The 72,089-nt window shown below is 41.9% G+C and overlaps 1 protein-coding gene across 1 annotated transcript; it reads right to left on the bottom strand.

Moving 5' to 3' along the window:
- Positions 1-13,187: 13,187 nt before the first annotated feature.
- Positions 13,188-65,282, bottom strand: GOLPH3 (golgi phosphoprotein 3). The gene is made up of 4 exons (XM_053592630.1): positions 64,726-65,282; positions 33,193-33,324; positions 23,181-23,295; positions 13,188-15,112 (listed from the first exon to the last, which is right to left on the bottom strand). Exons 1-4 carry the CDS (start codon positions 64,948-64,950, stop codon positions 14,688-14,690), a joined length of 897 nt encoding a protein of 298 aa, XP_053448605.1. The 5' UTR covers positions 64,951-65,282; the 3' UTR covers positions 13,188-14,687.
- Positions 65,283-72,089: the final 6,807 nt, after the last annotated feature.

The following is a 72,089-nucleotide window of genomic DNA, read 5'->3' as shown; positions in this document are numbered from 1 at the left end:
TGATATCTCAAAGTAAGTTTTGATTTGCATTTCCCTGATGATTAAGGATGATGAGCTTTTTTTCATGTGTTTGTAGATCGTGCATCTGTCTTCTTTAGAGAAGTTTCTCTTCAAGTCCCTTGCCCACCCTGAGATGGGATCACATGTTCTTTTCTTGCTAATACGTTTGAGTTCTCTGTGGATTCTGGTTATTAGACCTTTATTAGAGGTATAATCTGCAAATATTTTCTACAATTCTGAGGGCTGTCTGTTTGCTTTACTTACAGGTTCTTGGCTGTGCAGAAGCATTTTAGTTTGATCAGGTCCCAGTAGTGTATTTTTGATACTGCTTCAATTGCCTGGGGAGTCCTCCTCATGAAATATTCACCCAAGATGATTCCTTCAAGAGTTTTCCCTGCACTTTCTTCAAGTATTTTTATAGTTTCATGTCTTAAGTTTAAATCTTTTATCCAGTGAGAGTCTTAGTTAATGGTGAAAGGTGTGGGTCCAGTTTCAATCTTCTACAGGTTGCCAGCCAGTTCACCCAGCACCATTTGTTAAGTAGGGAATCTTTTCCCCACTGAATGCTTTTAATTGGCTTGTCAAAGATCAAATAATGGTAAGTAGCTGGATTCATCTCTTGGTTCTCTATTCTGTTCCAGACATCTACTTCTCTGTTTTTGTGCCAATACCATGCTGTTTTGATCACTATTGATTTATAGTACAGTCTCAGGTCTGGTAGTGTGATTCCTCCTGCTGTGTTTTTATTGCTGAGTAATGTTTTGGCTATTCAAGGTTTTTTTTCTGGTTCCATATAAAACGAAGTATTATTTTTTCAAGATCTTTAAAATATGACAATGGAGCTTTAATAGGAATTGCATGAAAATATATTGCTTTGGGTAGTATGCACATTTTAACAATGTTCATTCTTCCCAGCCATGAGGATGGTATGGTTTTCCATTGGTTAACATCTTCAGCTATTTCTTTTCTTAAAGTTTCATAGTTCTCTCTGTAGAGATCTTTCACGTCCTTTGTTAGGTATACTCCCAAATATTTCATTTTCTTTGACACTACTGTGAAAGGAATAGAGTCTTTGACTGTTTTCTCGGCTTGGTTAATGTTGGTATATATAAAGGCTACAGATTTATGGGTGTTGATTTTGTAGCCTGAGACATTGCTATATCCCTTGATCATTTCTAAAAGTTTTGTAGTAGATTCCCTAGTGTTTTCCAGATATACGATCATATCGTCTGCGAAGAGTGAAAGTTTGATCTCTTCTGACCCTGTGTGGATACCCTTGATCGACTTTTCTTCCCTAATTACAATGGCTAAAACTTCTATTACAATGTTAAAGAGCAATGGAGACAATGGGCAACCTTGCCTGGTTCCTGATCTAAGTGGAAATGATTTCAATTTCACTCCATTCAATGCCATATTGGCTGTGGGTTTGCTGTAGATGGCCTCTATTACTTTAAGAAATGTCCCTTCTATACCAATTTTCTTAAGTGTTCTGATCATGAACGGATACTGGATATTATCAAAAGCTGTTTCTGCATCAATTGAAAGAATCATATGGTCCTTATTTTTTAGTTTCTTTATGTGCTGAATTACATTTATAGATTTACGTATATTGAACCAGCCTTGAGACCCTAGGATAAATGCCACTTGGTCGTGGTGTATAATTTTTTTGATGTATTGTTGGATTCTGTTAGTTCAGATCTTATTGAGTATTTTAGCATCAATATTCATTAATGATATTGATCTATAATTTTCTTTTCTTGGTGGGTCTTTCCCTGGTTTGGGGATCAAGGTGATGTTTGTTTCGTAGAATGTGTTGGGTAATATTCCTTCTTTTTTTATATTTTGGAAGAGGTTTTAGTTTGATCAGGTCCCAGTAGTGTATTAATTAATATAGGTACTAGTTCTTCTTTAAAGGTTTGGTAGAATTCTGATGTAAAGCCATCTGGTCCTGGGCTTTTCTTTGTAGGGAGATTTTGTATAGTTGATGCTATTTCAGAACTTGATACACGCCTGTTCAACATTTCCACTTCATTCTGGCTAAGTCTTGGTAGGTGGTGTGCTTCCAGGTATTGGTCGATTTCTTTCAGATTTTCTTATTTCTGAGAGTAGAGTTTCTTGTAGTATTCGTTAAAGATTTTTTGAATTTCTGAGGGGTCTGTTATTTCATCACTACCATTTCTGATTGAAGAAATTAGAGATTTTACTCTTTTTTTCCTGGTTAGGTTGGCCAATGGTTTATCTATTTTATTGATCTTTTAAAAAAACCAACTTTTGGATTTATTGATCTGTTGTATAATTCGTTTGTTTTCAATTTCATTTAATTCTCCTCTGATTTTGGTTATTTCTTTTCTTCTGCTGGGTTTGGGGTTGGACTGTTCTTCCTTCTCCGGTTGCTTGAGATGTCCCATTAAGTTATTAACTTCCTCTCTTTCTGTTTTCTTGAGGAAGGCTTGCAGTGCTATAAATTTCCCTCTTAGGACTGCCTTTGCAGTATCCCAGAGGTTCTGGTAATTCGTGTCTTGATTGTTATTTTGCTCCAAACATTTTAATCTCGTCTATAACCCATCTATCCTTCAGCATAATGTTGTTTAGCTTCCATGTTTTTCTATGGGTATGCAGGTTCCTGTTGTTATTGAGTTCAACTTTTATTCCATGATGGTCTGAGAAGATGCAAGGAATAATTTCTGTTTTTTTAAATTTGCTGAGGTTACATTTGTGGCCTAGGATGTGGTCGATTTTGGAATATGTTCATGGACTGATGAGAAGAATGTGTATTCAGTTTTGTTGGGATGAAATGTTCTGTAGATGTCTGTCAAGTCCAGATGTTGAATGGTTACGTTTAAATCTAAAATTTCTTTGCTTAGCTTCTTTTTGGAGGATCTATCCAGCACTGCTAAAGAGGTGTTAAAATCTCCAACTACTATGGAACTGGAGGAAATCAAGTTGCTCATGTCTGTTACAGTTTCTCTTATAAATTGAGGTGCATTTTGGTTTGGTGCATAAGTATTAATAATTGAAATATCATATTGAGTATTACCTTTAACAAATACGAAGTGTCCATCCTTATCCTTCCTTATTTCAGTTGGTTTAAAGCCTACTGCATCTGCAAATAGGATTGCAACGCCTGCTTTTTTCTGCTTTCCATTTGCCTGGAGTATAGATGACCATCCCTTCACCTTGAATCTAAATATCTTTTAATGTAAGATGTGATTCTTGTATGCAGCAGATATCTGGCTTGAGTTTTTGTATTTAGTCAGCCAACCTCTGCCTCCTTAGAGGACAATTTAAACCATTCACATTAATTGAGAATATTGATAAACCTTTTGAGAGTCCAGTGGACATTTTTAATCCTTTTGCAACTGTGGAAGTTGGAATTTGATCAAAATTTTCTGGGTGGGTTTACTTTTGTGGTGGATTATGCTGGTCTTTATGGAGGATAGGTCTGAGCATAATCTGGAGAGCTGGTTTAGTTATGGCAAATTTCTTCAACATGTGAGTGTCATTTAAGTATTTAATTTCTCCATCATAAATGAAACTCAGTTTAGCTGGGTACAGGATCCTACGTTGTAAATTATTTTGTTTTAGGAGATTAAAAGTCGATGACCATCCTCTTCTAGCTGGAAAGGTTTCAGCAGGGAGATCTGCAGTTATTCTAATATTCTTGCCCTTGTAGGTGATGGTTTTCTTTCGTCTGGCTGCTTTCAGAATTTTCTCCTTCATATTAACTTTAGTGAAGTTGATTATGATGTGTCTGGGGGATGTCTTATTCGGGTTGAGTCGTGCTGGAGTTCTGAAACTGTCTGCTATCTGAATTTCAGAGTCTCTTGGCATGTCTGAAAAGTTCTCCTTCATAATCTCATGGAGAAGAGACTCTGTGCCTTGTGAAGCCACTTCATCGCTTTCGGGGATCCCTATAAGACAAATATTGGTTTTCTTCGAATTATCCCAGAGCTCTCAGAGAATGATCTGTTTTTGCCCTCCATTTCTCTTCCTCTGTGAGAGTTTGGGTGCTTTCGAAACTTTACCTTCAATGTCAGAAACCCTTTCTTCTGCTTGCTCCATTCTGTTACTGAGGGATTCCACTGTGTTTCTCAGATCTTTGAGGGCCGCAACTTCTTGTCTCAATGTGTCAAAATCTTTGGTCATTTGATCTTTGAATTCGTTGAATTCTTGAGATATCTTTTGGGCTACTGCTTGGAATTCTATTTCGATCTTATTTGCTATCCAGATTCTGAATTCAATTTCTAACATCTCAGCTATTTGTGCTGTATCTGCCCCATTGATCCTTGGGGGAGTTGATCTACTCTGACTATTCATATTACCAGAGTTTTTCTGTTGATTTCGCCTCATGACTGTTTTTTACTGTTGCCTCTGGCCATCCTCAGAGTTGGGGTGGTGTCTCTACAAGATTAGACCCCAGCAGGATCACTCTATTGTTGCTGGATCTTTGTAGGGAGTGACCCTGTGTAGTTTCTCTGGGGCTCCCCCAGCCAGGGAGTTCTGGTTGTGGAAGCAGCTCTGGAATGTGACACACCCAGATCCTGCAACAGGGCGGGGAGGTGGTGAGCGCGGTTCTGGGACTGCCTGGTGCCCGGTGACTTTGGCACAGAGAGCCCAAGGCTCCAGCAGTCTCTGGCCAGGAGAAGGGCTCTGCGCAGAGGCAGGGAGGGCTCCAAAGGGCACACGGGTACCTGAGTCCCTGGCCAGACAAGCAGGCTGGTGTAGAGCCAGGTAGGTTGGACACAGGGTTGCGCGGCTCCCGCAGTTCCTGGTCAGGGCATACAGAGGCCCGGCTGGCACGGGGCACGGCGCAGCTCTTATGGAGGTCCAGGCGGCGCCAAGCCCAGGAGTTTGAGGTTGCTATGAGCTGTGACGCCACGGCACTTTACCCAGGGCAAGAGCCCGAGGCTCCAGTGTGCCAAAACCCGTCTCACTCCGCCCCCGAGGGTGAAGGCTGTAAGGCAGCTCAGTCCCCACCTTTAGGCTGCTCAGTCACTAGCTCCCGCCCGATCCTTGCTCTGCGACATTGAGGGTGGAGCTTGCCGGGGCAGTGTTCGCACAATGGCTCCCTGCGACCCACAGCCAAACACTATTAGCTCCGTCCAGCTCAGTGGCTCAGTCTGGGGCCCTAGACAATGCCCCAAATTCTCCACACTCTTACTCAAGCTCTCCCCAAAGGCAGTTCAACTGAGTACCAAGTCCAAAAACACCGAAACAGTTCACAGGTAAGGCCTTTCCAGTTGCAGTCTCACTGCTACTTATACTTACGGCTGCTGGTGGGATTAGGTCAATCAGACACACGCAACCACTTGCCAGTTTTCCACTGTTTTTGTCCTCCTCTTGGGGTCCAGAAGTCCCTTGCTGACTCCCTGTATCCTCAAAGGGATGATTATAGGCAGATTCCACCAGCCAGAAATGCCTAGAGTCTTATCTCCCCAGACTCACCATGCCCTGTTGCAGGGAGGCTATTACTCGGCCACCATCTTGGATTCAAGATCAATACCTCAATTTCTGCCCAATAGTAGTGGGAGGATGGAATCGCTGATGTTCCAGAAGCTCCACTCACCCAGACCCCATGCGCTGAGCCTGGCCCAGCGTCGCCAGTCACTAGACAGGGTCCCTGCCTTCAGTTTCTAAAAGCTCTCCGATGCCTCAACAACTGTCAATTTTCTCCAAACCAGAATCCCATCCTTTCATTCCCTTTCTCTATTCCTAACAAAACCCCAGGATTAGAATTTAGCAATCTCTGGCCAGCCACAGGTTTGATCCTTTGCCCTGTCTTATCAGCCAAATCTGGATCCTTACAACTAGCTAGTATCTTTTCTTTTGCCCCTATCCCCAGAGAAAAATCCCACAACCATGCAGAATGATAGCGCTGTAACTTCATGGTGTTCAACCATGACTGGCCCGACACTGTTTCACAATCTGTATGGACATACACACTGCTACCTGCCTGATTTTCCCTATACAGCCCCAAAGTAAGATTCTGATAGTCTTAGCCTGCCTCTGCTTGTGTAGAGCTTTTTCCTAGGAGAGAGTGCTTGTTTCCTTAATGCTCCTCCAGAAAACTCAACAGAGAAATAGTCACAAACCCAGTCTATAATCTGGAAAACTACATTCCATGTACGCTAAAGCCTAAGACCAAAGTGAAGGAGAATAATGAGATATAGTCCCCTCAAAAGCACAGGTGAATAAAAAATTTAAGAATGCCACAGAAGTCATTAAGGAGATGAGCCCTTTAAGAAGCAGGATGCACTTGAACTTGAGTCATCTTCATGCCTCAGAATGGTGACAAAGTTGAGGTGGGGGGGATCATTTTCATTTTCCCAGGCACCTGGTGGTCAGTCTAAGCAGGTCAGAGGATTAACAGGCAAGGAATAGTCTGATCTGAGAGCCCCCACCAGACAGGATGCTGAAATTAACTGATTCAGTGACAGATTAACTGTGACAGCTCACCCTAGCCCATGAGGCCACAGCCACCATCACTCCACAAACCCTCCTCCTGATCCCCCAAACAGCTAAGTAAGTAAAGATTACAATCAGCTTCGTGACCCAATTTCCTTTTCTTAAGGGATGAACTAAACAAAAGCAAACAGAATTCAGCACATTAAAGAAAACATTGTAAACAACTGATGTTAATTCTAAGAATACATGAACAGTTTGAAAGCAAGAAATCTGGCTCAGTGCCTATAGCTCAGCAGCTAGGGCATCAGCCACATACAAACTGGGGCTGGCAGGTTCAAACCCAGCCCAGGCCTGCCAAACAATGACAACTACAACAACAACAAAAAATATGATGGCACCTGCAGCTCAAGCGGCTAAGGCACCAGCCACATACACCAGAGCTGGCAGGTTAGAATCCAGCCCAGGCCTGTCAAACAATGACAACTACAACCAAAAATATGGCCGGGCACTGTGGCGGGAGCCTACTAGTCCCAGCTACTTGGGAGGCTGAGGCAAGAGAATCACTTAAGCCCAAGATTTTGAGGTTGCTGTGAGCTATGACACCACAGCACTCTACCAAAAGCAAAATAGTCAGCCTCTGTCTCAAAAAAAACAAAGAAAAGAAATTAAGAACTCTATAAATATACTTCATTATATTAACAGGACAAAAGAGAAAAATAATTATTGTGAAAGATGTCAACACTTTCTATAAAACCTGCGTTGTGCTCTAATGGAGAAACTCCAGAAGCACTCCCATTAAAGTCAAGAATACACACACTTGCACATTACCCACTACTATTAACGTTGAGTAACAATGTTCTGGAGGCATAAGCCAATGCAATCAAGTAAAATTTTAAAAAGAGGTAAGTAGTAAAATTATCATGATTTGCACATGACAAAGTTGGGTACATATAAATACATAAACCTCAGTTGAAAAACTATTAAAGGGCAGCACCTGTGGCTCAGGGGGTAGGGCGCCAGCCCCATATACTGAGGGTGGTGGGTTCAAACCTGGCCCCAGCCAAACTGCAACAAAAAAATAGCCAGGTGTTGTGGCTGGTGCCTGTAGTCTCAGCTACTCAGGAGGCTGAGGCAAGAAAATCACCTAAGCCCAGGAGTTGGAGGTTGCTGTGAGCTGTGACGCCATTGCATTCTACCAAGGGCAATAAAGTGAGACTCTACAAAAAAAAAAAGTGAAAATATAACTTTAAGCCAGAAGACAAAAACTATCAATTCTAAATCTGAAATATCATGGAAAAACTCAACAGACTATTTTTCTCCTCATCTATTACGATAAAATATACATAAAATTTGCCATTTTAACCATTTTAAGTACAAAGTTCAGTGACATTAAGCATACTAATATTAAATAACCATCACCACCACTTATCACCAGAATTTTTTATCTTCCCAAACCAAAACTCCATGAGGTACTTTGTTTATACACATATACACCACACAAACGCACAATTCCCCCTAGAAGCAATGATCAAGGCAGTCTAAGTATTTTGAAAGCCCAAATTACAGTCTTGAAATACCATTTTATGCTAAAAGAAACCGTGGCTTTTTGGAAAAGTAAATGATTCCAGGTATGGAAAATTACAAAACAAACCTGAAATATCTTACCACACCAGGACGTTATCAAAGACAAATCATGTCTAAAGGACTCAGGATCACGGAAGAGGGTTCTACTGGCCAAAGACAGCACGTTTTGAGCATTAATAAGGACAGTACCTGTAACAGATCAAAACAATGTTTGTTCTATCATGCTAAGTGAAATAATTTGTGCATAAAAGACAAATACTATATGACTTCATTTGTAAATAGTGTCTAAAAGTCAATCTCAGAGAAACAGAATAGAAAAATAGGTGTCAGAGGCTGAGGGGAGCAAGAAGGATGAGAAAAGAAGAACTTGGTCAAAGGGTACAAGTCTCAGACATAGTAAGGGTGGCACCTGTCGCTCAGTGGGTAGGGCACCAGCCCCATATATTGAGGGTGGTGGGTTCAAACCTGGCCACAGCCAAACTGCAACAAAAAATAGCCAGGCGTTGTGGCGGACACCTGTAGTCCCAGCTACTTGGGAGGCTGAGACAAGAGAATAGTTTAAGCCCAGGAGTTGGAGGTTGCTGTGAGCTGTGACACCACAGTACTCTACTGAGGGCAATAAAGTGGGACTCTGTCCTCCCTCCCCCAAAAAAGAACAAACATAGTAAATACCCACAACAATTGCACTACATGGTGACCAGGGTTAATAAAAATGTTTATTTCAAAATTGCTGAAAGAATAATTTTAATGTTCTCACCACAAAAAAATAAGTTAAAGTGATAAATATTAATTAGCTTGACTGAATCTACAATGAATACATAGATTAAATGTTACATTGTATCCCATAAATATACATTTGCCAATTAAAAATAAATAAATATTTCCGTAAGTTCATAATACTTTCAAAAAACTAATCAGTAACCTTAGGAGGGTGCCAGGGAACCAACTCCACTTTGAAAATTGGCAAATGAACTGGAAGAATGTATCCTACCTCTCCTCTATGAACGATACTAAGAGGAAGATACAGAAAAGTTTCTGTTTATAGAAGTATAATAAGGTCAACTTCAAGATCGTGGACTAGAGACTTCTCACCAGCCACTCTTCCTAAGATAGGGCGAGGGGACTCCAGCTACCTCTTACTAGATTGTCTGACCCAGCAACATCATTGTGCGAGCACAGGGAGACAGCAAGGGACACCAGGTCAGGAAAACAACGGAAAATCTACACAGAAAGCAGGTGTGAGGGAGTTGGGCAACCCACGGACAAAGCTGACATGTGGAATCCCTGAGGGATCAAATGTGCAGAGTCTCCCCCACACCAATAGCACCCCATGGTGGCAGACTAGGGAATGGGGGGTGGGAATCATAGAGCAGGAGCTGGGATCCCGCTGTTCTGTGCTGTGCCCACAGAAACTGGCCCTTTGGCAAAGGGCTGGAGACAGGGAAGTTATTCTACTGGAATAGAGTAACTTCTATAGAATAACTTCTGGAAGTTATTCTACTATTCTTTGGACTTGGAAGCTCGCTGCACCTGTGTTGGGCTGGTCTGAATCCAAACAAGGGAACTTGAGTAGCCCTGACCAGCACCAGGTGGGTGGGTTTGGTCCTGGAAACTGCTTGGCGGGCAAACTGCAAGAGGCGGGCAGACAGGATGCCACCACTGTGCGAGAGCCTCAGGTGAGGAACGGCCACCAGGGTCCCAGTGTGACTAACTCTGATCCCTTAGTGGCCTCAGGGATCTGTTTGGAGGATCCACACATCTCCCATAAAGTCTGGCGTAAGTGTCAGTCCTCCAAGCACACAGACAAATGACCAACATACACATGAAAAAATGCTCGTTGTACCTAATCATCAGAGAAATGCAGATCAAAACCACTCTGAGATGCCACCTAACCCCAGAGAATATCCCACATCACAAAATCCCCAAGCTGCAAATGTGGAGCTGGATGTGGAGAGGCAGAACACTCTCATATTGCTGGTAGAACTGCAAACTAATACAGCCTCTTTGGAAAGAAGTATGAAAAATCCTCAAAGAGCTAAAAATAGATTTTCCATTTGATCCTGAAATCCCATTACTAGGTATCTACCCAGAAGGAAAAAAAAAAATAATTTTATCACAAGGACATCTGCACTAGAACGTTTACTGCAGCTCAATTCACAATCGCCAAGAGGTGGAAACAACTCAAGTGCCCATCAGTCCATGAATGGATTAACAAACTATGATATATGTACAACATGGACTACTATTTAGCCATAAAAAAGATGGAGATTTTATATCTGTATTTACTTGGATGGAGCTGAAGCACCTTCTTCTTAGTAAAGTATCACAAGAATGGAAAAGCAAGTATCCAATGTACTCAATACTAATATGAAACCAACAGAAAAACTACTATATACTACACAGAGAAAAACACAAGTATATTCAAGTTGGGGGGGGGAGAAGGGAAAGAGAAGGAGGGAGGGGATGCGTAAGCTCCCACCTAAAGGGCACAACGTAAGGGTATACAGCATAGCCCCCGGATGAAGGGCTCAACTACAACTTGACTTTTACCTTAGAAATGCAAATAATGTAATCTAATAATGTATACCTTCATAATAATCTGAAATTTTAAAAAAATGTGAGCTGGGTATGGTGGCCTGTGCTTGTAGATGCAGCTTCCAGGAGACTGAGGAAGGAGGATGCTTGAGGCCAAGAGTTTAAGGCTGCCACGCACTGTGATAGTGCCTGTGAACAGCTGATACATACACAACCTAAGTAACAAGCAAGACTTTGGTCACTTAAAAAAAAAAAAAAAAAAAAAAGACTTGGCACCTGTAGCACAGCAGTTATGGGGCCAGCCACATACACGGAGGCTGGTGGGTTCAAACCCAGCCCAAGTCAGCTAAACAACAACAAAAAAATAGCCAGGCATTGTAGCAGGCACCTGTAGTCCCAGCTACTTGGGAGGCTGAGGCAAGAGAATCACTTAAGCCCAGGAGTTTGAGGTTGCTGTGAGCTGTGACACCATGGCACTCTACCAAGGACAACATAGTTGAGACTCTGGCTTTAAAAAAAAAAAAAAAAGGTAAAAATGATGTATACTTATCCAGAAGGGTCGTTACAAGTGCAAAAACTAAAAAGCACATCAGTGTATAATGCTGGTAGTGGGAATCATATTACACCACTGTTCTACCAGGAATAAACTACTATATAATGGTAACATTTGACTCAGATTATCTATTTAATTAAACTGTGTTACCAATCCATACCCCTTCTCAAGGATGGCCTCCAAGGTTATAAACATTAATATCATCACTTTACTGGTGCTATTAAAGAACACAGGACATTTGCACAGAATTACAAGAGCTGAGTATATATCATCCTGGGACCCGATGGGCTGTCATGAATTGGAAACAACCTCAGTTTGCCAGTCATCTTAATTCGGACACAAATGAAATACAGCAGTATTATCTGACAATATATATTTAATACAAGTTGGAGAGGTCATAGCTGGAAAACAAACTTCATAAAGTAAATACCTTATGTAAACTTTCTGGGCTGCTGGGGCAAGAGTGACCAAGCTTGGCAATCATGGACCTTTGTCACCATCAGGCTGGGTGTCATTACTTACTGCTCCCCTATGCTGCCACTGAACCAGACACCAGCCTCTTTTTCTTTCGGGAGATGATCAAATTCAAAGTTCACTATGCTTACAAGAAGGGTTGTACCTGTCAGTTCACAAACCATGGGCACCAGCCAATCCTGCATCAGCAGGCCACAGGCTTTCTTGGCCACTGGTATTTGACAATGCTGCCTTCTTCTGAGAACATATGGAATCTGGTCAACTTTTCCATCCCCCAAAAGATAATTTACATAAACTATATCAAGATATTAGAATAAAGGAAGGAACTACCTACTTGCCTGTTGCTCTGTCCAAAGAGAAGCAGCCCAGAGTCCCCAGATAAAGGGTGACTGAGCTGAGTGCCACCACTGCTGCTCACTCACTAGATAATGTGAGACTGCACATCACTAAATGAAGATAGTAATTAAAATCTGGGGAGGTCAAAATGAGATATAAAATACTTAACTAGGCACAGGGCAACATGCACTTAGTAAACTGCTAGATCAGGTTATTTTAAGGATCACTCTTCAATTAAACAACATACGAAAAGCCAAAAAAGAAACAAGCACTAGTTCTTTGTACAAAAGTTACCTATTTTAGTTTTATTATAATATAAACACATTCACTGCCTGACTCTTGTATCTGAAGGCTTTTAACCAAAGTGGCATAAACCTGTGGAAATACTGCTCCTACTACCACAAAGAATAATTACTTCCATGGAGTCACATCATTCCTTCATTAAAGACAACTATAAGAAAAACATGGCTATACATTAAACAGTTCGATGAGAATATTTCAGATTGTATATGAAACCAGCACGTTGTAACCCCTTGATTGCACTAATGTACACAGCTATGATTTAACAATAAAAAATAAATAGAATCAACTCTAAAAAAAAAAAAGAAAAAGAAAAAAAGAGTTCCAGATAACTCTCACCAGCAGCCGCTCGGTTTCCCTCCTCTGGATAGAGAAAGGTAGGGTCACACATGGGTGGAGCTCACTGTGTGCTCTGCTCTGAAACAAACACTGACAGAAGTCCAGGTGAGGCCCTGCCCCCCCCCCACGCGTGGGAATATCAATGGTGCTGATGAAGTGAAGAATGCCTCATAAACATCTATTATCTCGATTCTAAAATCATTTTAAGTGAAAAGCAATAAATTTTCACCTGGTAATAAATTCCAGTATATTGCTAACAGTTTCCAGTATCTATTTTATAAAAAGAAACTTTAATAGTTTCTATACTTACTTACCACTAGTAGTGTCACTTCTGGAGGTAAAGGCAATTATTTTAAAGGATGGAATATCTTTTTCCATGCATTAAAACCAAGGCTGGCAAACCACAGCTCATGGCCAGTTGTTTTTGTAAACAAGCCTATTGGAACACATCCTAGTGTCTATGACAGCTTTCATTCAGTGCAGCTAAGTAGGTGCAACAAGACATCATACATGGCTCACACATATCACAAATAAAATATCTACTCTCTGGCCCTTTAAAGAAAGGTCTGCTACTACTGCATTAAAATACATAATGTTATACCAAGTAAAACTTTATTTAAACAAAAACGTGAGAACACAAAAATACAAATGACGTGCTTGCTCTGATTCAGGCACTTTCAAGATCATATTTATTTATTACTTCAGATAAAAAGATAGTATACATATTAAGGAATCCCTCAAAATTCAACTCTAGAGTTATACACCATCTAGTACTTTTGCATTGAATGTTAACCAAAATGATCTCTAAACACCTGAAAGCCCCACTATTAACATGAACTATGGTAATAAAAATTTGACATTTATTTGTTCAATGTATATTATTTACATTATGAAACCAATGTTGGTAGGATAAACAGTGATAAAGAAATAGTAAAAATAAGCTTTAAAAAGCAAAGGTTTATACTCTTACAATGCTAATTATCATAATTGCATATAAAAAATTAAATCATAGCAGAGCTTTCTGTTACAAAATTCTTAATCATCTGAGTTGTAGTCATTACTTGCTATCCATTTTCATGCAACATCTGCTAGGACTGACATTTGATTTCTTTCCCTAAGAAAGTGTGAGTCGGTAAGTGACATTTCAGAGCAGACATTAATTTACTGTGGACAGAAAAAAAAATCTGTACTCAAGATTGGTACTGGTCACAAGCCTCTTCCCTATGTAAATTATTAAAAAAAAAAAAAAAAGACCACAAAGAAAAAAAATTCCAAAAAGGAGATGCATAGGCAAAGAGTACCATGAATGGCACAGCTCAAAAAAATCTGGGCCCAATCAGATGCATGTCTTTTCCTCTCCTTCAATGAGGTCTATTTTGCCATCATGTAACAATGACTTCTGAAGCAAGTGACGGGCACCAGGTATACAACTAATTAAATCTGCAAAATACTAAGATGGGGGCAGGAGTGGCCAGAAGGGGCGATTGATATATAACTCAAACTATATACAGCAAAACTGGAATGCAGCCCATCCAAACTGGCTTTGTGAAACAATTGGACCTTTATGATTTAATAGTTAAAATTATAACAAGTGTAATAATACAACAGATTTACATGGGAAGCAAAATCCAAGGGGCATTTTATATTAAGTATTTACTGTGCTGCTTCAATTTAAAAATAATTTGCTAAGTACACATCTCAACAACTGAGGTCTATGTAGAAAATGTCCTAATAGATACAGATATTTACCTTTGGTGAGTTGAAGGCCTTTTTGTGACTTCTGTCTGAATCATAGCAGAATGCTAGACACACACGCACATGTGGGAAAACTCAAGCTGAGATAATCCACAAGTCGTGCATGTGTGAGGAGACTGGAGGTACTCTGAGAGTCAAAGTATACTAGAAACCTACAACAGGTAACAGTGAGAATGGCAACAGGGAATGGAATGCCAATATGGCAGTAAAACTTTTTTTAAAAACAGAAAGAGGAAGGCCTCTCGTACCAGCAGAATCCCTCATACATACAAAAAGAAAACGCCACCCACCATTTCGTGAAACAAAAGCAGATTATAGTGTGGGACAGTACAAACTGCAGAAAACCAGAAGACAACAGAAGGAAATCTACTGGTTTACATGAAGGAGAGTGTCTCACTCTGAGCAGTCATTTAGTGAACGCCGCTACCACGGCCCACAGGACCTCGTTGGTGTTGGCCTTCAGACACTCCACTTCAGGGTCTAAGTCGAGAAGCTGCCGCACTCTCTTGGTGGCTAAATCATACTGCTCATCCAGAAGAGGAGCAAAAGCATTCTCCAGGACATCAGAGGCGTGGGCCAGGTAAATAAGGGCCAGCAAGCGCTTGTCCATGCGGTGGGGGTCATTCACCCATTTGTCAAGAACAGCTTCTTGTACTTTCTTAATGAGGCGCTGCTTAATGTTGTTATTTGTGAGGGGATGTGTTGTCATGTCAAAAAGTAGGAAGTTCTGTTTCTCTGTTGTCAACACGCCCTTTTCCACCAGGTTTTTAGCTAATCGTTCCCGCACGTTTCTTAACTGATAATGTAATTTTAATGGATTCCATGTCTCACCTAAACAAAAGATTTCAGAAATTAGAAATGATGAGTATTACCCGCTAATTCTGCAAAATTTTTGTGCTATTAAAATGAATAGTAAAATCTAATTTCTTCCCCCCCAGAGAAATAGAAGAAATTCCAACAATGTTTTTCTCCTTGATCAGACCATGAACCCCTTTGCAATCTAAGCACCTGGCACATTCTCAGGCAGAACAGTCACTCAGAAGACTAAACTGAAAGCAGTCTTCAAACCCATCACCCTTAATCTTTTTTTTTTTTTTATCATCACCCTTAATCTTATGTGGAAAAGAATTAATATAAGATTATGTTTCAGCCTCCTGCCAGCGGTTGTCATAAAGCAGCCAATAGCAAAATAAGATTCCCTTCTGTCAAACACCAATCTGCCACAGACAAAAGAAAAAAAGCTTCCTGATTAATATACTATTCTTAAAACTGCTACATATATGCAGCCTATAAAATATGGAAGCCTGTTTAGGCAGTGCTATCTTTGGTAACAATCTAATTTGCCAGGAGGACAAAATTTTCACCATTTTAATATTGCCATTGATGCACATTTCCTTTTGAAATAAAAATATTTAAAATAAAATCAACTCACTTTTCACTAAAATTTTTGTTTTCTTTATAGAAGACTAGAAGGGAATACATCAAAATATAATCTTGGTGTGGTGGCTCACACCTGTAATCCTAGCACTATAGGAAGCGGAGGCCAGCGGATTGGATTGCCTGAGCTCAGAAGTTCAAGACCAGCCCGAGCAAGAGTGAGACCCCATCTCTAAAAATAGCCACGCATGTGGCAGGCACCTGTAGTACCAGCTACTTGGGAGGCTGAGGTAAGAGGATCAGGTCAGCCCAAGAGTTTGAGGTTGCTGTGAGCTGTGACACCACGGTACACTACCTGGAGCACAGAGTGAGACTCCACCTCAAAAAAATAAATAAATAGGGCGGCGCCTATAGCTCAGTGAGTATAGGCTCAGTGAGTAAACCCGACCCCGGCCCCATATACCAAGGGTGGTGGGTTCAAACCTGACCCCAGCCAAACTGCAACAAAAAAAAAAAAAAAAAATAGATGGGTGTTGTGGCGGGCACCTATGGTCCCAGCTACTCGGGAGGCTGAGGCAAGAGAATTGCCTAAGCCCAAGAGCTGGAGGTTGCTGTGAACTGTGTGATGCCATGGCACTCTACCAAGGGTGAAAAAATGAGACTCTGTCTCAAAATAAATAAATAAATAAATAAAATTTAAATATATGTATATAATATATATACACACATATATAATCTTGGTTATCTTCAAGAGTATTCAAGACACATTTTCTTTTTTGCACTTTTTATATTTTCCAAACAAGCTCCAATAACCACATAACTATTTTTTATAATTTAAAAAATACTCTAGTATTTCTAAATTAGAATACATTAAAGATCAACTAGAGGCACTCTTCTTAAATTAAAAAGCTGTAATGCTGAAATTTCATAATACTGACAGAAAACCTTAAACTGCACTGTCCATGACAATAGTCACGAACCACATGAACTATTAAATTTGTTTTATTTTCAAAACATAATCTTACTCTGTCCTGGGTAGAGTAAGCTTACATAGCTTCATAGCTCACAGGAACCTCAAATTCTTAGGCTCAAGCAATCCTCCTGCCTCAGCCGCCCAAGTAGCTAGGACTATAGGCACCTACCACAAAGCCCAGATAACTTTTCTATTTTTAATAGAGACAGGGTCTCGGGGTGGCACCTGTGGCTCAGTGAGTAGGGGGTCGACCCCATATACCGAGGGTGGCAGGTTCAAATCCAGCCCCGGCTAAACTGCAACAACAAAAAAAAAAATAGCCGGGCATTGTGGCAGGCGCCTGTAGTCTTAGCTACTGGGGAGGCTGAGACAAGAGAATCACCTAAGCCCAGGAGCTGGAGGTTGCTGTAAGCTGGAATGCCATGATACTCTACCAAGGGCGATAAAGTGAGACTCTGTCTCTACAAAAAAAAAAAAAAAAAAAATAGAGACAGGGTCTCACTCTTGCTTAGGCTGGTCTTGAACTCCTGAGCTCAAGTGATCCACGCACCTCAGCCTCCCAGAGTGCTAGGATTACAGGCGTGAGCCACCATACCCAGCTGGCAAGGAGCTATTCTTAAATGTCAAACTAATAAAAAAAATTGGAAATATCATGTCCTGTTAACAATTACAGAGGGACTCAAGTGATCCTCTTGCCTCAGCCTCCCAAGTAGCTGGGACTATAAACATGTGCCCTAACACATAGCTAGTTTTTCTATTTTTGGTAGAGATGGGGTCTCACTCTTACTCAGACTGCCAACCACAAATTCTTGGGCTCAAGTGATCCTCTTACCTAATCCTCTCATGTGGCTGAGACTATAGCCATGTGCCACATACCTAGCTAGTTTTTCTATTTTAGAAGAGACAGAGTCTCACTCTTGCTCAGGGTGGTCTCGAACTCCTAAGCTCAAGCAATCTACTTACCTCGGCCTCCCAGAATGCTAGGATTACAGGCACCATGCTCAGTGAATTATTAATAAAAAAATTTCAGCTCTTCAGTTGCACTAGCCAACTTTCAAGTACACACTAGGCACCTGTACCCAGGGGCTACAACCAGAAAGCACAGAAATAGAACATTTTCATCATCACAGAAAGTTCTAATGGACCTCTTTAAAATCTTAATTAAAGTGCTGACAATACAGTTTACTGTTCAATTGGCCATAGATAGTTATTTTACTGTACTTAATATAGTAGTAACAGGGGGCTGTGATAGACTAATCAGTCCTGGACTTGCCCTCTCACCATAATAGAAATCTAGATAAAGTAAGTAAAATGACTTTTCAGAGGATGGGCAAAAAGTAGCACACTTTTTGTTCACCAAACTGAGTCCCAGAAGAGAAACCTAGTGAGCCTATGTGAGGAGATACACCAACTTGACCACTTCGTCAGCTCCTCTGCACAAGTACACTTCCTTTTTTTTTTTGTTTTTTGAGACAGTCTCAGTATGTCGCCTCAGTAGAGTGCCCTAGCATCACAGTTCACAGCAACCTTAAACTCCTGGGCTTAAGAGATTCTCTTCTCTCAGCCTCCCAAGTCTGGGGCTACAGGCACCCACTACAACACACGACTGTTTTGTTGTTGTCACTGTTGTTTTAGTTGGGCTGAGCCAGGGTCAAACCCGCCAGCCTCGATGTACGTAGCTGGTGCCGTAACCACTGTTCTACAGGCGCCGAGCCTGTGCTTCCTTCTCCGTATCTCATTCTTACACTTAAAAGGCCTCGCCCGGCTTCTACCATCTCTTCCAGCTACTAAAGTTCCCCCAAATTCCTCTTTCCTCTGAACTACTGAACTTTCGGTACTTTTACTCTCGTCTGTTATAAAATTATTAGACTGATACAATTGTTCCCCAAATGGATTTTAAGATTTTCAGTCTGAAACCACCTGTTTTTTAAGTTTTATAGCACCTATGTCAGTATTGTTGCAATAATTGGTATTTGATACCATATACTATCTTTAAGCAACTAAAAATTTAAAAAAAATTTAAACATCAGCAGGCTAAGCCACAGAACTATATGCTTTAAAATAATTAAAATGGTAAATACTATAGTATAAAAAAAATTTCATCAGCAAGCTGATATCCTGATACTCTCATTAGGTGGGAAGCAGATATTTTCTGAAAAGAAATATGCTGGAGCAGCACCTGTGGCTCAGTGGGTAGGGCGCCAGCCCCATATACCAAGGGTGGCGGGTTCAAACCCGGCCCTGCCAAACTGCAACAAAAAAATAGCTGGGCTTTGTGGCAGGGGCCTGTAGTCCCAGTTACTCAGGAGGCTGAGGCAACAGACTCCCCTAAGCCAGGAGTTGGAGGTTGCTGTGAGCTGTGACACCACAGCACTCTACCAAGGGCGATAAAGTGAGACTGTCTCAAATAAAAAAAAAAAAAAAGAAGAAGAAGAAGAAAAGAAATATGCTTTTCTACTTGGGAGGCTGAGGCAAGAGAATTGCTTGAGCCCAAGAGCTTGACGTTACTATGAGTTATGATGCCACAGCACTCTACTGGAGGCAATAAAGTGAAACTCTGCCCCCCACACACACAAAAAAAAAAGTACTTTATTTCCTCTTCCTCTCACTCTAGATCAGCCTTTTTTGAAGGTGAAATGGTGGCATTCCTCATGCATGTCAAGAGCGAGCAAGTAAGAGTCCTTCAGGCAATGTTTTGGCATCAATAGCCAACCTAAAATTAACAGGATAAAACTTCTTGCCTGAGCAACAGAGCAAGATCCCGTCTCTAACCCCCACCCCCAAATGTTTTTAATTAGCAAGGCCCAGTGGTGGTGTGCCCATAGACCCAGCTACTCAATAGGCTGAGGAGAAGAGAATGCTGGAGCCCAGAAGTTTGAGGTTACAGTGAGCTACAAACATACCACCACACTCCAGTCTGGGAACAGAGTGTGACTCTGTCTCTTAAAAGAAAAAAGAAAAAAAAAAAAAAATTTGTGAAGTATCAGCCTCGTATTTTATCCAAATTTCTAATTCAAATGGATACTCTATTTTTACAAAATCCTAATTGTATTTACTAAAAAATACTTTTGAAAAAAGTTTTTAAGACTTCTCATCTTTTCACAATCATGTGAGAATAGTGCCATAAAGCCCCAATTGAGAACCAAGTTCAGTTAGCACTTATATTGATAAGCTTCATCATAAAATGTTACTTAACAGGTAAATTTAAGAAGTATATAGTCGTCGCAAATGTTGAGATTCAATCTTCTGTGTGCCATTCTAATTTATGATATATATATATATAAACTGTCAAAGGAAATGTGGTAGTCTTAAGATACTTTTTTTTGTTTGTTTTTTGAGACAGAGTCTCAAGCTGTCACCCTGGGTAGAGTGGCGTTGCGTCAGAGCTCACAACAACCTCAAACTCTTGGGCTTAAGTGATTCTCTTGCCTCAACCTCCCAAGTAGCTGGGACTACAGGCACCCACCACAACACCTAGCTATTTTTTGGTTGTCGTTGTCATCGTTGTTTGGCTGGCCCAGGCTGGATTTGAACCCACCAGCTCCAGTGTATGTGGCTGGCACCCTAGCTGCTTGAGCTACAGGTGCCAAGCCAAGATACATTATTAAACTAAAGTCCAATGTGCCAATAGCACAAATGATATAAGAAAAAGAAACTGTTTATGAGTGAACAGTCTGAAAACATCACCCTTGGTAGTAAGTAGCATCAAAGTGGGCATCGGTTATAGGAAAATTAAGCCAAAAGTCACTACATTCCCTAAGAAGAATCTTTAGCACTATAACACATCTTTTTTTTTTTTTTTTAGAGACAGCGTCTCAACTATGTTGTCCTCGGTAGAGTGCCATGGCGTCACAGCTCACAGCAACCTCCAACTCCTGTGCTTAGGCAATTTTCTTGCCTCAGTCTCCCAAGTAGCTGGGACTATAGGCACCTGCCACAACATCTAGCTATTTTTAGATACAAGGTCTCAGTCTGGCTCAGGCTGGTCTCGAACCTGTGAGCTCAAGCAAGCCACCCTCCTCAGACTCCCAAGTGTGGGATTACAGATGTGAGCAACCGTGCCCAGCCCAACAGTTATACTTTTTTGTTGGTGGTGGTGCTTTTTTGCAGTTTTTGGCCAAGGCTGGGTTTGAACCCACCAGCTCCACCATATGGGGCCGGCACCCTACTCCTTTGAGCCACAGGCACCGCCCAGCACTTCCACTTTTATCTGAACAAACTGTATTAGTGGCTCGGCACCCGTAGCACAGTGGTTACGGTGCCAGCCACATATACCCAGGCTGGCAGGTCGGAGCCTGGCCCTGGCCAGCTAAACAACAACTGCGACAAGAAAATGGCCAGGCGTTGTGGCAGGCACCCGTAGTCCCAGCTACTTGGGAGGCTGAGGCAAGAGAATCACTTAAGCCCAAAAGTTTGAGGTTGCCTGAGCTGTAATGCCACAGTACTCTACCGAGGGCGACATAGTGAGACTCTGCCTCAAAAAAAAACCTGTTATTTGCCAATATTTTACATGTAGAGTTGACATTAATGCCTTCACTGAGTCTCTGTTAGATGCATGTCATGACAAGTTCATGTGGAAGGCTCACCCAGAGAGCACTGACACTGTGATAGGTACTGTGACATGTCAATATGTGCTGAGTGGATTTACAGATTATCTAGTTTTAACAAAATAAATTCTCATCAAATAAGCAGAGTAATTTTAAAAAGATTCTTGCAACAGAAACTGCAACTGAAGACAAGTCCAATGTCACAAGCACAAAAGGTAGGAAAGTAACGGAGTTTGATTTCCCTTACTCAATCAAATAAAAACAGACATCATCAAATGTACATAGTTGTCAAAAAATTCAAAACTGGGTGCCTACAGCCCAATGGTTAGAGCACCGGCCCCATGCACTGGGGTTGGTGGGTTCGAACCTGGCCTGGGCCTGCTACACAAAAATAAATAAATAAATAAATAAATATAAAAAAATTTCAAAACTATGTTTATGTTTTCTACCAATCAGAAGGAAGACTGAACCTCGCCCTAAGTGTAAAGTGCTCATTACTGTCCCATTAGCTATGAATGGAGTGTATTTAATTTTTAAATAAACAAATACAAAAACAAAATCTTACAAAAGAAGACCATCCTAGGGTGGCACCTGAAGTTCAGTGGGTAGAGTGCTGACCACATATACCCAGGCTGATGGGTTCAAACCTGGCCCAGGCCTGCTAAACAACAATGACAACTACCATACCACCACCAAAAAAATAGCCGGGTGTTGTGGCGGGCACCTGTAGTCCCAGCTACTTGGATGGCTGAGGCAAGAGAATTGCTTAAGCCCAATAGTTTGAGTTTGCTGTAAGCTATGACACCACAGCACTCTGGAAAGTGACACAGTGAGACTCTGTCTCAAAAAAAAAGAAAAGAAAAGAAAAAGAAAGAACATCCTAATAAGACTATTATTTTTTAAAACTCTGCTTATTTATATGTGAGAAAACTCACCATGTTCATTACCAATCTTTGAAACTGACCAATTACCTTTATAAGTTACTCTGAATACTGATATGTTGGAACATGACATAAGATAACAATAAATGTATGCAGCAGCTGTTTTCTGTAACAGCTGAACAACAAGATAACTTAGGTCTCATACTCAAGTAGCTTTACAACTAGATGAGACAAATACACAAATAACTTAAATGTCATTTTTGCTATCAAACATTTCAGGTTTACCTCCCCAAGGTTGCAGGAAAGGCCGTGTGATTTGCTCTCATCAATGAAACATGAAACACATATCATTTCTGAGCAGAAACTTATGAGCGCCACAGTGATCTGCTACACTCCTCCTCCTCTCCTGATGATGATGGCTACTGCTCCAGGCGATGGTAGCTTCCATTGCCTGGCTACCAGAGGGAGAATGAAGTGGCGTGTGACTGATTTACAGCCTAAATGAGAAATAAATTCTTTTTGTTTTTTAAGCCACTCAAGTTTTAGGGTTGGTTATGACCACAGTTTAACCAAGTCTATCCAGAATAAGGTAGTATAGGGTGATTTTGATAAAGAATGTCAAGAGCTCTAAGGAAGAATATTTCAAATGATACCTACTCAGTCTTTTTTTTTTTTTCTTTGTAGAGACAGAGTCTCACTTTATGGCCCTTGGTAAGTGCCGTGGCCTCACACAGCTCACAGCAACCTCCAACTCCTGGGCTTAAGTGATTCTCTTGCCTCAGCCTCCCGAGTAGCTGGGACTCCAGGCGCCCACCACAACGCCCAGCTATTTTTTGGTTTGCAGTTTGGCCGGGGCCAGGTTTGAACCCGCCACCCTCGGTATATGGGGCCGGCGCCTTACCGACTGAGCCACAGGCGCCGCCCGTCTGTCTTAATAAAGAGTATAAAATCTCATGAAAACTATTCTCCCCCACCTCAATGATGGATAACTTTCAAGTTTGCCTAAATAAACAAGCAAGCTTCTGGCTATTTTATGTAGGCTCCTTTCAAAAGGATTTTAAACTTTTTACACAATCTTTTAGATGGATTTCAGTTTTTGGTTTATACACACAGCAGCTTACCACTAAGTAATTCAATCCAGTTCTGGACCGTTTCTGGAGGCTGAGTCTCCTTAACGTGCTTCAGAGCTTCATCAAGAAGGACATCTCCTGTTGGCGCATCCGACTTACAGATTACCTAAAATGTAACCAATAAGAATGAAAAAATCCAGTGATGTCTTTTTCTGACTTGATCTTATTAAGTGAAAACCAAACCATTATGTAAATAATTCACTATGCTGGGCGGCACCTGTGGCTCAGTGAGTATAGCGCTAGCCCCATATACCGAGGGTGATGGGTTCAAACCTGGTCCCGGCCAAACTGCAACAAAAAAATAGGCAGGCATTGTGGCGGGCACCTGTAGTCCCAGCTACTTGGGAAGCCGAGGCAAGAGAATCACCTAAGCCGAAGAGCTGGAGTTTGCTGTGAGCCGTGACGCCACGGCACTCTACCAAGGGTAACAAAGTGAGACTGTCTCTAAAAAAACTCACTATGCTCAAAGTCCAAAGTGTTCATTTAGAATCAAAGTCCAGATTTTAAATTACTTCTGTATTAAGAAAATTTAATTTGTAATTAACCACATCTGCTAAAATAATGAATGAAAATAAAACTACTCTATAATAATCGGTAAAGCAAATTGCTAGGACAGTTTATACTCATTATAATCTATTAGTGAACTTTGATTTTTGAAACATTATCATTAGTTCTAGAAACAGTCTCAAGTACAGGTAAGAATTTAGTACAGGTTGAGTATCCCTAATCCAAACATCTGAAATCTTCCAAAATCTGAAACTTTTTGAGCACCAACATGGCATTCACTGAAGCATTCTGGACTTGAGATTACAGATGTTCAAATCAAGAATTAATACAAATATTCCAAAATCCAAACTTCCTGAAATATTAAACTTGTGTTCACATGCATTTTCAGATAAGGATAGTGATAATGGTTTGGGTATTCTTCTCCCAAAATCTCATGTCAAAATTTGATTCCTCATGTTAGAGGTGGAAGTTGATGGGAAGTATTTGGGTCATGGGTCCCTCATAAATGGCTTTGTGCTCCCCCTCAGTAACTGCTTAAGTTCTTGTCCAGTTAGCTCACAGGAAAGGAGACACTTAGAGAGTGCTGTGGCATCACAGCTCTCAGTAACCTCGAACTGTTGGGCTTAAGCAATAGAGAGTTTTGGGTTGCTGAGAGCTGTGATGCCACAGCACTTTAAGAACTTGGCCCCATATCCTCTCTCTCACTTCTCCCCTTTTCACCACCTTCAGGAATGAAAGCTTCCTGAGGCCTCACCAGAACCAGATGCTGATGTCATGCTTCTTGTGCAGTCTGCAAAACCATGAGACCAATCAATCTCCCTTCTTTACAAATTACTCAGTTACAGCAAGTACAAACAGACCAGCACAAATATTCAATATTATAAAGGTGGCATTTCACATCAGTGGAGAAACACATTTTTCAATGTCATTAAAAACAATTGGCTAGCAAATTGAGAGCAAAATTTCGGTAAGACTAGGCTCTTCTAAGTTTATGCCACAATAAACATAAAGATTTAAATTGGAAATGTAAGTTTAAGGGTAAGAAAGATTTTTTAAAACTGCCACCATTACCAGAAATTTTAAATACCAACAGGTTTGATTATATCAATTTTTAAATACTATAAATTTTGTTTAAAACTATGTCGGGACATAGAGTCCACATTAAGAGCAGAAAATCCAGAGCAAGGACAGAAGAAAAAAATATGTAACACTTCAGCCAAGTATTAGATCTCTATAGCCGTCACAGATCTTGTTGGCTAAGCAAGAAATTTGTAGTTAAAGTTCTATAATACCAAAATTCAATCTGTTCTATTACCTTACAATGTCAGATATTTAAATGTCATAAAATTTAACAATACTTTTATCCTCAAGAAAGTGATCTTGATCTTGTTGCTCAATCTTATAAAAGGTGAAAAAATACATATACAATATCTGAGTTTATGACCCAATAGAAATATTACAAGAACCACAATATAAGCCACAAATCAAGTCACAAATTTTTTAGTAGTTATACTTAAAAAGGAAAAGGTAATTTTAATATGGTTGATGAAACCAAATAAGCCAAAATATTCACATGTAACAAATATTTTTAATTTTTTTCCCCAAACTGAGTCTTCAAAAGTACGCTTTCATTTCTAGTATGCCTTGCTTTCCCCTAACCTCATTTCAGATGCTTAAGTATCTGCCTACTAGACACTATTGGCTAGTGGCTACCACATTGAACAGTGTACATAAGAACCTTTTTATCACTGAAGAAAGTTCCACTGGACAGTGCTATTCTCGACCATGCTTTCAGTAAAAGCTAAGAAAACAAGGAAAAAAAAAAAAAGAATCTCTGGAGAAAAAGTGATGTGTCCATATTATGGCCATGCCACTACTTCTTACTTCCCATCCCCCCTCCTATGTCCATTGCACTCTGGCCTTGATGTACACCCTCACGCACAGCCCTTTGCCAGAGGTGTTACGTAAGTGTCATGATAAACTAGGAATAAGTGGATCATCTTTTTTCTTATGAAGTTCTGTCCCCTAAATCTCTCTCAAATGTATTACTTTTCTTCATCCTTGCCTTTACAGGCAGCCTTTCATATATGCAGATTTAATCAACTGTGGATCAAAAATATGTGGGGTTGGCGCAGGGCCCGTAGCTCAGTGATTATGGGGCCGGCCACACACACCAGGGCTGGCAGGTTCAAACCTGGCCCAGGTCTACTAAACAATAATGACAACTACCACAACAACAACAAAAAAATAGCTGGGCATTGTGGCAGACATCCGTAGTTCCAGCTACTTGGGAGGCTGAGGCAAGAGAATTGCTTCAGCCCAACAGTTTGAAGTTGCTGAGAGCTGTGATGCCACAGCACTCTACCAAGGGCGACATAGTTGAGACTCTGTCTTAAAAAAAAATTGGGGATAGGGAAATAAAAATAATAGTTGCAGGGGAAAATGACTGAACTAAAAACAACAGAATTTTTTAAAATACAAATTTTAAAATACAGTTTAACAACTATTTACATAGCATTTACACTATTAGGTATTGTGATTTAAAATATACCGGAGTATTCACATAGGTTACATGCAAATACGATACCATTTTATAAAAGGAACATGAGCATCTACAGATTCTGACATTCAAGGGGCGGCCTAGAAACAACCCACTGAGGATACTAAGGGGAGACTGTAATCCATCTACCTAATCTGGTTATCTTTCACTTGGATTAATTAATTTCCCTGAACTAGTTTTAGCCCTTTTTTTTGAGACAGGACCTCAAGCTATTGCCCTGGGTAGAGTGCCATCCATGGTGTCACAGCTCACCGCAAACTCCAACTCCTGGGCTTAAGTGATTCTCTTGCCTCGGCCTCCTAAGTTGCTGAGACAATAAGCACCCGCCACAATGCCGGGCTATTTTTCTTTTTTTCTTTTTTTTGCCGCCACAACGCGGCTATTTTTTTCTTTTTTTTTTTTGGTTGTAGTTGTCATTGTTTGGCAGGCCCAGGCCCAATTCAAACCCTCCAGCTCTGGTGTATGTGGCTGGCACCTTAGCTGCTTGAGCTACAGGCACCAAGCCTAGTTTTAGCCCTTTTTCAAGCCATTCCCCTAAATGACCTTTCTAAAAGGGAAATCTTGTGACATTCCACTGCTTCTGCTTAAAACTCTTCAATGACTCATAGAGTTAAGTTCTAAACTCCTTTTTCAAATTCAGTAATAAAAAAAAAAAAAAAAACAGAATACCAGGTAGATTAGCTTGGCTCCTGCACAACAATGACATGAAGTACTTCATTTTTTTTTTGCAGTTTCTTGCTGGGGCTGGGTTTGAACCTGCCACCTCCAGCATATGGGGCCGGTGCCTGCCTACTCCTTCGAGCCACAGGCGCTGCATCATGAAGTACTTCATTCAAAAAAAAAAAAAAAAAAAATGTAGGTGATGCCTGTGCCTTAGTGCTACAGACCCATATACTGAGGGTGGTGGGTTCAAACCCGGCACCGGCCACATTGCAACAAAAAAATAGCCGGAGTTGTGGTGGGTGCCTGTAGTCCCAGCTACTCAGAAAGCTGAGGCAAGAGAATCGCCTAAGCCCAGGAGAGTGAAGTTGCTATGAGCTGTGACAAAGCTGAGGCAAGAGAATCGCCTAAGCCCAGGAGAGTGAGGTTGCTATGAGCTGTGACGCCACGGTACTCTACCAAGGGCGATAAAGACCAAAAAAAATAAATAAATAAAATAAAAAATTTTTTTCAGTAATAAATGTGGTCCACAAATAAATATGCTCTGTTCAAACATAATTTCTACTTCATGGGTTTTTTTTTAAGGGGGAGTGATGGATCATTACTAAATACAAACACATAATCAACATTTGAAGGAAAACTTCCAAGAAAAGACAAAAAAGGGCCAGGTGCAGTGGCTCACACCTATAATCTTAGCACTCTGGGAGGCCAAGACAGGTGGACTGCCTGAGCTCACGGGTTCAAGACCAGTCTGAGCAAAAGCAAGACCCCATCTCTAAAAATAGCCAGGCGTTATGGCAGGCACCTGTAGTCCCAGCTACTCAGGAGACTGAGCCAAGGCTGCTGTGAGCTGTGATGCCACGACACTCTACCAAGGATGACAACGTGAGACTCCATCTCAAAAAAAAAAAAAAAAAAGACAAAAAAAGGACAATAACTCTGAAAAAGAACAGTTATATTCTCAGAGATCTAAAAGAAGACATTACATCCATAAAACAAGAAACCACTGTAAATAAAAAAAAAATCAAAGAAGTATTCATGGAAATCAAAAACCTTAATAAAAAAACTCAACAGTAGAATTAGAGGACAACTCTTTAAAAAACAGCCAATAAGGGGGCAGGTGCCTGTGGCTCAAAGGAGTGGGGCGCCGGCCCCACCTGCTGGAAGTGGTGGGTTCAAACCCAGCCCCAGCCAAAACCTGCAAATGAAAAGAAAAACAAACAAACAAAAAAACAGCCAATAAGGCTCGGCGCCCGTAGCACAGTGGTTACAGCGCTAGCTGTACCTGATATACACTAAGGCTGTCAGGTTTGAACCCTGCCTGGGACAGACAAACAACAATGACAACGGGCGGCGCCTGTGGCTCAGTCAGTAAGGCGCCAGCCCCATATACCGAGGGTGACGGGTTCAAACCCGGCCCTGGCCAAACTGCAACCAAAAAATAGCCGGGCGTTGTGGCGGGCGCCTGTCGTCCCAGCTACTCAGGAGGCTGAAGCAAGAGAATCGCTTAAGCCAAGGAGTTGGAGGTTGCTGTGAGCTGTGTGAGGCCACGGCACTCTACCGAGGGCCATAAAGTGAGACTCTGTCTCTACAAAAAAAAAATAATAATAATAAATAAATAAAACAATGACAACAACAACTAAAAAATAGTCTGGCGTTGTGGCAGCCGCCTGTGGTCCCAGCTGCTTGGAATTCCAGGCTGAGGCAGAAGAGTCGCTTGAGCCCAGGAGTTTGAGGTTGCTGTGAGTTGTGATACTACAGCACTCTAACCAGGGCAACAGCTTGAGACTCTGTCTCAAAAAAAAAAAAAAAAAAAGAAACAGCCAAGAAGTCCACATCCAACTTACAATTCTAGAAAAATGGAGGGTAGAAGATGCCAAAAATATAAGAAAATGTCCCGAAACCAAAAGATACACATTTCCAAACTGAAAGACCTCATACATAATGAATTTAAACTGACCCACCTTAAGACCTCATACAATTTCAGAACACCAGAGATAACAGAAGATTCCGAATGTTTCCAGAGAGGAAAAATCAATCACACAAAGAATGAAAATAACTAGTGCAGCAGGCTTTAAAAGCAACTCTGTATATTAGAAGACAATAGAGAGGCCAGGCTCACACCTGTAATCCTAGCACTTGGGAGGCTGAGGCAGGTGAATTGCCTGAGACCAGCCTGAGTCAGAGAGAGACTTCATCTCTAAAAATAGCTGGATGTTGTGGTGGGCACCTGTCTGTAGTCCTAGCTACTTGGGAGGCTGAGGCAGAATTCCTTGAGTCCAAGAATTTGAGGTTGCTGTGAGCTATGACGCCACAGCACTCTACTGAGGGCGAGAAAGTGAGACTGTCTCAAAAAAAAGACAATGGAGCAATGCCTTCAAATTTCTGTGGAAAAATGAGTTAAACCTAATATTCCATTCTCAGCCAAGTTGTCAAATAAAAATGAGATACAAAATGAGATACAATAAAGGTATTTTTAGGCATGTTTTGGAATCTCAAAGCAGTTTCTCCCCAAAAAGACGGAAGTAAAATACAAGCTCAAAAAACATAAGGTTGGCTCGACACCCGTAGCACAGCACCAGCCACATACACCAAAGGTGGTGAATTTGAACCAGCCCGGACCAGTTCAACAACTGGAACAAAAAAATAGCCAGGTGTTGTGGTGGGCAGCTGTAGTCCCAGCTACTTGGGAGGCTGAGGCAAGAGAATCGCTTTAGCCCAAGAGTTTGAGGTTGCTGTGAGCTGTGTGATGCCATGGCACTCTACCGAGGGCAACCTAGTGAGACTGTCTCCAAACAAAAGAAGAAATAGGGTTGAATACAATAGAATGTCACAGGACAGTATGCAACAGAACCTGAGATAACCAGTCCAGACTGTCGAATCTGATATATCGGAGTATTTGAAAGTTAGTAATTATTTTTCTCTGATGAAGCATTTAAAAAAAAAATTAGAGGATGGAGGTTCACCGTGTATGGCACACCCCTTGGGGGCAGGACACAATTATAGGAGGAACTCTAACAATGCAATCAATGTAACTTAATTCTTTATACCCTCGATGAATCCCAACCAATAAAAAAAGAAAAAGAAAAAAACAAGAAGACCTATACAGGGCAGTGCCTGTGGCTCAAAGGAGTAGGGGGCCGGCCCCATATGCTGGAGATGGCGGGTTCAAACCCAGCCCCGGCCAAAAACTACAAAAAAAAAAAAAAGAATGCCTATACAGAAAACAGGGGGGAAAAAAGCAAAGACGTGATTATTGGCTACAGGAGGAAAAAATTATATAAGAAAGGAAACTATCATAAGACATAACTGTGCAGAAAATAGTGTCAACATAGTTGAAATAATATAAACAATCATTACTATTCTGGCTAAATTTATGATAGAAATTAATTAGAAAGATTAGGGGACAAGAGGAGGCAGGACATAAAAAGCCAAATATTAATCTGATAGAAAGTAAACAGTACCTCAAGCTGAGACCAAGTTTTGTCTTTTGTTTGTTTGTTTGTTTTTTGAGACAGTCTCACTTTGTGCCCTCGTGCGGGTAGTGACACAGCAACCTCAAACTCTTGGGCTTATGCCATTCTCTTGCCTCAGCCTCCCAATTAGCTGGGACTACAGGCACCCGCCACAGTGCCTGGCTATTTTTTTGGTTGTAGTTGTCATTGTTGTTTAGTAGGCCCAGGCTGGATTCAAACCCACCAGCTCCAGTGTATGTGGCTGGCACCCTAGCCACTGAGCTACAGGCACCGAGCCAGTCTAAGTTTATTTTAAAAGAAATAACTAAGAGAACAATAGATAGCTGAATGGTGGCCCCCAAAGTGTCCACATCCCAACTCTCAGAACCCAATTTGGGAAAGGGGTCTCTGTTGTGCATTATCCAGATGGGCCCTAAATGCAATGACAAAGCATAAGAGATACACAAAGGGAAAGGTGGTGTGAAGACAGCACAGACAGATGCAGCCAGAAGCCAAGGAACATCTGGAATGACCAGAAGCTGGAAGAGGTGAGGAACAGAATCTCCAAAGAGCCTTTGAAGAGAGCATAGCACATACCTTGATTTCAGACCTCTAGCCTCCAGAACTCTAAGAGAATACACTGCTATTGTTTTAACCTACTAACCTGCCATCATAATGTGTTAAGGCAACTCTGGGAAGCTAATACAAGGACTGAAAATAGCTGCCTATCAGAAACAGAACTAAAGAATAAGAAAGGGTAGGCAAAAGATTATTTTCTGTTAGTAAAATTTGATTTTATACTAGTATATGTGCATCATCTTAATAAGATCAATAATTATTTTTAAATCAGCAAATTAAATCATATGAAGTATTTTACCAAAAGACAATACAATTTTGGAGCTCTTTTTCTGGAATGACCAGAGATGCTGTCATACAAGGTCTAACAACTAAGTTCACAATTCATCCTAGAAAAAGTGCTTTTGAAGAGTCCATCAAGTGCTAGGGTCAATGCATAGCTTTCTGAGGGGAGTACTTCAAAGGTGACCATAGTGATATTCAGCAATGAGGTATATAGCACTTTTTTCTTTCTTTTTTTTTTTTTTTTTATAGAGACAGAGTCTCACTGTACCGCCCTTGGGTAGAGTGCCGTGGCGTCACACGGCTCACAGCAACCTCTAGCTTTTGGGCTTACGCGATTCTCTTGCCTCAGCCTCCCGAGCAGCTGGGACTACAGGCACGCACGACAACGCCTGGCTATTTTTCTGTTGCAGTTTGGCCGGGGCTGGGTCCGAACCCGCCACTCTCGGTATATGGGGCCGGCACCCTACTCACTGAGCCACAGGTGCCACCCTAATAGCATTTTTTTCTATGGAATTTAATTTTCCAACCTTGTATTTCATTGATAACTACAATGGCAGCTTCCTAAGGTATGTTTTTCCTCCATAAATCACTATGGTTGTACAGTAATATGAAATAAAAATACTATTCTATTTCATAATTATCTAAAATGGTTTTTAAAACCAACATATGCCAGCTCACTTACATGATTTTAAGTGCTAGATTTAATTTTAAAATCCTTGCAGAATATTTAAGAACAAGTTTACTTTTTGCAGATAACTTACTAAAACATATTAATAGCTTTCTTTCCTATGAGATTATTACTCTTTGTAGTATATCAATACAAAAAATATTCAGTTCTGGCTCAGCGCCCATAGCACAGCGTTTACAGTGCCACCCACATACACCAAGGGTGGCAGGTTTGAACCTCACCTGGGCCAGCTAAACAGCAGCAACAAAAAAATAGCCAGGCATTGTGGCAGGCGCCTCCCAGCTACTTGGGAGGCTAAGGTAAGAGAATTGCTTAAGCCCAAGAGTTTTGAGTCTCCTGTGAGCTGTGACACCCTAGCACTCTACCGAGGGTGACATAGTGAGGCTCTTTCAGAAAGAAAGAAAGAAAGGAAAGATTTCAGTTCTTACCTAAATTTTTTGATTCATTAGGATACTGTACTAAGGAAAAATTAGTTTGAAAACACCATGCCACTGATAAACACAATGACAGACTGGAAGGGAAACAATCTTGATTATTTAAGATTAAAGAGTCAAAATTAAAAATTCTAAACACTAGTCAGTAATACTCTATTTTACCACAGAACATCTACCAAGGAACATCTAAACTTACACACACCTTCATAGTGGAGAAGAGACACGAAAAGTATTCACAGTCTAATCAAAAGATCAATTAGGCTGGGCGCAGTGGCTCAGGCCTGTAATCCTAGCACTCTGGGAGGCTAAGGTGGGTAGACTGCTTGAGCTCATGAGTTCAAGACCAGCCTGAGCAAGAGTGAGACCCCATCTCCACTAAAAATAGAAAAACTGAGGCAAGAGAATAGCTTGAGCCCAAGAGTTGGAGGTTGCTGTGAGCTGTGATGCCATAGGACTCTACCCAGGGTGACAGCTTGACTTTGTCTCAAAAAAAAAAAAAAAAAACACAACAAAATCAATTAGCACAGTAGTACGTTTCAGGGGTTTTTTTACTATCAAGTCTTTCAAGTCATGGCTTTCAAAAACAGTAAATGAAACACAGAATCTTTCTGAAGATGTAAGTTGCAACGGCCAGTGATCCTCGTAATGAATTACATTATTCATTATTATGTACAAAGAACCAGGAAACCAAGGTTGAAAAAAAGGTTATGGAAATACAATTCAATAAAGACAACTTTAAAATCAACTTCCACTTTAATTTCTGAAAGCTATTAATGGAAAACATTCTTTTTAAGCACTATAAACTCTTTTAAAGAATGTTAATCAGCACTCCTCTTACCTTTCTTGTTAATAGACTTTTACGTCTCATTCCACAAGCCTCTAGTTGTAACCTTCCTCTCAATGCTAATTCAATTAACATACAGCCACGTAATCCAGATGATATACAGTCATTCCAAAATGATGTGTAACCCTATTAAAAAAGAGAGAACAAAATAGCTAATTTACCTTGAATTCAGTCAAAAAGAAATATTTTTAGCCAAAGTTATTTTTGGTGGCTTTTACCTTTTCTGTCTTTCTATAACAAAATATTGAAAAAATACAATTATATACCTTAATTAAGAGTTTTCAGGGCCTTACCATCTTGTTACCACTTACCCCTATATCCAGATAAACAACAGAGGTCAGAGGTTTAGAAATATAATTCGCACTAAGCTCTTTCAGATTGCAAACTCCAGGGAACATTCGGTTAACTTCATACTACAATAGTTTACTAGTTAGTATATGTGGCAAATTAAGAAGCTCAGGAACGGCCGGGTGCGGTGGCTAACGTCTGTAATCCTAGCACTCTGGGAAGCTGAGGTGGTTGGATTGCTTGAGCTAACAAGTTCAAGACCAGACTGAGCAAAAAGCAAGATGCTGTCTCTACTAAAAAAAAAGAAAAGAAAAAGAAAAACTGAGGCTCAGTGCCCACAGCTCAGTGAGTAGACAGCTGGCCACATACACCAATGCTGGCAGGTTTGAGCCTGGCCCTGGCCTGCCAAACAACAATGGCAACTACAACAAAAAAATAGCTGAGTGTTGTGGCGGGCGCCTATAGTCCCAGCTACTTGGGAGGCTGAGGCAAGAGAATCGCTTATGCCCAGGAGTTTGAGGTTGCTGTGAGCTGTGATGCCACATTCTACCCAGGGTGACAGCTTGAGACTCTGTCTCAAAAGAAAAGAAAAACACACATATGGGCCCATGGACAAAAGGATGGCTGTGTGTATGCCTACAATTCTGAATAACAAATCAAAAGGTTCAAAAGTAGATGAATGTACAGATTCATAGAGAGAATAATCTATGACAGACATCTAAGGATCTAGGGATATCAGTCAACCAAGCATCACCAGATGAAGTCAGGGCACTCTTCAAGAACAAGTAACCTGTTATCCAAATTATAATGCCACAAACCTTGCCAACAGGGTTGCTGGCTATCAATTAAGTTATTGGCTCTAATGGGAAAGCAGAGGCTTTAACAGGGAAAGAGGCTCAGAACAGCTAAATATATAATTTTGGTAGGAGGGAGAGTAGACTAATTGAATCCCTATAAAGAATGGAAGACCCAAGATTAGGAAGGCCTGGGTTCTTGGAGGTGGCATTTTTCCAAGGTCAGTCCTGATACTCTGCTAGACCAAAGAAGTCAACTTCTATAGCATTTCACAAGATGAATGACCATTAGGGTCCACGGAACTTCACTATTGGTATGGGAATTTAAATTAGCTTCATGAAGCTACCACCCCTGAGAATGTGGGCTTTGGAAAAATTAGAATTTAGATTAAGGGAGGCACAAAGGAATAAACAAAAGTATCAGTTTAAAGAGGCCAATTTAATATAGAAGCAGATACTGACTGGATTTGAGGGAATCATTTTAAACTCAGTCTGGCTAAGCAGTCTGATCTATTTAAGATTACCAGAGACTTAGCAAAGTGATAAAAATACATAAAACAAAAATTTTACAGAGGTTAAGGTAAAATCCATGGCTTATGCATCCATGAAAATTCTAAGAAGCAGGATATGGTGGCCTGTAATCCTAGCACTCTGGGAGGCCTAGGTGGGTGGACTGCCTGAGCTCAAAGGTTCGAGACCAGCCTGAGCCAGACCAAGACCCCATCTCTTATTAAAAAAAAAAAAAACACAGCTGGGCTTTGTGGCAGGCGCCTGTAGTCCCAGCTACTTGGAAGGCTGAGGCAAGAGAATCGTTTGAGCCCAAGAGTTTGATGTTGCTGTGAGCTGTGACACCATGGCACTCTACCAAGGGGGACAAAGAGAGGAGAGGGGAGGGGAGGGAAAAAGGAAAGGAAAGGAAAGGAAATTCTAAGAAAACAGATTCCACATAAATTGAGGTATCCAGCTTTGACTAGCCTGGACATACAGAGGGTGGTCTGAGGTGAGCAGAGTACATTCAGGAAGCAGTAATGGATGTGAACAGCCCTGCAGCTGGCAACTCTAGCTGAACAGTACTTAGAAGCTTACATTTGCTACAAGTGGACTAAAAAATGTTCCAACTTCAACTGTTCCCAGATTAACAGCGTACCCTGAGATATTAGCAATAACGGACTTTAGAGACATACATTTAGTGAATGGCTTTAGGCACTACAGCTCTGAAAGCCCTATGCTTAAACAGAATTGAATTCACAGGAAAAGTAGATGAATGCACATGGACAGTTCTGCACCAAAACTTCTGGGACACCAGCAATATTCCAAAGATAAACCAACAAAGACAAACTAACCAACAGAATAGTCCAGTATGTTGATAACCTCCTGCTAAAATTCACATCATAAAAGCACAATCAAGAATTGACCAGGGATAGGAGGGGAGAAGAAGGGAGCAAAGAGATTTTTTTAATATTTTTAAAGAGCTGGGTTGAATAAAAATGAAAAAAAAAAAAAAAAAAGGTGTAATTGGATGAGACAGTAATACCACACTTGGTAATTGTTATGTTAGGGGAGAAGCAATAGGCTGGGAGAGCGCCAAATGAATTTCGCCATGACCTAGGCCAGCTCAGTTCTGTAGTCAATCTGTATCATACTATAGTGAGACAGACCAACAGCGGACAGAACAACTTAAAAGAGTCAGAAGCTAGCACACCATCTTTGGAGAACAACTTAAAAGAGTCAGAAGCGGGCGGCGCCTGTGGCTCAGTGAGTAGGGCGCCGGCCCCATATGCCGAGGGTGGCGGGTTCAAACCCAGCCCCGGCCAAACTGCAACAAAAAGAAAAAAGTGGCGGGCGCCTGTAGTCCCAGCTGCTCGGGAGGCTGAGGCAAGAGAATCGCATAAGCTCAAGAGTTAGAGGTTGCTGTGAGCCATGTGACGCCACGGCACTCTACCCGAGGGCGGTACAGTGAGACTCTGTCTCTACAAAAAAAAAAAAAAAAGTCAGAAGCTAGCACACCATCTTTGGCCTTACCAAGTGCTTAAGAGCACTTTAATATTTGAATTTCTATCTGGTGCTAAACTTAACACTACATAGTTCATCAATTCTAAAGCAAACATTTTTAAAGCTTAGTATCTCTGAAATGGGGATGCACTGTTCAATAGGAGGCACCTTAAAAGATATATGGTATTATGGCTGCTGAGCTAACACATTAAAGAGAGAAGAGAGCTGTGGCACAGACATCATGGGTGCACAGCAGTAGAGAGATTAAGGTCCAACCTGTCAGTTACTGGGGAGTATTTTTTTTTGGAAACACAGTATCATTCTGTCATCCTCAGTACAGTGCTATAGTGTCATAGCTCACAGCAACCTCAAACTCTTGGACTCAAGTGGTCTCTTGCCTCAGCCTCCCAAGTAGCTGGGGTGACTGGTACCTAACACAACACTCTGCTATTTTTAGAGATGAAATCTCGCTCTGGCTCAGGCTGGTCTTGAACTCCTGAGCTCAGATAATACACTCGTCTCAGCCTCCCAGAGTGCCAGGATTACAGGCATGAGCCACCATGCCCATCCTGGAGAGTACTTAAAAAGTTAGTACAAGATTGGTTGGCAACATCTAGATCTAGCTGTGCCACCAATGTGCCAGACTTCTCAGTGAGGAAGATTTTGCAAGGACAGGTCAGTAACCACCACACTGCCCAGAGGATTTTGTCCTTAGACCACTACCCTCTATGAAATAATTACAAGGACTTACAAATGCTTATTATAGCCAATTCTGACTATGTATTCTGGGACCGTACATAGCTCTTGCACTTGAAAACCAATAATCATTTTAACCCCAAATGCGTTTGAAATTCTACTGCTAGTAATGGAGGAAATATCTTCCTGCCTCAGTTAGTCCAAGGATAGGGTACTAGTACTCAAAGTTCAAGGTCACACTAAGGAAGGCCCATTGTCCAAACAACTGGCAGATGAAGCAGCAAATGTGTTATACTACCAGTAGCAACAAGACTCTGAGTACCTCCCCTATTCACTGTACAAGCAGCAACTAAGTGCTGGAGAACCCTAGAAGATTGCAAGAGAACTACTTGAGACCCTCTAAGCTCAAGGCCATGTACTACTCCAGAGAATCCACAGAAACAAAACCCCTTACTTTGACACCCCTCTAAGCTCAAGACTGTGCTTAAAAACTAGTTCCTATGTTCTAAAATAGAAGGACGGGTTGAGGTCTGGGCCATGTACTACCCCAGAAATCCAGAGAAACATCACCCTTTAGTTCATGGGTCCAAAACAGGGTAGAACATCCAAGAATAGAGAAGGCTATTAAGATCCAGATTTGGTCGCAGCTGTACTGATGTGTTAGGATACCAGAACAAGAACAAATTTAAATTTATACCAGGTGTGGCTCACAGGCCTCCAAAAAATCTGGGAAGAGTGGAACGTAAGTGATAGAGAATAAGAGGACCCTGGAAACTAATTCAGAACAACTCTACTTGCCTTTTACCAATTATCTGCTTTAATAATAACTATTAATTACCAGATAGGCAGAGACTTTCCCAGTGGAATACCAGCTAAATTGACAACAGATTCCTCTTCAATCTCTTGCTGATGGGAGTCATGAGGGTCAGACTCAAAACAAATGGCCAATCTTTTGGGCAGAACTCACAAAGTTGTCTAAAATGAATAAACTACCTTTTTCATAAATAATAACATCCAGAAGAATGAGTGAGGCAGAAAGAATGAAGGTAGTATAATAATGAGATTATAGGAAAACTACTACTGGTAATAGTGTCTGGGCATTAGAGTGAACTTTAATTTCTTTTTTTTTTTTTTTGAGACAGTCTCACTTTGTCGCCCTCAGTAGAGAGCTATGGCATCACAGCTCACAGCAACCTCCAACTCTTGGGCTTAAGTGATTCTCTTGCCTCAGCCTCTCAAGTAGCTTGGGACTACAGGCGCCTGCCACAATGCCCAACTATTTTTTTTTTTTTTTTTTGGTTGCAGTTGTCATTGTTGTTTGGCAGGTCTGGGCTAGATTCGAACACGTCAGCTCCAGCATATGTGGCTGGCGCCTTTAGCTATTGAGCCACAGGCGCCAAGCCTATTTTCTTAATGTGTGTGTGTGTAAGTAATAGAAAACTGGAGGAAAGGAGATCGGTAAGGAAAAGACTGTATTTGTTCAGGCTTATAATAATTATGATAATGTCAGTAATAGCTATGAACCACAAAAGTAAAACAGAATTAAGAGGTAGTAAAGAACAGTGCTCAAGAGCCAGCTTCATTTTGTTTTGTTTTCTAAGAAACAGAGTCTCACCCTGTGACCCAGGTTGGAGTGCACAATCACAGTTCAATGCAGCCTCAGCTCCTGGGCTCAAACTGTCCGAGGGAGTAGATATGGCTGCAGGCACTCATCACCACCCCTGCCTAAGTTTTTATCTCTGGTAGAGACAGCAGTCTCACTATGCTGCTCAGAGTGGTCTCAAACTCCTAGACTCAATTAATCCTCCAGCTTCAGCCTCCTAAAGTGTTGAATTATAGTCACCACACCTGGTGAGAGCCCAGACTTTAAGCAAGGAACACCTAGAAATTCAAACCAACCCAGCTCTGCCATATATTAGGTGATAAAATTTGACACTAGTTTTCTTCACACAGAACAGCGACAACAGTTGTGAAGATTAAATAATATTTATAAAGCTCAGCTCCTGGCAAATAGCAACTGTTCAGTCATGGCAAATACGTGCATTTAGAATGGAAAAGGAATGGGGACTGCAAACTCAAATACCTAAAATGTATTCAGCAAAGAACATAACTGAGTAAAGAAGTCCTGGCATGTAGCACCCTGGACAATATCCTCCCCATTCTAACTGAGGCAGGCAGCTTAGCTCTCATCAACTGTCGCCATGTGCAAAATGTAGACCTACTCTCACCATATCTTCTGATTTTTTAAGAAGGCAGAAATGTATATTCCACATAAAATTTTCATCTTTGAAATGGTTGCAATTAACTCAAGTTTTACTATCACAACAGAGGCTAACAAAACATACCTGCAAACCATTTTACAACCTTTGAACTAAACCTTTTACAAAATATACCACAAAACATACTACATTGTGTAAGCCAACACACATGTGCACTACACAAAATAGTTTTCATTTTGGTTCTATGTCCAAAGCACTTCAAAGTGAAATCACTAAAACATAATACTGTATCTTCTACAAAATGCTAGATTCTGATTTGTCCAATGTTTTGAAAATGGTGTTTTGTTTTGTTTTTTTTTTGGAGACAGTCTTACTTTGACGTCCTTGTTAGAGTGTCGTGGTGTCACAGCTCAGAGCAACCTCAAACTCCTGGGCTAAAGTGATCCTCTTGCCTCAACCTCCCAAATAGGTGGGACTACTGGTGCCCACCACAATGCCCAGCTATTCTTTCTTTCTTTTTTTTAGAGACAGGGTCTCGCTCTTGCTCAGGCTGGTCTCGAACTCCTAAACTCAGGCATTCAACCTGCCTCAGCCTCTCAAGAGTGCTAGGATTACAGGCAGTGAGCCACCATGACCAACCTTTGGAAATGCCTTTCTATATAAACTTTTCCCAGCAAAAGAAGTATCAGGTTACCAAAATAGTTGGGGTTTACTACCAAACCAAACCCAAAAGCTGTACTAGTGATACCCATGTCTTGGCTCACATATCCTGTTTAGAAAACCTGCTCTAGACTTGACACCCCTAGCTCAGTGGGTAGGGTGCTGGCCACATACATTGGGGCTGGCGGGTTCAAACCGGGCCCAGGCCTGCTAAACAACAATGATAACTATGACAAAAAAATAGCCAGGGCTCGCACCTGTGGCTCAAGCAGCTAAGGCGCCAGCCACATACACCTGAGCTGGCGGGTTCAAATCCAGCCCGGGCCTGCCAAACAACAATGGCTGTAACCAAAAAATAGCCAGGCGTTGTGGTAGGCGCCTATAGTCCCAGCTACTTGGGAGGCGGAGGCAGGAGACTCGCTTGAGCCCAGGAGTTGGAGGTTGCTGTGAGCTGTGATGCTATGGCACTCTACCCAGGGTGACAGCTTGAGGCTCTGTCTCAAAAAAAAAAAAAAAAAAAAAAAAAATAGCCAGGCATTGTGGCAGGTGCCTATAGTCCCAGCTATATGAGAGGCTGAGGCAAGAGAAATGCTTAAGCCCAAGAGTTTGAGGTTGCTGTGAGCTGTGACGCCACAGCACTCTACCAAGAGCGACAGAGTGAAACTGTCTCAAAAAAAAAAAAAAGAAAAGAAAAGAAAAGAAAATCTGCTCTATCTACAAAAAGAAAAAGAAAACCTGCTCTATCTACAAGTGATTGCACTTATCAAATCCAATTTGACCAGGAGGGGCAAATTAAAGGCTCCCTCCCTCCTGAATGTGTAAACCTGGCATACTGAGTCAACGACATGGGCATGAACACAGGAGCTCTAACTGGTTATGTGGATTCAGAAGCTGGCTGTTTTATACAACACAAGCAGAGAACAAAGGAAAACAGAAGAAATACACAGAGTGGAAATTACAGAAAACACAATGTGAGGCGGACCAAGATACACAAAGATACAGACACAGAATAGCATCCTACCAAGACTATTACATGCAAAAAAAAAAAAAAAAAAGAACGGAGAAAAAAAAAAAAGACTATTACATGGTTGGGCTGAACCTTATTTCCGTGAGACACATCTGCATCTCCTTTTCCTTAGGCTACTTTGAGGGGATTTTTATTCCTACAATTTCCAAGAAGACCAAAAGGAATTTATTTAGTGTTAATCTGAAGAAGAGTGCAATAAATTAAGGTACATATTGTAAACCCCAGAGCAATCACTTAAACACTGCAAGTGAATTTTTAAAAGGGAAAAGCTGAATTTAAAATGGCATAACTAGGGCGGCGCCTGTGGCTCAGTGAGTAGGGCGCCAGCCCCATATGCCGAGGATGGTGGGTTCAAACCCAGCCCCAGCGAAACTGCAACAAAAAAATAGCCAGGCGTTGTGGTGGGCGCCTGTAGTCCCAGCTGCTCGGGAGGCTGAAGCAAGAGAATCGCATAAGCCCAAGAGTTAGAGGTTGCTGTGAGCTGTGACACCACAGCACTCTACCCAAGGGCGGTACAGTGAGACTCTGTCTCTACAAAAAAAATGGCATAACTGTAACTTTCTTTTTGACAAAAGCAGTAAAGGAGGAAAGAAGAACAAAAAGGACATCTAACATAGAAAACAAATACCACAGTGGCTGATGGAAGCCCAGCCTTATCAATAATTACATAAAATATGAATAAACACTACAATCAAAGAGATTCCAAAGCTGGAAAAGAGATCTAACCATATGCTGTCTACAAGAGATATACTTTAGATTCGAAGGCACAAACAATTTTAAAAGACTAAAAAAAGATGCAAACACTAATCAAAGAAAGCTAGAAGCTAGAAGCTGTAAATCATAGCACTCTGGGAGGCCAAGGCAGACAGATCTCTTGAGCTCTTGAGACCAGCCTGAGCAAGACTAAGACCCATCTCTACTAAAAAATATAGAAAACTTAGCCAGGCATCGTGGTGCACACCTGTAGTCCCAGCTACTCGGGAGGCTAAGGCAAAAAGATGGCTTCAGCCCAGGAGTTAGAGATTGCTTTGGGCTTGAGACCACAGCATCCGAGCCTAGGGCAATAGAGCAAGACACTGTCTGAAAAAAGAAGAGGGAGGGAGGAGGGAGGCTGAGATATATTATCATGAGGAACAGATTTCAAAGCAGAGAAAATTGAGGAGGACAAAGAGGGACAACCATCAGGAAGATATAACAATTACAAATATGTAGATACTTCACAGAATTTCAAAATACATAACTACAAAAGCTAACAGCAGAAAAAGAGAATCAGACAACACCGTAATAGCTAAAGACTATACTGCCAGTAACTGACAGAAGCAGAGAGAAAACCACAAAAATATGGAGCTGTACAACACTGCCCACCAACTTGACCTGACATTCACAGAACTCTCCATCCAACAGCAAAATACATATTCTTTTCAAGCACACCTAGAATATTTTTTTTGAGACAGAGCCTCAAGCTGTAGTCCTGAGGAGAGTGCCGTGGCATCACAGCTCATAGCGACCTCCAACTCCTGGGCTCAAGCGATTCTCTTGCCTCAGCCTCCCAAGTAGCTGGGAATACAGGCACCTGCCACACCTGGCTATTTTTTGGTTGTAGTTGTCATTATTGTTTGGCAGGCCCGGGCTGGATTCGAACCTGTCAGCTCTGATGCATGTGGCTGGCGCCTTAGCCGCTTGAGCTACAGGCGCTGAGCCAGAATATTTTTCAAGACAAGCCACAGTTTAGTCCACAAAACAATTTAAAAGAGCAGAAATTATAAAAAATATGTTTTACTCTAATGGACTTAGAGATCAATAAAATGTGGGAATGTCCATCTGATAATTAATCTACACACTTGTATATCTATGGACCAAATAAATTACAAAGGAAATCAGAAAATATTTTGAACAGAACAGAAAACAAAATATCAAAACCTATTAGACCTATGATTTAATAATAAAAAACACCTATTGAGGCGGCACCTGTGGCTCAGTGAGGTGGCGGGTTCAAACCCAGCCCCGGCCAAACTGCAACAAAAAAAATAGCCGGGCGTTGTGGCAGGCGCCTGTAGTCCCAGCTGCTCGGGAGGCTGAGGCAGGAGAATCGCCTAAGCCCAGGAGTTGGAGGTTGCTTTGAGCTGTGTGACGCCACAGCACTCCACCGAGGGCAATAAAGTGAAACTCTATCTCTACCAAAAAAAAAAAAAAAAAAAAAACACCTACTAGACACAGCAAGTGCAGTACTTGAGACATTTGTAGCCTAACTAAATACCTACACCACAAAGGAAGAAATATCTCAAAGTTTTCACCTTAAGAAACTAGAGAAAGAATGAAATTCAAACCAATCAAAGGGAATAAAATAACAAAGATCAGTGTGGAAATAAATGAAATTCAGAACAGAACAACAGAGGGAAGGGGAGTGAAATTCACCAAGCCAAAAATAATTCTTTCTTCAACAACATGGTAACTAAAAGGAGTTGCCAAAACGAAAAGCAGGAACACATCACTTCCAACCTTTCAGAATTAAAATAATTATAAGAGGAATACTATGAACAACATCATGCCAATAAATCATACAATTTAGACAAAATATTCAGATTCCTAGAAAGACACAAATTACTAAAACCAACCTGAGAAAAACCATAAAATCAGAATAGACTTATAACAATAAATCCAATTAGTTAATAAAGATCTTCCCACAGGCTCAGTGCCCATACCACCAGTGGTTACGGTGCCAAGCCACATGCATGGAGGCCTGCAGGTTCCAGCCCAGCCTGGTCAGCTAACCAACGACGACAACACCAACAAGAAAATGGCCGGGGGGCTATGGCAGGTGCATGTAGTCCCAGCTACTTGGGAGGCTGAGGCAAGTGAATAGTTTAAGCCCAAGAGTTTGAGGTTGCTATGAGCTGTGATGGCACAGCACTCTACCCAAGGCAACATAGTTAAGACTCTCAAAAAAAAAAAAATCTTCCGGGGGCGGCGCCTGTGGCTCAGTGAGTAGGGCGCCGGCCCCATATGCCGAGGGTGGCGGGTTCAAACCCAGCCCCGGCCAAACTGCAACAAAAAAATAGCCGGGCGTTGTGGCGGGCGCCTGTAGTCCCAGCTGCTTGGGAGACTGAGGCAAGAGAATCGTGTAAGCCCAAGAGTTAGAGGTTGCTGTGAGCCGTGTGACACCACGGCACTCTACCCGAGGGCGGTACAGTGAGACTCTGTCTCTACAAAAAAAAAAAAAATCTTCCCACAAAGAGCATCACTGAGATGTAAAGAATTATATACCAAGGGTGGCAGGTTCAAACCTGGCCCCAGCCAAACTGCAACAAAAAATAGCTGGGCATTGTGGCGGGCACCTGTAGTTCCAGCTACTGGGAGGCTGAGGCTAAGAGAATCACTTAAGCCCAGGTGTTTGAGGTTGCTGTGAGCTATGATGCCATAGCACTCTACCGAGGGCAACAAAGTGAGACTCTGTCTCAAAATAAAATAAAATTAAAATAAAATAAAATAAATAGAAAAAAAACCACATTATCACTGTACATCACTGGAAGTACTTAACTAAGATACCAACTCCTTACTCAAAATTTAGCAATTAAAAGAAAATTAAGGCCAGACACAGTAGCTCACAGCTATAATCCCAGCACTTTGGGAGGATGAAGCAAGAGGATCCCTTTACCCCAGGAGCTGGGAGGCTGCAGTAACCTATAATGATGCCATTCTAGCCCAAGCCACAGAGCAAGACTCTGTCTCAAGAAAAAGAAAATTGTTTTATTATGTTTATACTACCTTGTAAGTAATTAAAACAAAGTGTATAAGAATATAAAGAAAACTAAATCAAAGTCATCAAAATATTAAAAACAGAGAAATTTGTGATATGTTTTATAAACACATTAAACATGTTCTAGTGGAATTTAGTAATTACTATAATTCCAACATACTGATAAGCAAAGACAGTGTTTCGAGTACCTCTACCTTAACTGTAATGTGATATGAACGTTTCTAGTTTTGGCTCTGCACCAGTAGCTCAGCAGCTAGAGCACCAGCCACATACACCAAAGCTGGTGGGTTTGAACACAGCCCGGGACTGCCAAACAACAATGACAATTATAACCAAAAAATAGCTGGGCGTTGTGGGAGGCTGAGGCAAAAGAATTGCTTAAGCCCAAGAGTTTGAGGTTGCCATGAGCTGTGACGCCATAGCACTTTACCGAGGGCAACATAGTGAAACTCTGTCTCAAAAAAGAAAAAAAAGTTTCTAGTTTTTCATGAATGGGTCAACAAACTGTGGTATATGTATACCATGGAATATTATTCAGCCATTAAGAAAGATAGAGACTTTCTACCTTTTACATTTACCTGGATGGAGTTGAAAATACATTCTTCTAAGACAGGCGTGCAGCCTTCAGACATATGAAAAAATGCTCATCATCTTTAATCATCAGAGAAATGCAAATCAAAACTACTTTGAGATACCATCTAACTCCAGTGAGACTAGCCTATATCACAAAATCCCAAGACCAGAGATGTTGGCGCGGATGTGGAGAAAAGGGAACACTTTTGCACTGCTGGTGGGAATGCAAATTAATACATTCCTTTTGGAAAGATATGGAGAACACTTAGAGATCTAAAAATAGATCTGCCATTCAATCCTGTAATCCCTCTACTGGGCATATACCCAGAAGACCAAAAATCACATCATAACAACGATATTTGTACCAGAATGTTTATTGCAACCCAATTCGTAATTGCTAAGTCATGGAAGAAGCCCAAGTGCCCATCGATCCATGAATGGATTAATAAATTGTGGTATATGTACACCATGGAATATTATGCAGCCTTAAAGAAAGATGGAGACTTTACCTCTTTCATGTTTACATGGATGGAGCTGGAACATATTCTTCTTAAGTAAAATATCTCAAGAATGGAAGAAAAAATACCCAATGTACTCAGCCCTACTATGAAACTAATTTAGGGTTTTCACATGAAAGCTATAACCCAGTTATAACCTAAGAATGGGGGAAGGGGGAAAGGGAGGGGAGGGAGGGGGGAGGAGGTAGAGGGAAGAGGATTGGTAGGATTACACCAGTGCATCTTACAAGGGTATATGTGAAACTTGGTAAATGGTCTGTGAAGCTAGTGAATGATGCCCCATGATCATATCAATATACACAGCTATGATTTAATAAAAAAAAAAAAAAAGAAAGAAAATACATTCTTCTGGGCAGTGCCTGTGGCTCAGTGGGTAGGGCACCAGCCCCATATACCGAGGGTGGCGGGTTCAAACCTGCCCCTGGCCAAACTGCAACAACAACAAAAAAAATAGCCAGGCATTGTGGCAGGTGCCTGTAGTCCCAACTAATGGGAGGCTGAGGCAAGAGAATCACCTAAGCCCAAGAGTTGGAGGTTACTGTGAGCTGTGTGATGCCACAGCACTCTACTGAGGGGGATAAAGTGAGACTCTGTCTCTTCAAAAAAAAAGAAAAAAAAATGCATTCTTCTTAGTAAAGTATCTCAAGAATGGAAAACTAAATATCCAATGTACTCCACACTAATATGAAATCAATATATAAACAATTACATGTTCATAAGAATAATAATAAAACACTATTATAGTCCAGTTCAGGGGTAGAGGGAAGTGGAGGGGACAGGGGAAGGACGTTTGGCAGAAGAAGGGAGGGTATGAGGTGGGATCTCACCAAAAGCATACATTGTGAGGGTATATAACACGCCCCCTGGGTGAGGGGCTCTTCTACAAATGGAACTTTACCCTGGAAGTGAGAACGTAAATTGTACCCTCATATTAATTTGAATAAAGTTAAAAAAAAAAAAAAAGTAAGTTTCTGGTTTCTACTGATGACAAACTCACAGATACTCTTGATAGTTCTTTAGCTTGCTACCTACATTCATAATGGATGCAGACATTAACTTTCAGATACAGGTCACTGAAAATAAACTTCTTTTTTTCCATTCAAATGTTTCGCCCTCAATAGTATCTCAGGCTAATATCCCAATATTAGATGGAAATGGGGGAGATTTCAAATGGACAGAGAGACCTATCACCACTGATTTTATAATTCCTAAAACCAGACACTGGATGACTCCTGTTGCAGTGAACATGAAAATACGCAGCATTGGGGCGGCGCCTGTGGCTTAGTCGGTAAGGCGCCGGCCCCATATACCGAGGGTGGCGGGTTCAGACCCGGCCCCGGCCAAACTGCAACCAAAAAATAGCTGGGCGTTGTGGCGGGCGCCTGTAGTCCCAGCTACTCGGGAGGCTGAGGCAAGAGAATCACAAGCCCAGGAGTTGGAGGTTGCTGTGAGCTGTGTGAGGCCACGGCACTCTACCGAGGGCCATAAAGTTAGACTCTGTCTCTACAAAAAAAAAAGAAAGAAAGAAAATACGCAGCATTATCTAAGTCTTGCCAAAAAATTTAGAACCAACCCAGTTCCCACAATAAGACAGCACCAGAAGGTAAAGTAAACATGCAGTTGGGGGCTATGTTTGAAGACTAAGGGAAGTGGAATTTCATTGTAATAAAAATGTTGTAAAGTTGATTGTGGTGATAGATGAACAACTCCAAATATGTTAAAAGTTACAGGATTAGCCAAGTATTATGGTGGGTACCTGTAGTCCAAGCTACGTGGGAGGCTGAGGCAAGAGAATGACTTAAGCCCAAGAGTTTGAGACTGCTGTGAGCTGTGATGCCACAGTACTCTACCAAGAGCAACAACAAAAAAAAAAATGTTGGGTCCTCTTTTTCTGGCTGGAACCATGGAGGGTGCTGAAGAAAAAGAAGGTTCCTGCTGTGCCGGAAACCCTTAAGAAAAAGCAAAAGAATTTCATAGAGCTGAAGATCAAGCATCTGAGAAAGAAGTGTGCCCAAAAGATGCTTCGAAAAGCAAGGAGGAAGCTTATCTATGAAAAAGCTAAGCATTATCATAAAGAATACAGGCAGATGTACAGAACTGAGATTCGGATGGCAAGAAAAGCTGGCAACTTCTATGTACCTGCAGAACCAAAATTGGCATTTGTCATCAGGATCAGAGGTATCAATGGTGTGAGTCCAAAGGTCCTAAAGGTGTTGCACCTTCTTCGCCTTTGCCAGATCTTCAGTGGAACTTTTGTTAAGCTCAACAAGGCCTCCGTCAACATGCTGAGGATTGTAGAACCACGTATTGCATGGGGGTACCCAAATCTGAAGTCAGTAAATGAGCTAATCTACAAGCATGGTTACGGCAAAATCAATAAGAAATTAATTGCATTGACTGATAACAGTTTGATTGCCTGATCTCTTGGTAAACATGCCATCATCTGCATGGAGGATCTGATTCATGAGATCTATACTGTTGGAAAACACTTCAAAGAAGCAAATAACTTCTTGTGGCCCTTTAAGTTATCATCTCCATGGGGGAGGGGGGGCGGAATGAAGAAAAAACAACCCACTTTGTAGAAAGTGGAGATGCTGGTAACAGGGAAGACCAAATCAATAGGCTTATTAGAAGAATGAACTAAGGTATCTGCCCTGATTGTTTTTTGTAATCTGGTCAGTTAATAAACAGTGACTGCTTTCAAATGGTAAAAAAAAAAGAAGTTGGCACCTGTAGCTCAGCAGCTACAGCGCTGGCCATATACACAGGAGCTGGCAGGTTCGAAACCAGCCCGGGCCTGCCAAACAAACAACAATAACAACTACAACAAAAAATAGCCAGGCATTGTGGCAGGTGCCTGCAGTCCCAGCTACTCAGGAGGCTGAGGCAAGAGAATCACTTAAGCCCAAGGGTTTCAGGTTGCTATGAGCTGTGATGCCACAGCACTCTCAAGGGCAACAAAGTGAGACTCTATCTCAAAAAAAAAAAAAAAGTTACAGGATTGTACAATGACTCAATTCCATGGTATGTTAATTATATTTCAATAAAGCTGTTAAAAATAAATCGGCATTTGAATTCTGGCAAGATGGCCGACTGGTAACAACCCTCGGCAGAGGCTCCTGAGAAGAGGAAGAAAAACTGGACAGAATCGAACTCTATGAAGCCAAAGGTGGGGAGCTGAGCCAAGAAAGAAGTTTGGCAAGCTGTAACTCCAAGGAAGAACATTCAAGAAAACAAATTTCAGGTACAGGCCTATCAACCAGAGGATGGGAGACCCCTCCCCCAAGCAGGAAGCCTTGCGGCAAGCTATCTGAGAACGAGCAGAGAACAAAAGACCTCTCATTTTACCTTGCTGGAGAAAGCCGCTAAACTCCAGGTCTCTTTATCCAGGGAGGTCCCACTTATGAACCTAGACACCACCCGACCAGGCATAAAATTGAACAGATATTTTCCCCCACAAGTCCAAAATCCCAGTCCACCCTTCGCCCTCACATGGGGGTCTGAAGTTCTCCCCTCTGCAGAGTACAGAGTGTTTGGTCTTGTCCTGAGAGATCTGGGCATAGTGTGGACCGCCAACCATCAGGATGCAATCTGTGACTAACAGGGAAGAAGAGGGTGTGGGAAGAAAGGGACACTCGGTGGGAGGAGGAGCAGTACCGTGGTTATGACTATGCCCAGCCAGTGGTGGTGCTGACCCTCAGTTTGGGCTATGTCTAGCAGGAAGGGGTGCAGAACCCCTGGCTCTGATGGCACCCACAGCAGGACAGTGGTTGCCCCGTGTGGATTGAGTTCGACAAACAGGGCTGATCCCCAGCTCCTGCTGGGCCTGCAAACAGAGGCTTGCTAGGTGTGGACTGAGACCTGAGAGCAAGGGTGTGGTCGCCTGAATCCAACAGAACCCTTGAGCAGTGGCTTGCTGGGTGTGAACCAAGACCTGAGGGCTAGGGCATGGACCCATCTCCAGCATGGCTGTGAGCAGAGGCTTAGGTGAGGACTGAGACCTGCAAGCGGGGTGCAGTGCCCTAACAGAGCCTGCAAACAGAGGCCTGCCAGGCAGTGGACTGAGACTGGCCTGGCACGCAGAGTTGGGTGTGGGCTGAGACCTGTGGATGGGGGCATGGCCCCTGGCTCCAAATGGGCCGGTGACCAGAGAAGCAGACAACAGTGTGGAATGAGTCTGGTGGGCAGGAGTGTGGATCCCTGGCTCCAACTGTGCTATTGGAGACTCCTGAACACCTCTCTGTTGAGGAAGGTTTGCACTGCCTGAGACAATTTAATTGGAACCCATGTCTGGGGCTGAACACTTGGGGACATTCTGAGGTGGACCTTCAAAGTTCTGTAGCGGAAAAGAACCAACGGGTGGGGGCTGGGCACCGCAGCTGTTTGTATCTCTTCACAGTTGAGATTTAAAACTAATACTGTGGTCACTTAGGATAGGGTAGAGTTTGGCTGATATCAAAACAGAGCTAGCTTGTGCAATCTCACCAAGTAGGTCCTCAGAGTCTCCAGCCAAAACTCCGAAAGGGGCATTTGTAAAGTTGTAAGAGATAAGCCACAATTACAAAGCCTAGCGCTTTAGTAAGGGGCACTCTACTACCTGGGAACCCCAATTCAATCTCACCCTAACAGTTCTAATAAGTAAATGGTGGAAAATAAACATGGTACAGACCCAACAGAAGAACTCTGGGAACATCAATAACCAGAGTAGATCACCCCCCACCCAAGAAATGACAAAGGAGATACAACTGAAGATGCATAGACAAATGGCAGCAATGCCAGAAGCCAAATTCAGAATATGGACTGCAAATAAGATAAATAGAATGGAAGAAAAGATAGAAATAGAAATCCAAAGAGTAGTTCTAAAGTTGTCTCAAGAAATTAATGAATTCAAAGCCCAAGTCACCAAAGATATGGATGTAATGAGAAAAGAGATAACAAAGCTCAAGGAAATGAAATAGTTGAGGAGCTCTGAAATACAGTACAATCCCTCAGTAATAGAGCTGACCAGGCAGAAGACAGGATCTCTGAAATTGAAGACAAAGCTTTTGAACATTCCCAAACACTCAAAGAGGCAGACAAATGGAGAGCAAAAACTGATCATTCCCTGAGAGAGTTGTGGGATAAGATTTTGATCGAAAAGATCAAACATTCGTCTTATAGGAATTCCCGTAGAAGAGGATGGCCCTAAAGGTACAGATGCTCTACTCCAAGAGATTTTGGAGGAGAATTTCCCAAACATTGCAAAAGATACAGAACTTCAGACAGCAGACAGATTCAGAACCCTAGCAAGACTCAATCCAAATAAAGCATCTCCTAGACACACTGTGATTAACTTTGCCAAAGTTAAAGGAGAAAATTCTGCAAGCAGCCAGACAGAAGAAGAGCATAACCTACAACAGGAGAAGTATCAAAATGACTGCAGATCTCACAGCTGAAACGTTTCACGCCAGAAAAAGATGGTCATCGATCTTCAGTCTCCTAAAACAAAACAACTTCCAGCCCAGGATCCTTTATCAGCTAAACTGAGTTTCACTTGTGATGGAGAAATCAAATACTTTAATGACATAAGACATGTTGAAGAAATCTGCCATAAGTAAACCGGCTCTCCAGGATATTCTCAGCCACATCCTTCACAAGGATCAGCGCAATGCTCTACCTCCAAAGTAAACTCATCCAGAAATTTCTGAACAAAACTCAACTTCCACAGTGATGAAAGGATTGGAAATGTCCACTGGACATCCAAAAATCATGACACCAAAAACACAACCAGGCTTATCAATTCTCTCAATTAATGTGAATGGTTTAAATTGCCCTCTGAAGAGGCACAGGCTGGCTAACTGGATACATAAACTCAGACCAGGTATCTGCTGTATACAAGAATCTCACCTTACCTTAAAGGATAAAAATAGACTCAGGGTGAAGGGATGGATTTGTATAATACAGACAAATGGAAACCAGAAAAAAGCAGGGGTTGCAATTTTAGTAGCAGATACAATTGCTTTTAAACCAACAAAGATAAGGAAAGGTAAGGAAGGTCACTACATATTGTAGTGTGTCAAAAGAAACACCCAACATGAAGAGATTTCAATAATTAACATTTATGCACCCTACCAGAATACTCAATTCATAAAGCAGACCCTAATGGATATGAACAATTTGATATCTTCCTGCACTGTAATAGTAGGAGATTTTAACACCCCTTTGACAGTTTTGGATAGATCCTCTAAGAAGAAACTAAACAAAGAAATATTAGACTTAAACCTGACCCTAGAACAAATGGACTTTACAGACCTCTACAGAACTTTTCACCCTAATAAAACTGAGTATACATTCTTCTCATCAGCCCACAGGTCATTCTTCAAAACAGTAATCATATCCTAGGACGCAACTCTAACCTCAGCAAATTTAAAAGTATAGAAACTTTTCCTTATGACTTCTCAGACCATCATGGAATAAAAGTTGAACTCAACAGCAACAGGAATCCTCATAAACAAAGTCATGGAAACTAAATAATCTTAGCCTGAATGATAGCTGGGTCAAAGACAAGATTAAGAAGGAAATCACCACATTTTTGGAACAAAATGATAATAAAGACACAAATTATCAAAACCTGTGAGATACTGCAAAGGCAGTCCCTAAGAGGGAAATTTATAGCATTAGAAGCCTTCATCAAGAAAACAGAAAGAGAGGAAGCCAACAACTTAATGGATCATCTCAAGCAACTGTAAAAGGAAGAACATTCCAACCTCAAACCCCAACAGAAGAAAAGAAAAAACCAAAATTAGGGCAGAATTAAATGAAATTGAAAACAAAAGAATCATTCAAAAGATCAACAGAACAAAAAGTTGGTTTTTTGAAAAGATTAACAAAATTGATAAACTTTTGGCCAACCTAACCAGAAATAGAAAAGTAAAATCTCTAATATCGTCTCTCAGAAACAATAAAGGAGAAATAACAGACACTTCAGAAACTCAAAAAATACTCAATGATTACTACAAAAATCTCTATTCCCAGAAATATGAAAACCTGAAGGAAATGGACCAATACCTAGAAGCATACCACCTTCCTAGACTCAACCAGAAAGAATTAGAGATCTTGAATAGACCTATATCAATCACTGAAATAGCATCAACAATACAAAATCTCCCAAAAAAGAAAGGTCCAGGACCAGATGGCTTCACATCCAAATTCTACCAAACATTTCAAGAGGAATTAGTACCTATATCATACATTTTTCCAAAGCATAGAAAAAGAAGGAATACTTCCCAACAAGGATAAAATATGAAGCAAATATTACTCTGATACCCAAACCAGGAAAGGATCCAACAAAGAATAGACCAATATCATTAATGAATATCAATGCAAAAATATTCAATAAGATCTTAACAAACAGAATTCAACAACACATCAAAAAAATTATACACCATGATCAAGTCGGTTTTACTCCAGGGTTGCAGGGTTGGTTCAACATACACAAATCCATAAATACAATACATCACATCAATAAAATAAAAAACCATATGATTTTCTCAATTGACGCAGATAAAGCCTTTGGTAATATCCAGCATCCTTTCATAATCAGAACACTTAAGAAAATAGGCAGAGAAGGGACATTTCTTAAACTGATAGAGGCCATCTACAGCAAACCCACAGCCAATATCATATTGAACAGCGTAAAATTGAAAACATTTCCACTCAGATCAGGAGCAAGGCAAGGATGCCCGTTGTCTCCATTGCTATTCAACATACCCTGTTTCCTCGAAAATAAGACACCCTCCGAAAATAAGACCTAATTACAGGAAAGATAAGACGTCCCCTGAAAATAAGACCTAGCGCATCTTTGGGAGCACACCTTAAAATAAGACACTGTCTTATTTTCGGGGAAACAGGGTAGTAATGGAATTCTTAGCCACTGCAATCAGGCAAAAGAAGGCCATCAAGGGTATTCAAATAGGGTGAGAGGAGATCAAATCTCACTCTGTGTTGATATGTCACTACACATGGAAAATGCCAGGGACTCAACTTCAAACCTGTCAGAAGTGATCAAGGAATACAGCAGCATCTCAGGATACAAAATCAATACTTACAAGTCAGTAGCTTTTATATATGCCAATAATAGTCAAGCTGTAAAAACAGTCAAGAACTCTACTCCTTTCACAACAGCGCCAAAGATGATGAAATATCTGGGAATTTACCTAACAAAGGACATGAAAGATCTCTATAAAGAGAACTATGAAACTCTGAGAAAAGAAATAGCTGAAGATGTTAACAAATGGAAAAACATACCATGCTCATGGCTGGGAAGAATCAACATTGTTAAAATGTCCATACTACCCAAAGCAATATACAATTTTAATGCAATCCCTATTAAAGCTTCACTGTCATACTTTACAGATCTTGAAAAAACAATACTTCGTTTTATATGGAATCAGAAAAAAACCTTGAATAGCCAAGACATTACTCAGAAATAAAAACAAAGCAGGAGGAATCACGCTACCAGACCTCAGACTATACTATAAATCAATAGTGATCAAAACAGCATGGTACTGCCACGAACACAGAGAGGTAGATGTATGGAACAGAACAGAGAACCAAGAGATGAATCCAGCTACTTACCGTTATTTGATCTTTGACAAGCCAATTAAGAACATTCAGTGGGGAAAAGATTCCCTATTTAACAAACAGTGCTGGGTGAACTGGCTGGCAACCTGTAGAAGACTGAAACTGGACCCACACCTTGCACCATTACTAAGATAGACTCTCACTGGATTAAAGATTTAAACTTAAGACATGAAACTATAAAAATACTAGAAGAAAGTGCAGGAAAAACTCTTGAAGAAATTGGCCTGGGCGAATATTTTATGAGGAGGACCCCACCCCACCCCCGGCAATTGAAGCAGCATCAAAAATACACTACTGGGACCTGATCAAACTAAAAAGCTTCTGCACAGCCAAGAACACAGAAAGTAAAGCAAGCAGACAGCCCTCAGAATGGAAGAAGATATTTGCAGGTTATGTCTCCGACAAAGGTTTAGTAATCAAAATCCACAGAGAACTCAAACATATAAGCAAGAAAAGAACAAGTGATCCCATCGCAGGCTGGGCAAGGGACTTGAAGAGAAACTTTTCTGAAGAAGACAGGTGAATGGCCTACAGACATATGAAAAAATGCTCATCATCCTTAATCATCAGAGAAATGCAAATCAAAACTACTTTGAGATATCATCTAACCCCAGTAAGATTAGCCCATATCACAAAATCCCAAGAGCAGAGATGTAGAGTGAAAGTGGAGAAAAGGGAACACTTCTACACTGCTGGTAGGAATGCAAATTAATACATTCCTTTTGGAAAGATGTTTGCAGAACACTTAAAGATCTAAAAATAGACCTGCCATCCGAGCCTACAATTCCTCTACTAGGTATATACCCGAAGACCAAAAATCACATTACGACAAAGATATTTGTATCAGAATATTTATTGCAGCCCAATTCATAATTGCTAAATCATGGAAGAAGACCAAGTACCCATCAACCCATGAACAGATTAATAAATTATGGTATATATACACCATGGAATATTATGCGGCTTTAAAGAAAGATGGAGACTTTACCTCTTTCATGTTTACATGGAGTTGGAACATATTCTTCTTAGTAAAGTATCTCAAGAATGGAAGAAAAAGCATCCAATATACTCAGCCCTACTATGAAACTAATTTATAGCTTTCATATGAAAGCTATAACCCAATTATAGCCTAAGAATATGGGGAAGGGGGAGAGAAGACAGGTAGGGAGGGGGGAGGGAGGGTAACTGGTGGGACCACACCTAAGGTGCATCTTACAAGGGTACATGTGAAACTTACTAAATGTAGAATATAAATAACACAATAACTAAGAAAAAGCCAGAAAGGCTATGTTAACCAGTATGATGAAAATATTTCCAATTGTATATAAAAATAGCACATGGTACCCCATGATTGCATTAATGTACACAGCTATGATTTAATGAAAAAAGTATCCAATGTACTCAATACTACTATGAAATCAATATATAACCACCTACACACTCATATGAATGGCAAAACATAACTATAGTCCAGCAAATAGACGAAGAGAGGAGAGAGAGGGGAGGAGAGGGGGGATGTGGGAGGAGGGAGAGTATTTGGGGGGACCTCACCTAATGTGCATGATGCAATGGTACATTTCAAAACTATTAATAAATGAGTATAATTGTGATGTATGTGTTACTTAGTTCACTGTAAGCATTTCACATTGTGTATCGAAGGAGTACCCTGAACCCCATTAATGCATCAATGTACAAAGTTATGACTTAATAAAATATAGGGGCGGTGCCTATGGCTCAAAGGAGTAGAGCGTCGGCCCCATATGCCGGAGGTGGCGGGTTCAAACCCAGCCCCGGCCAAAAACTGCAAAAAATAATAATGAATAAAAATTGAAAAAAATAAAGCTGTTACAAAAAACTAAGCCAACAACCCCTCTTAAGCATTTGACTAAAGCAAGCCCTCAATTGTCTGATTTTTTTTTTTTAATTAAGCAAAGGGTAATACCATAAACTGAACACTTGTGTCCTAGTCCCCAGCCCTCCAATTTTTTTTTTTTTTGGATAGAGTCTTACTGTATCACCCTTGGTAGAGGAGTGTCACAGCTCACAGCAACCCCAAACTCTGGGGCTTAAGTGATTCTCTTGCCTCAGCCTCCTAGTAGCTGAGACTACAGGCACCCCCCACAACACCCGGCTATTTCTTGTTGTAGTTGTCATTATTGTTTAGCAGGCCCGGGCTGGGTTCGAACCCACCTGCCTCGGTGTATGTGGCTGGCACCCTAAACACTGAGCTATGAGCGCCAAGCGCAACCCCAAAATACTTACACTAAAATCCTAACCCCTAAAGGTGATGACTTAAGAGGTGGGACCTTGGGGAGGTGATTAGGTCATGAGGGTATAGCCCTGAAGGGGCCCAGAAAGTTCCTTTGCCCTTCTGCCTCGTGAGCTGCACCAAGAAGACAGAACCAGAAAGGAGACCCACCCCAGATACATCTGCCAGAGCTATGATCGTGGATTTCCCAGTCCCCGGTACTGTGAGAAATAAATTTCTGTTGTTTATAAGTCACAGTCTATGGCATTCTGTTACAGCAGCCCAAACAGATGAAGATAGGTAAGAAAATTGGTAAAATAAGTAAATAATTTTTAGATCTGGACCCCCACCTCTTTGTAACTATTTTTTTATTATGTTTCATAAATTCCTTTTTCAGTAATTTGCAACTCAGAACGTATGTTTCCACAGAATAATAGCTACACCTCCAATCACCTCTACTCTGTCTTCATTCAAAACCAGGGAGGGCTTTACCACCATTTCCTGGGAAACTGGACACCAACAACCTTAAAACAACCACCTTTCCTTTTTTTTTTTTTTTTGCAGTTTTTAGCCCCACTCCTTTGAGCCACAGGCGCCGCCCTAAACCAACAACCTTTCTATCAGAAAACCATCCAACTAAGAAATTCAATCCAAGTACATTTCTTCATCAATTTTGTGGGGACTGTGGGGAATCCAATCCCAAGCCTCCCTCTTTTCTTCCCATCAGTCCGCTCCACCTCACATACCCAGGCAGCACAATAATTTACTGAGCACATTCTATGTGTGAGGTACTCAGTGCAGAGTAGCACCAGCTCACGTGAACCTTCACAACTTTCTGATGTAAGTATTATCATTCCCAACTCAAGGACAGGGAAAATAAGTTCAGAGTATACCACTTCAATTATCTGCTTACTAAACACACATGCTGGCCAGGCAGTGGCTCACGCCTATAATCCTGACACTCTGGGAGGCCAAGGCAGGCAAATTGCCTGAGCTCATGAGTTTGAGACCAGCCTGAGCAAAAAGTGAAACCCGTCTCTACTAAAAATAGAAAAACTGAGGCAAGAGGATCGCTTGAGCCCAAGGGTTGGAGGTTGCGTGAGCTATGGCACCATGGCACTCAACCCATAGTGACAGCTTGAAACTGTCTCAAAAAAAAAAAAAAAAAAATTAAGTCACAACTTCCTACAGTTCAGTATGAAAAACCTGTTCCGCCTCCTACTAAACTGCAAGTTAAATTCTATTATGTGTACAGCAGAAACGTACAATAGAAATTCCTATCAGGAGGGCACAGTGGCTCACGCCCATAAACCCAGCACTCTGGGAGGCCAAGGCAGGCAGATTACCTAAGCTTACAAGTTCAAGAGCAGGCTGAGCTAGAGAAAGACCCCATCTCTAAAAACAGCCAGGTGTCGTGGCAGGTGCCTTGGTCCCAGCTACTTGGGAGGCTGAGGCAAGAGAATCTCTTGAGCCCAAGAGTTTGAGGGTACTGTAAGCTACGTTTGATGCCATGGCACTCTACCAAGGGTTACAAAGTAAGACTCTGTCTCAAACAAAAAAAAAAAAAAAAAAAGAAAAGAAATTCCTATCAGAGACAGAGACAGATTTATGAGCTTCAACTAAATGAGCACTTGGTATTTTCAATATTGACTTATTTCAGTATTCAACCTATTACAGCTCCCTTAAGAAGTATATTTTACATTTTCCAAAGACCCTCCCTCCCATGAATTTTAATAGGATGGAATACACTATGTATTTGTACACTATACATGTATCTGTGCTTTATACATAAAAGGAGTAAGATTTTTTCACCACGACCCCAAAACCAATTTTTACTCCCTTCGGAATGACATTACCTTCTTTGAGAAAAGATGATTTATTTGAAAAATATTTACTGAGGGCTCAGCACCCGCAGCACAGTGGCTGTGGTGCCAGCCACACACACCAAGGGTGGCGGGTTTGAACCCAGCCCAGGCCTGTTAACCAACTGCAACAAAAAAATAGCCAGGCGTTGTGGCGGGCGCCTATAGTCCCAGCTACCTGGGAGGCTGAGGCAGAAGAATCGCTTAAGCCCATGAGCCTGAGGTTGCTGTGAGCTGTGGTGCCACTGTACTCTACCAAGGGCGCCATAGTGAGACTGTCTCAAAAAAAAAATGAAAAATAAATGTCCACAATAGTACAATCAGAACAACCTTGTGGGATGACTATTATTCTATTGTACGTGAAAACTCTGGCTCAGAAAGCTTAAATAATATGTAAAACAAAGGACACACATTGGACCAGAGCCTCTCTCCACTTAGGCTATTCAACAGGCATACTCTAGTAGGGGTGCCGATCTTTGTAATACCTCAGGGCTGTTTTGCTTATCAATGGTATCAGATATCTCAGAAATTATATATGGACCTTTTTTCTGCTCATCAGCTTTCGTTAGTGTTTGTGTATTTAATGTGTGGCCCAAGACAACTCTTCTTCTAATGTGCAGGAAAGAAGAAAAATGGTTGGATACCCCTGCATGTATACCTGGTCATTTAAAATAATCAGATCCAACCTTTAAAAACAAGATTTGCCACCAAAAAAAGACACTTGAAGTGTGTGACACCAGTTATTGGAGGGATTCTCAAGGAAGCATCCTGAAAATGTTAAATGGAGGCATTTATGGAAAACACAGGTATGTGGAGAAAGAAAAATACCTGGCACTTTTGCTTCCCTCCCCTTGAAACATAGGGGTGATTACAGAAATCCTGTTAATTTTTGAAAGCTGAATTCAGATGTAAACCTATATGCCATCCTTGCTGCAGCCTTTGAGCAGTTACTTAAACACCTATTATCACTGATTCTCTGGCCCAGAGTGAGCAGCAGAATCCCAAAAGTCCTAGGCATTTGTGTTTTAAAAAAGAAAGAAAAATCATTAGTAAAAAAATCTGAATGAGTAAATTAAAAAAAAAAAAACATGATTAGACTCACCCCAGTAGGTAAACTGAAGCCAGACCATCTGCTCACTGGCAAACTGAACCTTCTGTTCAGTAAAAGTGAAGGGGACACTTGATTCAGAATATAAATCAAAGTAACTTTTTAAATACTGTATATTATAAATGTGTTCTAAGTAAATTAATAAGACAGTAAGAATGAACAAAGGACAACTTCACACAAGGATAAATCTCAATGTTGAACAAAAGCCAGACACAGGCTCAGCGCCTGTGGCTCAAGCGGCTAAGGCACCAGCCACGTACACCTGAGCTGGCGGGTTCGAATCCAGCCTGGGCCCGCCAAACAACAATGACAACTGCAACCAAAAAATAGCCGGGCGTTGTGGTGGGCACCTGTAGTCCCAGCTACTTGCGAGGTGGAGGCAGGAGACTCACTTGAGCCCAGGAGTTGGAGGTTGCTGTGAGCTGTGATGCCATGGCACTCTGCCTAGGGCGACAGCTTTAGGCTCGGTCTCAAAAAAAATAAAAAAGCCAGACACAAAGTACAAAAACCAGGCAACTAAATTTTAAAATTAAGGTAGTGGCAACGCTTGAGGAATAGGTAGTGACTGGAAAGAAAATTCAAAGGAAATTCTAGAGAACTGGGCTCCTATTTCTTGCTCTAAGTGTCAGGTCAACAGTTGTATTCAGTTTGTGAAATTTCATCACACTTCTGCACTTTTCTGCAGGTTTATTCTTAAAAAAAAAAAATTTAAGGCCCACAAATGTAAATTAATTTTTTTAAATTCAAAATTAACTTCACCATTTAGAAATTTCTTTTTTTTTTTTTTTTTTTGTAGAGACAGAGTCTCACTTTATGGCCCTCGGTAGAGTGCCGTGGCCTCACACAGCTCACAGCAACCTCCAACTCCTGGGCCTAGGCGATTCTCCTGCCTCAGCCTCCCAAGTAGCTGGGACTACAGGCGCCTGCCACAACGCCCGACTATTTTTTGGTTGCAGTCTGGCCGGGGCGGGTTTGAACCCGCCACCCTCGGTATATGGGGCCGGCGCCTTACCGACTGAGCCACAGGCACCGCCCGAAATTTCTTAATATTTTTGTTTTGATTTCAGATATTATTAGCTCACATACACACAAATATGTTCAACATTAATGACCTGCCTAAACACAAAAGTTGAGCTTTTAAATATCTTAAGAGTATCCAGATATTACAAAGATGGATGCTAAGTTAAAATAATAAAGTTAAAGCAGTAAGTTCATTAAGCTATATAATAACAACTAAGGTTTGGAACTTACTAATATCAAATTTAGTACGTTTAAAGCAAATACAACAAGCATAAATGCTCAGGGTAAGAAAACAATTCGTGATCCCTAAAATGATACGAGTTAAAGACATGGGGATGGGGAACTTCCCAACAAGGAACACGTGAATGGATAAATTCACAGCAGGGCTAGTTTTTAGTATGTAAAAGGTGTGATGAGCCACTGACTTCCCACAGTAGTCTGGAGATGGGAAGACTGCTTAAGCCCAGGAGTTCAAGGCCACAGTGAGCTACGATTACACCAGTAAATAGCCACTACACTCCAACCTGGGCAACATAGTGAGACCCTCATCTCTTAAAAAATAGGGCGCCAGCCACATACAGGGAGGCTGGCAGGTTTGAACCCGGCCAGAGCCTTCTGGACAACGATGACAACTACAACAACAACAAAAATCACTGGGCATTGTGGCGAGCGCCTGTGGTCCCAGCTACTTGGGAGGCTGGGGCAGGAGAATCACTTCAGCCCAAGAGTTGGACATTGCTATGAGCTATGATGCCATAGCACTCTACACATGGTGACAGCTTGAGACTCTGTCCACCCCCCCAAAAAAAGAAAACAAACTTTAAAGACGTTAAAAAAAAAAAACAAAAATACACATAGACTTATCCCTAAAACCAAAATCTAAAGCCATACAAAATCTCAGTTCCCCCCACCCCTGGACTACAACAGGAAAGAAAATTGCCCTATGTGTTGTTGAAACCAACAAGAAATGCCCAGAATTAGCCATAGCTTTCAAAGTATGAGTGACTCCTGACACAAGCACAGCAGATGGTGTTAGTTATCTGCCAAAGAACTTTAAATTGTCTGAATAGTCTAAGTACCATTAAACTTCAACACATGCTTTAAACTATGTTCATGAAAACCAGAAAAAAATAGCATGTTAATATGCATTAGCTTAAACATTTAGAGTAACACTTAAAATAAGAGGGACTTTCCTACCGTAATTTTTCTGTTGACTCAGAACTACTTCTTAAAAAAAAGCCTTAAAGTTGAAAGCCTTAGCCTTTAGAGTTTTATCCACACAGAAAAGTTTCAAAACTGGGCGGCACCTGTGGCTCAGTGAGCAGGGCGTGGGCCCCATATGCCAAGGGTGGCGGGTTCAAACCTAGCCCCAGCCAAACTGCAACAAAAAAATAGCCAGGCGTTGTGGCGGGCGCCTGTAGTCCCGCTACTCGGGAGGCTGAGGCAGGAGAATCGCCTAAGCCAAGGAGTTGGAGGTTGCTGTGAGCTGTGTGATGCCACGGCACTCTACCGAGGGCAATAAAGTGAAACTCTGTCTCTACAAAAAAAAAAAAAAAAAAAGTTTCAAAACCATAAACCAAATGTTCACTATGGAATATGTTTTTTTATTTTGCTTTTTTTATATTTTCTACATCTGTTACTTTTCTCCCAAAGGAAAAAGACTTAAAAATGTTTACAGCCAGCCTGTAGTCCCAGCTACTCGGGAGGCTGAGGCAAGAGAATCGCTTAAGCCCAGAAGTTGGAGGTTGCTGTGAGCTGTGTGAGGCCACGGCACTCTACCGAGGGCCATAAAGTGAGACTCCGTCTCACTTTAAAAAAAAAAAAATGTTTACAGCCAAAATTCCAAATTGTGAAGCCTAAAAAAGTTGAATACTTTCTAAAATCACATCACTAGGATACTATACATTAGTTTTTTCATACAAAGAAAAAGCAATTTCACAAAGCCTGCTTTATCATCACAACTCAGTAACTCAACAGGTATTAGGCCCTTTTCACAGCAAGAGGGACATCAACTTTTTTCAAGATGATTGTTACAAAGCCTGGGCAACTGAGTGAGCCCAGTCTATACCAAAAAATGTATACATAAAGAAAAATTAGCTGGGTATGGTGGCACATGCCTGTAATTCAGCTATCCTGTAATCGCAAGTACTCTAGAGGCTAAAGCACCAGGATTACCTAAGCCCAGGAGTTTCAGGGCGCAGTGAGCTAAGATGATGCCACTGCACTCTAGCCCAGACAAAAGAGACCTTATCACAAAAATAAAATAAAAGATTGGTATTAAAATCTTAGGGAGGCCCATGTGGCTCAGTGGGTAGGGTGCCGGCCCCATATACGGAGGGTGGCAGGTTCAAACCCGGCCCTGGCCAAATTGCAATGAAAAAATAGCTGGGCGTTGTGGCAGCTGGCTGTGGTCCCAGCTACTTGGGAGGCTGAGGCAAGAGAATCACCTAAACCCAGGAGTTGGAGGTTGCTGTGAGCTGTGCTGCACAGCACTCTACCAAGGGCAACAAAGTGAGACTCTGTCTCTTCAAAGAAAAAAGAAAAGAAAAATCTGAGAAACAGGAAAACAAGATACTGCAGATGCAGTATCAAGGGAAAACTTTTATTAGATTAATGTCAGGAGCTTTTAAACAATTCACATAAAACTCACCCATATCTGATAAATTTCAGCGAACTAAGCAGTTAAGTAGTTTCATGAGGATGAAATCTTTTGGTCACTTTTGTGAATCTTGAAAACTTTAAAATCAAAACAAAACTTACTCTTACGTGTGACTCTCAAAACGTTACTGTCTGTAGTTTGCACACTGAGATAAAATAAGCTTCTGGGACCACCTCACCATACATGATTCTATCTATTGACAGACTGCAGGTGTCCATCTTTAAAAATAATTACCATACACGAGGCACAGAATATCTATTGACAGTCTGCAGGTGTCCATCTTTAAAAATAATCACTTTTGGCACCTGCAGCTCAGCAGCTAGGGCGCCGGCCACATACACCAAGGCTGGCTGGTTCGTATCCAGCCCAGGCCAGCTAAATAATAATGACAACTGCAACAAAAAAATAGCCAGGCATTGTGGCAGGCGCCTGTACTCCCAGCTACTTGGGAGGCTGAGGCAAGAGAATCGCTTGAGCCCAAGAGTTTGAGGTTGCTGTGAGCTATGACGCCATCTCACTCTACCGAGGGTGACATGGTGAGACTGTCTCAAAAATAATCATCATCATCACCATTTCTGTAAATGGATATGTGATAAATACAGCAAAATGTTAACTACAGAATCTAGAAGGTGAGTACACATACAGCTGTTCACTGTAGCACTTCCCTAACTTTTCTCTACGTGTGAAAATTTTGGATACTGAAAACATTTTCAAAGTCAGAACACAAAAATATTTACCACAACTTTATCCTACCTTAAGTTTTGGGGCCTTTCTCATCAAATCACAAACTTAACATTTTTAGCACTTCATGAAAAAGCCCTTTTATAACTATGATGGCAAGACTTTCTTTTGAAGTCCACTGATAAAACTTTTAAAGCGATACTAAAAATCATCTCTCACCCAAAGCAAGTTCACCTAGAAAGTCATTTTCCAGGAAGTTTCATGAGAGTTCTGCTTGTCCTTTAACTTTACTCAGTAAAATAGCTTTTGCCTCCTTTACCATTTCACCGAAATTTTTCAGAATTCCGAAGAGTACACCTTAATTGAAGTTTCTTCTTTTAAAAATCCCCCCAACAAGCAGATTCGTGGACCCCTCCCAGATCCTAAAACCTGCAAACCCCAAAAGTTCGAGAACTGGTGGCTCTAGATGTTTCAGTATACTAGGTCGACTCCAGGCGAAACTTGAACCCTGGGGTCTGCAAAGATTAAACGCGCGGTAAAGGCGAAACACGGGGTGTCGAAATGAAAGACTGTGAAGGAGGAAAGGAAAAATCCAAGAAACTCTAAGGGAGGACCTGGGAAGCCCAGAGCTGCGGAGGAAAGCGACCAACTCCAACACTCCTCCAGGCAAGCTGGGCGCCACCCCGCACCGGGCTCAGAGCAAGGACGGCAGGTGCTTCGGCTGGAGGCCGGGCGCCCACCCGGGGCCCACCTGGCGCCCGGGCCACGCGCCGCCCTCCCCCACTCTGTCCCCGTGCCCGCACCTCGCGGTCCTTGAGGCCCAGCAGGAGCACCTCCTCCATCAGGGTCAGCCGCGTTTCCTTGGAGTCGCCCTTGTCGTCGTCGTCCTGCTCGTCGCGGCGGCTCTGCGCGTCGTCCTCGCCGCTGCCGGCGCCGCCGCCCGCCGCCCGCTCCTTGTCGGCGGCGTTGCGGGAGGCCTCGGTGCGCCGCTGCACCAGCCCCGAGCTGCGCTGGGTCAGCGAGGTCATAGCTCCGGCCGAGGCGCCGCGCCGGGCCGAGAGGGACGCGGGACCAACCGGGTCTCCCTCCTCTCCCCCCGCGGCCTCGGCCCCGGGCTTCCCTGTTAAACCCGGGCGCCGGGGTGACGTCCTTCGGCCGCAGGGCTGGAGGCAGTCATGGGGAGACGGGTCGGGGAGAAGCGGGCTGGACCGGTGCCAGCGAGCCGGGAGAAGGGGGCCTTCCTGCCTGTGGCCGCGGCCCGCGAAACAGCCCTAGCGACGCCGCGGAGGTGGAGGGAGACAGCGGGCGGGAGGCGGCGGCTCCCCTCCAATATGGCGGCCCCGGTTGACGTCAGCGGAGGATGTGGCAGAGTCGGCGCGGGGCGGGCCGGAAGCGGCGTTGGGGGACCTGGCAACGGCGGGGGCGGGCTGGGAGTGCCGTCCACTAGGTTCAGCGGCCCTGTGTATTCCCCTCTATCCTTTGCGTCCCTTCACCGCCTGGCCTAAGGTCCTGCACTGCAGACCCGCCCTCCCTCCGTCCGCCTTCCCGTTCGCCCCTCACTTCCCAGTCTGGAGCCAGACTGGCAAGGCGCCCCCAGGAATTGGGGGAGGCCACAGGAGGGAGTTCAGCGCTCAGCCTCGAGCTGTCCCCTTAGCACCTCAGACAGCACGGTGTAAGGAGTGGTTCCTCGGCCGTGACGCTAGGATGCCGCTTGCACGCCGGGGTCCCCAAGACGGGCAGGGAGGACTTGCTCTCTGCTGGTGGGGTTGGGAGAGAGCGCGAGCTCTGCCCTGACACCCTAACCCTGAGAAAGGAGCCGCTGCATCTAAAGCAGGCGTCCTCAAACTTTTTAAACAGGGGGCCAATTCACTGTCCCTCAGACCGTTGGAGGGCCGGACTATAGTTAAAAAAAAAAAACTATGAACAAATTCCCATGCACACTGCACATAATTTTATTTTGAAGTAAAAAACAAAAGGGGAACAATACAATTCACACCGCTTCATGTGGCCCGCGGGCCGCAGTTTGAGGACGCCTGATCTAAAGGGTTTGAAAGAGGACTTTTAGTGGAGAAGTTAAAACAAATTGACTTTTTTTTTCTTTTCTTGCTTCCGACTTTTTGTGTAAAAGTGACTGGGGCGTGGTGAGTACAGTTAGTACACGCGTCCTTACTGTCTTTATTGAGACAATAAACCTGTTGGGTTTCATGCCACGTCTTTGTACACATTAAAGCTCTGTCGTTGTAATTGCTAGGCTAAATCCTCTTGGCGTGCTTGACAGTTTCTCAAAATATGTTTAAGAAGCGCTGTCAACCTTCAGAGGGGGGTTGGAGGAGTGGAAGGTTGTGCTTGTTAAGTAAACCGTAATCCAGAAATGGCATTGTGTGCAATCTAGTGTTTAAAACAAGCTGTGGCTAAACAGTGGTTTACATAGGTTCTTTGCCCTCCACAAATCTATTATCCAAATCTCCTGCCCTGGAAAGTGAGAATGCTAAATTGGGGGAAGGGTGGTGTAGGGTGAGCACCGACGACACCTACTTCCCTTTTTCCTATCTGTCTAAGCAAAGGTCATTTCTTGTATTCACATCCTCTTCAACCTTTTGTTTCCTTCATCTCTCTCCCAATTTTACCAACTCCTGTAACTTAAAGTATGTTTCTTTGTACAACAAATGGAATACATTTTTTATTGACTAATATAGCAAGTACATAGTTCACAGTAAAAAGATGTATACAGTGAAAATCTCTCTTCCAGCCTTGCCTCTATTGACCCTTCCCTTCTCTCTCCTCTCCTTCTTCTGGAGGTATTTAAATTTGTCAACAAATCCTGTGATGCTCCTCCCCTCAAAATTTGAATGAAACCCAATTCCCTTCCTCTGGAGTGGGAGCCAGACTTAGTGACTTTCTTCAAATGTATACAACGTGGCCAATATAACTGCATAGCTTCTCAGTGTAGGTCATAAAGTCTTTGCAGCTTCTTTCCCCTTCCCTCCTGCCTTCCGCCACATCTCATCATTGACTTGAAAAGCCAGCTGCCACGTTACTCAGGCAGCCTTATGAAGAGCTCCAGGTTGGGAGGAACTGAGGCCTCCTGCCAGTAGCCATGTAAGTGACCCATCTTGGAAGCAAATCTTCCATCTCCAGTCAAGCTTTCAGTTGACTACAGGGCTGGTCAACTTTTGAATAAAACTCAGTGAAAGATTCTGAGCCAGTACCACCCAGCTAAGCTATTCTAAAATTCCTGACCTAAAAAACTGTGAGACAATAAAATACATGCTGTTTTAAGTTGCTAAATTTGGAGTAATTTGTTATACAGTAATAGGTACTAAAATACTTGCATGCATACACATACACACACACACACACAAATGGGTAACCACTAATACATTCTTGGATATTCTTCCAGAGATTTTTTTCAGGCATATATTAAAGCAAATATAAAAATATTGTTCTTGGGGTGGCACCTGTGGCTCAAAGGAGTAGGGGGCCAGCCCCATATGCCACAGGTGGTGGCTTCAAACCCAGCCCTGGCCAAAACTGCCAAATAAATAGATAGATAGATAGATAGATAGATAGATAGATAGATAGATAGATAGATAGATACATACATACATACATACATACATACATACATACATACATACATACATACATACATTCTCCCCCACCCCCTTGGCTCAGTGCTTTAGCTCAAGTGGCTAAGGCACCAGCCACATACACCAGAGCTGGAGGGTTCAAATCCAGCCTAGGCCTGCCAAACAACAATAACAACTACAACCAAAAAATAGCTATGCATTGTGGCGGGCACCTGTAGTATCAGCTACTTGGGGGGTTGAGGCAAGAGAATAGCTTAAGCCCAGGAGTTGGAGGTTGCTGTGAGCTGTGATGCCACAGCTCTCTACTGAGGGTGACAGCTTGAGGCTCTGTCTCAAAAAAAATTTTTTTTTCTTTTATGCAAATAATAGCACATACACAGTATTTCATATCTTAATTTTTGTCTTATCTTGGAGAGCATTCTAAATCAGAATTTAGGAGCCTCTTCATGCTTTATTACAGCTGCATCATACACTTAAATCCCCTGTTGGTGGATATTTAGGTTGTTTCCAGTCCTTTGCTATTACAAATAATACCATAATAAATATACGTAACAGTCCAGGCATGATAACTCATGCCAGTAATCCCAACACTTGGGGAAGCTGAGGCCAGAGTATCACTTTAGGCCAGAAATTCCAGGTCAGCCTGGGCAACATATACCCTGTTACTACAATAAATTTTTTTAAATTAGCCATACATGGTGGTGCTTATCTATTCCTAGCTAGTCCAGAGGCTGAGATGGTAGTATCACCCAGGAGTTCAAGGTTCAGTGAGCTATGATTGTGCTGCTACACTCCAGCCAGAGCAACACAGCAAGGCTCTGTCTGTAATAAACAACACATACATAAAATGGCCATGTCTAATTAATTAAACAGTCTTGTCCACAAAAATATATGTTCACAGTCTGTCTACTTATCCACCCGTACCACACTCTTCAAATTATTGAGATTTTATGTACAACTTTGTTGTTTTTATTTTTTTGTCTGAATTCTCCTAGTATCTTTTCCTTGACTATTTTCCGATGTAAACATTAAAACCTGGCGGTGCCTATGGCTTAGTGCATAAGGTGCCAGCCCCATATACAGAGGGTGGTGGGTTCAAACCCGACCCTGGCCAACTGCAACAAAAAAATAGCCAGGCGTTGTCGTGGGCGCCTGTAGTCCCAGCTACTCAGGAGGCTGAGGCAAGAGAACCGCCTAAGCCCGGGAGTTGGAGGTTGCTGTGAGCTGAGATGTCACAGCACTCTACCGAGGGCAATAAAGTGAGACTCTGTCTCTACCAAAACAAAACAAAACAAAACAAAAAACCCATTAAAATCACCTCCTCTAGAAATACAGAAAGATAAGGAAAAAAAAGAAGCTCGGTGCCTGTGGCTCAAGCAGCTAAGGTGCCAGCCACATACACCTGAGCTGGCAGGTTCAAATCCAGCCCGGGCCCACCAAACAACAATGAGGGCTGCAACCAAAAAAAAAAAAAAAAAAACAGCCGGGCACTGTGGCGGGGGCCTGTAGTCCCAGCTACTTGGGAGGTGGAGGCAGGAGAATCACTTGCGCCCAGGAGTTGGAGGTTGCTGTGAGCTGTGATGCCACAGCACTCTATCCAGGGTGACAGCTTAAGGCTCTGTCTCAAAAATAAAAAAATAAAAGGATATTTAAAGCACCAAAATATCCCTAATGATAACTGTGACTGTTTCTTTCCTGACTGCTAAATATGTGCAAGGCCTGTTGTCCAGTAACCCCCACCAGAACTCTACCAGGTGCTGCTGCTGTGCTGACTGATTCTACATGAATTCCAGCCACTTCCTGCAGGGTAGCCTAACATGAACTTTTCAACATAGTGTATATAACTGCTTGGGAGCACTTAGCTGCAACGAGCTCAACAATACATTCAGGTCTGGCTTCCCACTCTTGCTTCTGCTCCCACTCTTGCTTTTGTGCAACTTTGTTTTAAACCCGGCTTTCTAGGGAACATAGACTAAGACACCCATTTTAGCTGTGAAGAAAAAGGTTCAGAGAAGTTAAGCAATCTATCCAACATAACACATCTGGAAAACTATAAGCCTGTAGTAGAACCCACATCTTTAATTCAATCATCAAACAAATATTTATATATATTTGCTATATGCCCGCCATTGTTCTAAGCAATCGGGATATAATCGTAAGCCAAAAGAGGCACAGTCATAGTATTTATGAAGCTAGCGGTTTGATAAAGAGCGCAGATGTTAAGCAAATTATCATGCTAATTAATGTATAAACTCAGAAATGCTTCATCTTCTTATAAATCCACTCCCGTGATAACTCATTAATCCCAGTTCCACTCCCACGATAACTCATTAATCCATTAACCCAGCTTGGTGCCCGTAACTCAACGGCTGCAGTGCCAGCCACATACACCAGAGCTGGCAGGTTTGAAACCAGCCGGGGCCTGCCAAACAACAATGGCAACTACAATCAAAAAATAGCTGGGCATTGTGGCAGGCGCCTATAGTCCCAGCTACTTGGGAGTCTGAGGCAAGAGAATCGCTTAAGCCCAAGAGTTTGAGGTTGCTGTGAGCTGTGACACCACAGCACTCTACCCAGGGCCACAGCTTGAGACTCTGTCTCAAAAAAATTAAATAAAATCCATTATCCCATTAATGCATGAATGGATTAATCCTTTCTTGAGGGCACAGCCAATCACCTCTTAACAGCCTAGGCAACATAGTGAGACCCTGTCTCAAAAAAAGAACTAAAAGAGAAAAAAAGTTATTTTTCTTTGTAAATCTCCCAATTTCATGTATTCTGTTATAAGCAAGAGAAAACAGACTAAGACACATGTTGACTTTAGACTAAATTAGAAGTCAAAATTCTTCAGTCCCCTACAGTCCTATTATACACCCTTGCCATGGCCTTATAGTGGGTGGAGCATACTTCACCCTTTAAAATGGGTTTGGCCTAGTCCGAGATTGTGGGGTTTGCCATGTGGCTGTCTTTGGCAAATAGTATGCTAGCCACTGTAATGTAAACCAAGACTTGAAATATGCTTCAGGTCACCACCATGAGAAGAGCTTCGTTCAAACCATGAGAAACGTTTCATCTGGGTGCCTGCTAGTTCCAGAAGAACAAGAATGGAGCAAGACAGAAGCAAACCCACAACCTGGAGCCAAGCCCGGCCAAGCCCGGCTGAGACTTGAAGAGCCACTCCAAGCATCTACACTTGTACACTTGTATGAACTAGAAATAAATGCTTATTGTTGTCTGCCACTAAGATTCTGTGTTGTCATGCAGCAGTGTCTAATCTAAATAATACTAATGTATTAACTTATTTAGTTTTCACATACTCTGATTGTGTGCTTCAATTAGTCCCATGTTATGGAAAAGGAAACTGAAGCGCAAAAAGACTCAATGTCAGGCCAGGTGTGGTGGCTCACACCTGTAATCCTAGCATGCTGGGAGGCCGAGGCAGGTGGATTGCCTGAGCTCACAAGTTAGACACCAGCCTGAGCAAGACCCAGTCTCTAAAAATAGCAGGGTGTTGTGGTGGATGCCTGTAGTCCCAGCTACTAGGGAGACTGAGGCAAGAGAATTGCTTGAACCCAAGGTTCGAGGTTGCTGTGAGCTGTGATGCTACAGCACCCTACCGAGAGTGACAAAGTGAGACTCTGTCTCAAAAAAAAAAAGAAAAGAAAAAGGCCGGGCGTGGTGGCTCACATCTGTAGTCCCAGCGCTGTGGGAGGCCGAGGCGGGTGGATTTCCTGAACTCAGAGGTTCGAGACAAGTATGAGCAGGAGTGAGCCAGAGTGAAACCTCGTATCTACCAAAAAAAAGAAAACAAAAGCCGGGTGTTGTGGCAGGCACCTATAATCCCAGCAACTTGGGAGGCAAAGGGCAAGAAAATCGCTAAAGGAAGAAGGGAAAAAAAAGAAAATTAAAAGAAAAAAAAAAAAAAAACATAGCCGGGCGTTGTGGCGGGCGCCTGTAGTCCCAGCTACTCGGGAGGCTGAGGCAAGAGAATCGTTTAAGCCCAGGAGCTGGAGGTTGCTGTGAGCTGTGTGAGGCCACGGCACTCTACCGAGGGCCATAAAGTGAGACTCTGTCTCTAAAAAAAAAAACAACTTCAAACTAAGAAGAGTGAAAGCCAGCTGATTGAAAGCAAAAAAATATAGAAAAAAAGATTCAATGTCTTGCCCCAGATTACACGGCCTGGCTCCAGAGTCCATATTTGTAACCAGGACCTCATTCTGACTCAATGATGTTAGAGTCAAAACAACTAAACAAAGTGGTCTTTATCATAAAAGATATAAAAGTCTAAGACTAATGAAAAGTTTCAAAGACTTTAAACTGTATTTACTTTTGAATAACAAGTTCACATATTTCAGAAATTAAAATGGGTAAATGGCCGGAACACAGAATTTGTGCTTCTGCTCGTGTCTCCATCACAGCCATAACTCTAGGATGGCCCCTGATTATCGCCCCCCCAACCCAGTATCCACTCATCTGTGTAATCCTTTCTCCTTGTGTGTGGGCAGAACTTGTGTCTTGCTTCCAACTAATAGAATATGGCAAAAGGTAAAGAGGTATTGCAGATGTAATTAAGACTC

Source organism: Nycticebus coucang, chromosome 1, assembly GCF_027406575.1.
Source record: "Nycticebus coucang isolate mNycCou1 chromosome 1, mNycCou1.pri, whole genome shotgun sequence".
Lineage (NCBI taxonomy): Eukaryota > Metazoa > Chordata > Mammalia > Primates > Lorisidae > Nycticebus > Nycticebus coucang.
Note: the sequence above shows the minus strand (reverse complement) of the source record. Positions and strands in the feature narration are given on the sequence as shown.

What these genes read in the sequence shown, in the direction of transcription:
- GOLPH3 (XM_053592630.1), bottom strand. Translation starts at nt 64,950, where the DNA reads ATGACCTCGCTGACCCAGCGCAGCTCGGGGCTGGTGCAGCGGCGCACC. An exon ending in AAAGTCTATTAACAAGAAAG is followed by an intron (nt 23,296 to 33,192) that starts GTAAGAGGAGTG and finishes GTTACATTTTAG; the next exon opens with GTAATCTGTAAGTCGGATGC. An exon ending in CTGGATTGAATTACTTAGTG is followed by an intron (nt 15,113 to 23,180) that starts GTAAGCTGCTGT and finishes TCTTTTGTTTAG; the next exon opens with GTGAGACATGGAATCCATTA.